This window comes from Meleagris gallopavo, unplaced genomic scaffold (assembly GCF_905368555.1).
Source record: "Meleagris gallopavo unplaced genomic scaffold, MGAL_WU_HG_1.1 scaffold_25, whole genome shotgun sequence".
Taxonomy (NCBI): Eukaryota; Metazoa; Chordata; class Aves; order Galliformes; family Phasianidae; genus Meleagris; species Meleagris gallopavo.
Window position 1 is genome coordinate 1 of NW_028147039.1, and position 57,462 is coordinate 57,462.

The 57,462-nt window shown below is 58.3% G+C and overlaps 4 protein-coding genes across 4 annotated transcripts; 1 reads left to right on the plus strand and 3 right to left on the minus strand.

The window, feature by feature from the left end:
- Positions 1-5,003: 5,003 nt before the first annotated feature.
- On the plus strand, positions 5,004-10,097 carry SART1 (spliceosome associated factor 1, recruiter of U4/U6.U5 tri-snRNP; the record flags this gene model as incomplete). Its single annotated transcript, XM_085215391.1, has 4 exons — positions 5,004-5,158; positions 6,244-6,333; positions 7,406-7,527; positions 10,019-10,097. Coding segments are annotated over 4 exons (386 nt in total), but the record flags the coding sequence as incomplete, so codon positions are not given.
- Positions 10,098-12,841: 2,744 nt separating this feature from the next.
- Positions 12,842-16,210, minus strand: LOC104917165 (uncharacterized). The gene has a single exon (XM_010728273.4). The coding sequence runs from the start codon at positions 16,041-16,043 to the stop codon at positions 14,871-14,873; it is 1,173 nt and encodes a 390-aa protein (XP_010726575.2). The 5' UTR covers positions 16,044-16,210; the 3' UTR covers positions 12,842-14,870.
- LOC146541900 (zinc finger HIT domain-containing protein 2-like) lies at positions 16,210-17,133 on the minus strand. Its single transcript, XM_085215390.1, has one exon. It carries the CDS (start codon positions 16,844-16,846, stop codon positions 16,211-16,213), a length of 636 nt encoding a protein of 211 aa, XP_085071516.1. The 5' UTR covers positions 16,847-17,133; the 3' UTR covers position 16,210.
- A 2,023-nt stretch (positions 17,134-19,156) lies between these two features.
- LOC116217780 (neuroblast differentiation-associated protein AHNAK-like) lies at positions 19,157-43,620 on the minus strand (the record flags this gene model as incomplete). Its single annotated transcript, XM_085215392.1, is given in 10 exon segments — positions 19,157-21,791; positions 21,794-24,495; positions 24,498-25,664; positions 25,667-36,957; positions 36,959-37,364; positions 37,426-38,512; positions 38,515-39,384; positions 41,342-41,375; positions 41,377-41,527; positions 43,539-43,620. Coding segments are annotated over 10 exon segments (18,837 nt in total), but the record flags the coding sequence as incomplete, so codon positions are not given.
- Between the last annotated feature and the right edge of the window lie 13,842 nt (positions 43,621-57,462).

Sequence of the window (57,462 nt, forward strand, 5' to 3'; positions counted from 1 at the left end):
CCCTCAGGGCCATAGACGACAAGTACAGCCATTGACCCCATCACCCCATAACCCCATAACACCCATAACCCCATAAGACCCCATAACCCCTCAGGGCCATAGACGACAAGTACAGCCATTGACCCTACCATCACCCCATAACTGACCCCATAACCCCATAACGACCCAAACCCTCAGGGCCATAGACGACAAGTACAGCCATTGACCCCATCACCCCATACCCCATAACCCCATAACCGACCCCATAACCCTCAGGGCCATAGACGACAAGTACAGCCATTGACCCCATCACCCCATAACCCATAACGACCCCCCCATAACACGCCCCAACCCCTCAGGGCCATAGACGACAAGTACAGCCATTGACCCCATACACCCCATAAACCCCCATAACGACCCCATAATGACCCCATTACCCCCTCAGGGCCATAGACGACAAGTACAGCCATTGACCCCATCACCCCATAACCCCCTAACTGACCCCATAACCCCATAACTGACCCAACCCTCAGGGCCATAGACGACAAGTACAGCCATTGACCCCATCACCCCATCACCCCATAACTGACCCCATAACCCCATAAGTGACCCCATAACCCCTCAGGGCCATAGACGACAAGTACAGCCATTGACCCCATCACCCCATACTACCCCATAACTGACCCCATAACCCCATAAGTGACCCCATAACCCCTCAGGGCCATAGACGACAAGTACAGCCATTGACCCCATCACCCTATCACCCCATAACTGACCCCATAACCCCATAAGTGACCCCAGACCCCGCAGGGCCATAGACGACAAGTACAGCCATTGACCCCATCACCCCATCACCCCATAACTGACCCCATACCACCCCATAACCGACCCCACTAACTGACCCCTCAGGGCCATAGACGACAAGTACAGCCATTGACCCCATCACCCCATACCCCATAACGACCCCATAACTGACCCCATAACCCCTAACCCCGCAGGGCCATAGACGACAAGTACAGCCATTGACCCCATACCCCATAGACCCATAACTGACCCATAACTGACCCCATAACCCCATAACCCCGCAGGGCCATAGACGACAAGTACAGCCATTGACCCCATCACCCCATAATAACTGACCCATAACCCCATAACCGACCCCGCCCAGGGCCATAGACGACAAGTACAGCCATTGACCCCATCACCCCATAACTGACCCCATAACCCCATAACCGACCCCCAGGGCCATAGACGACAAGTACAGCCATTGACCCATCACCCATCACCCCATAACTGACCCAAAAAAAAAAAAAAAAAAAAAAAAAAAAAAAAAAAAAAAAAAAAAAAAAAAAAAAAAAAAAAAAAAAAAAAAAAAAAAAAAAAAAAAAAAAAAAAAAAAAAAAAAAAAAAAAAAAAAAAAAAAAAAAAAAAAAAAAAAAAAAAAAAAAAATTTTTTTTTTTTTTTTTTTTTTTTTTTTTTTTTTTTTTTTTTTTTTTTTTTTTTTTTTTTTTTTTTTTTTTAGACGACAAGTACAGCCATTGCCCACCCATAACCCAATAACTGACCAAGACCCCAACCCTCAGGGCCATAGACGACAAGTACAGCCATTGACCCCATCACCCCATAACCCCATAACGACCCCATAACCAACTGACCATAACCGTGACCCCATAACCCAGGGCCATAGACGACAAGTACAGCCATTGACCCCATACCCCATAACTGACCCCATAACTGACCATAACCCTCAGGGCCATAGACGACAAGTACAGCCATTGACCCCATCACCCCATAACCCCATCACCCATAACCCATAACAACCCCATAACCCCTCAGGGCCATAGACGACAAGTACAGCCATTGACCCCATCACCCCATACCCATAATGACCCCATAACCCCATAACCGACCCCATAACCCTCAGGGCCATAGACGACAAGTACAGCCATTGACCCCATCACCCCATAACTGACCCCATCACCCCATAAGACCCCACAACCCTCAGGGCCATAGACGACAAGTACAGCCATTGACCCCATCACCCCATAACCCCATAACGACCCATAAGTGACCCCATAACTGACCCCATAACCCCAGGGCCATAGACGACAAGTACAGCCATTGACCCCATCACCCTATCACCCATAACTGACCCCATAACCGACCATAAGTGACCCCACAACCCCTCAGGGCCATAGACGACAAGTACAGCCATTGACCCCATCACCCATCACCCATAACTGACCCCATACACAACCCTATAACGCGACCCCACACCCACTCAGGGCCATAGACGACAAGTACAGCCATTGACCCCATCACCCATAACCCCATAACTGACCCCATAAACCCATAACTGACCCCATAACCCCTCAGGGCCATAGACGACAAGTACAGCCATTGACCCCATCACCTATCACCCATAACTGACCCATAACCCCATAAGTGACCCCATAGTACCCCAGGGCCATAGACGACAAGTACAGCCATTGACCCCATCACCCCATCACCCCATAACTGACCCATAACCGACCCATAACCGACCCACACTGACCCTCAGGGCCATAGACGACAAGTACAGCCATTGACCCCATCACCCCATAACTGACCCCATAACTGACCCATAACCCCAAACCCCGCAGGGCCGTAGACGACAAGTACAGCCATTGACCCCATAATGACCCATAACGCCCCATAACTGACCCCATAACCCCATAACCCGCAGGGCCATAGACGACAAGTACAGCCATTGACCCATCACCCCATAACCGACCCATAACTGACCCCATAACCGACCCCGCAGGGCCATAGACGACAAGTACAGCCATTGACCCCATAACCCATAACTGACCCCACAAGTGACCCTCAGGGCCATAGACGACAAGTACAGCCATTGACCCCATCACCCATCACCCATAACTGACCCCATAACCCCATAAGTGACCCATAACCCCGCAGGGCCATAGACGACAAGTACAGCCATTGACCCCATCACCCATAACCCATAACTGACCCCATAACCCCATAAGTGACCCCAAGTGACCCCGCAGGGCCATAGACGACAAGTACAGCCATTGACCCCATCACCCCATAACTGACCCCATACCCCATAACTGACCCCATAACCTAGGCATAGACGACAAGTACAGCCATTGACCCCATCAACCCCATAACCCCATAACTGACCCCATAAACCCATAAGACCCATAACCCCCAGGGCCATAGACGACAAGTACAGCCATTGACCCCATCACCCCATAACCCATAACTGACCCCATAACCCATAAGTGACCCCATAACCCCAGGGCCATAGACGACAAGTACAGCCATTGACCCCATCACCCCATAACTGACCCATAACCCATCACCCAAACCCCTCAGGGCCATAGACGACAAGTACAGCCATTGACCCCATCACCCCATAACCCATAACTGACCCATAACCCCATAACGACCCCATAACACCCGCAGGGCCATAGACGACAAGTACAGCCATTGACCCCATCACCCATCACCCCATAACTGACCCCATAACCCCATACACATCACCCCAAATACAACCCTCAGGGCCATAGACGACAAGTACAGCCATTGACCCCATCCCCATCACCATAACTGACCCCATCCTACGACCCATAACCCCTAATACCATAACCTCAGGGCCATAGACGACAAGTACAGCCATTGACCCATCACCCCATCACCCATAACGACCCATCACCATAACTGACCCTATAACCCCATAAGTGACCATACCCTCAGGGCCATAGACGACAAGTACAGCCATTGACCCATAACCCATCACCCCATAAGACCCCATAACTGACCCCAAACCCTCAGGGCCATAGACGACAAGTACAGCCATTGACCCCATCACCCTATGACCCCATCCATAACTGACCCATAACCCCATAAGTGACCCCATAACCCAGGGCCATAGACGACAAGTACAGCCATTGACCCCATCACCCCATCACCCCATAACCGACCCTATAACCCCATAACTGACCCCATAACCCCTCAGGGCCATAGACGACAAGTACAGCCATTGACCCCATCACCCCATAACTGACCCATAACGACCACCCATAACCCCATAACCCAGGGCCATAGACGACAAGTACAGCCATTGACCCCATACCCCATACCATAAGTGACCATAATACCCCATAACTGACCCATAACCCCCAGGGCCATAGACGACAAGTACAGCCATTGACCCATCACCCTATCACCCCATAACTGACCCCATAACCACCCCATAAGTGACCCCACACCCCTCAGGGCCATAGACGACAAGTACAGCCATTGACCCCATCACCCCATCACCCATAACTGACCCCATACCCCATAACCGACCCCACAACCCCTCAGGGCCATAGACGACAAGTACAGCCATTGACCCCATCACCCCATAACCCATAACGACCCCTAACCCCATAACTGACCCCATAACCCCTCAGGGCCATAGACGACAAGTACAGCCATTGACCCCATCACCACCCCATAACTGACCCCATAACCCATAATGACCCCATAATACCCCAGGGCCATAGACGACAAGTACAGCCATTGACCCCATCACCCCATCACCCCATAACGACCCCATAACCGACCTAACCACCCCACACTGACCCCTCAGGGCCATAGACGACAAGTACAGCCATTGACCCCATCACCCATAACTGCCCATAACTGACCCCATAACCCCATAACTGACCCAATACCCCATAACTGACCCCATAACACCCATAACCCATAACCCCCAGGGCCATAGACGACAAGTACAGCCATTGACCCCATCACCCCATAACCGACCCCATAACTGACCCATAACCGACCCCCAGGGCCATAGACGACAAGTACAGCCATTGACCCAACCATACCCACACCCCATAAACGACCCTTACCCACACCCATCACCCCATAACTGACCCCATAACCCCATAAGTGACCCCATAAACCCCCAGGGCCATAGACGACAAGTACAGCCATTGACCCCATCACCCCATCACCCCATAAGTGACCCCACAACCCCTCAGGGCCATAGACGACAAGTACAGCCGCAGGGAGGAGTTCCGCGGCTTCACGCAGGACTTCAAGGAGAAGGACGGCTACCGGCCCGACGTCAAGATCGAGTACGTGGACGAGACCGGGCGCAAGCTCAGCCCCAAGGAGGTGCGGCGGGGGGGCAGCGTGGGGGTGGGGGGCAGTTGTGGGGTGGGGGGGAGTTGTGGGGTGGGGGGAGTTGGGGGGTGGGGGGGAGTTGTGGGGTGGGGGGGAGTTGTGGGGTGGGGGGGGAGGTTGGGTCATGGAGAGTTGGGGGGCAGTTGTGGGTGGGTGGGGTGGGGGTGGGGGAGGTGGGGGGTGTGGGGTGGGGGGGGTGGGGGTGGGTGGGGGCAGTTGTGGGGTGGGGGGGGTGGGGGTGTGGGGAGTGGTGGGTGGGGGAGTTGTGGGGTGGGGGGGAGTTGGGGTGTGGGGTGGGATGGTGGGGTGGGGGGAGTTGGGGGTGGTGGGGTGTGGGTGGGGAGTGGGGGGCAGTTGTGGGGTGGGGTGTGGGGAGTTGGGTGGGGGATGGTGGGGCAGTTATGTGGGTAGGGGAGTGGTGATGGGGGGGCTGTTATGGGTGAGTGGGCAGTGATGGGGCATTGTGGGGTGGAGTGGGGGCAGTTATGGGTGGGGGGGTGATGGGTGACGGGGGTGGATGGGGGGTGGATGTGGGGTACTTATGGGGTGGGGGGGATGGATGTGGGGCGGTTATGGGGTGGGGGGGATGGGGGTGCATGGGGTGCAGTTATGGGGTGGGTGAGGGATGGATGTGGGGCAGTTATGGGGTGGGTGAGGGATGGATGTGGGGCAGTTATGGGGTGGGGGGGGGAATTATGGGGCAGCCGTGGGGCAGTTCTGGAGCTGCTATGGGGCAGCTGTGGGGCAGTTCTGGAGCTGCTATGGGGCAGCCGTGGGGCAGCTGTGGGGCAGTTCTGGAGCTGCTATGGGGCAGCCGTGGGGCAGTTCTGGAGCTGCTATGGGGCAACCGTGGGGCAGCCGTGGGGCAGTTCTGGAGCTGCTATGGGGCAGCTGTGGGGCAGTTCTGGAGCTGCTATGGGGCAACCGTGGGGCAGCCGTGGGGCAGTTCTGGAGTTACTATGGGGCAGCTGTGGGGCAGTTCTGGAGCTGCTATGGGGCAGCTGTGGGGCAGCTGTGGGGCAGTTCTGGAGCTGCTATGGGGCAGCCGTGGGGCAGCTGTGGGGCTGTTGTCGCAGGCGTTCCGGCAGCTGTCGCACCGCTTCCATGGCAAAGGTTCGGGGAAGATGAAGACGGAGCGGCGCATGAAGAAACTGGATGAGGAGGCGGTGAGATGTGGGGCAAAGGCGGGACGGGGGGAAAAGACCCACACGTGTGGGTCTGGGGGTCCCGCTGTGGGTCTGGGAGTTCTGTTATGGATCCGACTCCATATCCGTGGGTCTGGGAGTCTCGCTATGGGTCTGAGCCCTACACTTGTGGGTCTGGGGGTCCCGCTATGGGTCTGGCACCATATCTGTGGGTCTGGGGGTCCCACTATGGGTCTGGGGGTCCTGCTGTGGGTCTGAGCCCCACACTTGTGGGTCTGGGGGTCCCGTTGTGGGTCTGGGGATTCTGCTGTGGGTCTGGAGGTTCTGCTGTGGGTCTGGGGGTCCCGCTATGGGTCTGGGGATTCTACTGTGGGTCTGAGCCCCACATTTGTGGGTCTGAGGGTCCTGCTATGGGTCTGGCCACATATCTGTGGGTCTGGGGGTCCCGCTATGGGTCTGGGGGTTCTACTGTGGGTCTGGGGATCCTGCTATGGGTCTGGGGGTCCCGCTGTGGGTCTGGCCCTATAGCTGTGGGTGTGGGGGTCCCGCTGTGGGTCTGGCCCCATATCTGTGGGTGCGGGGGTCCCGCTATGGGTCTGGGGGTTCTACTGTGGGTCTGGGGATCCTGCTATGGGTCTGGGGGTCCCGCTGTGGGTCTGGCCCCACACGTGTGGATCTGGGGGTCCCGCTGTGGGTCTGGCCCATATCTGTGGGTGTGGGGGTCCCGCTGTGGGTCTGGCCCCATATCTGTGGGTGCGGGGGTCCCGCTATGGGTCTGGGGATTCTGCTGTGGGTGCGGGGGTCCCGCTTGGGTCTGGGGATTCTGCTGTGGGTGCGGGGGTCCGCTATGGGTCTGGGGGTCCCGCTGTGGGTCTGGGGATTCTGCTGTGGGTCTGGGGATCCTGCTATGGGTCTGGGGGTCCCGCTGTGGGTCTGGGGATTCTGCTGTGGGTCTGGGGATCCTGCTATGGGTCTGGGGGTCCCGCTGTGGGTCTGGGGATTCTGCTGTGGGTCTGGGGATCCTGCTATGGGTCTGGGGGTCCCGCTGTGGGTCTGGCCCCACACGTGTGGGTCTGAGCCCCCCGCCCCCCAGCTGCTGAAGAAGATGAGCTCCAGCGACACCCCGCTGGGCACCGTGGCTCTGCTGCAGGAGAAGCAGAGAGCCCAGAAAACGCCCTACATCGTCCTGAGCGGCAGCGGGAAGAGCATGAATGCGTCAGTGGGGGCTCTGGGGGACCGGGGGGGCTTTGGGGGGGGACTGGGGGGGACTGGGAGGGCACTGGGGGGACTGGGGGGAAATTGTGGGGGACTGGGAGGGCATTGGGGGAGAACTGTGGGGACTGGGAGGGCATTGGAGGGGCACTGGGGGGCACTGGGATGGACTGGGGGGGACTGGGAGGGCTTTGGGGGGGAATGGGATGGACTGGGGGGGACTGGGAGGGCTTTGGGGGGGAATGGGATGGACTGGGGGGGACTGGGGGGCTTTGGGGGGAATGGGATGGATGGGGGGGACTGGGGGGCTTTGGGGGGGATGGAGGGACTGGGGGGAATGGGATGGACTAGGGGGCACTGGGGGGGCTTTGGGGGGGACTGGGGGGTACTGGGGGCAATGGGATGGACTGGGGGGCACTGGGGGGGCTTTGGGGGGGACTGGGAGGGAGTGGAGGGGACTGGGGGGAAAGGGATGCACTGGGGGGGCACTGGGGGGGCTTTGGGGGGGACTGGGATGGACTGGGGGGCACTGGGGGGGCTTTGGGGGGGGCTGGGGGGGACTGGGGGAACATTGGGGGGGACTGGGAGGGAAATGGGGGGACATTGGGGGGGGACTGGAAGGGACTGGGGGGAAATTGGGGGGGACTGGGAGGGCATTGGGGGGGAACTGGGGGGACTGGGAAGGCATTGGAGGGGCTTTGGGGGGCACTGGGGGGGCTTTGGGGGGACTGGGGGGGCATTGGAAGGACTGGGAGGGATTGGGGGGACATTGGGGGGGACTGGGAGGGACTGGGGGGCACTGGGGGGGCTTTGGGGGGACTGGGAGGGAAATGGGGGGACATTGGGGGGGGACTGGAAGGGCATTGGGGGGGACTGGGAGGGACTGGAGGGGACTGGGGGGAAATTGGGGGGGACTGGGGGGGCATTGGGGGGGCACTGGGGGGGCATTGGAAGGACTGGGATGGACTGGGGGGGCATTTGGGGGGGGACTGGGGGGACATTGGGGGGGACTGGGAGGGACTGGGGGGACGGGGAGGGCATTGGGTGGGGACTGGGGGGGCATTGGAAGGACTGGGATGCACTGGGGGGACATTAGGGGGGGACTGGGAGGGACTGGGGGAACTGGGGGGGCATTGGGGGGGAGTGGGAGGGACTGGGGGGGCACTGGGGGGGACTGGGATGGACTGGGGGGACATTAGGGGGGGTCTGGGAGGAGGTGGGATGGACTGGGGGGGTCACTGGGTTAAACTGGGAGCACTGGAATGGACTGGGGGGGGACTGGGATGGACTGGGAGCAGTGGGATGGACTGGGGGGGTCACTGGGTTAAACTGGGAGCACTGGGATGGACTGGGGGGGACTGGGATGGACTGGGAGCAGTGGGATGGACTGGGGGGGGCACTGGGTTAAACTGGGAGCACTGGGATGGACTGGGGGGGACTGGGTTAAACTGGGAGCACTGGGATGGACTGGGGGGAGCACTGGGTTAAACTGGGAGCACTGGGATGGGGGGGGACTGGGATGGACTGGGGGGGTCACTGGGTTAAACTGGGAGCACTGGGATGGACTGGGGGGGGACTGGGATGGACGGGGGGGGGCACTGGGTTAAACTGGGAGCACTGGGATGGACTGGGGGGGCACTGGGGTGTACTGGGAGCACTGGGATGGACTGGGGGGCACTGGGTTAAACTGGGAGCACTGGATGAACTGGGGGGAGCACTGGGTTAAACTGGGAGCACTGGGACTGGGGGGGACTGGGATGGACTGGGGGGGTCACTGGGTTAAACTGGGAGCACTGGGATGGACTGGGGGGTCACTGGGTTAAACTGGGAGCACTGGGATGGACTGGGGGGAGCACTGGGATGGACTGGGGGGAGCACTGGGATGGACTGGGGGGCACTGGGTTAAACTGGGAGCACTGGGATGGACTGGGGGGCACTGGGTTAAACTGGGAGCACTGGGATGGACTGGGGGGCACTGGGTTAAACTGGGAGCACTGGGATGGACTGGGGGGGGCACTGGGTTAAACTGGGAGCACTGGGATGGACTGGGGGGCACTGGGTTAAACTGGGAGCACTGGGATGGACTGGGGGTCACTGGGTTAAACTGGGAGCAGTGGGATGGACTGGGGGGTCACTGGGTTAAACTGGGAGCACTGGGATGGACTGGGGGGCACTGGGTTAAACTGGGAGCACTGGGATGGATGGGGGGGCACTGGGATGTACTGGGGCACTGGGATGGACTGGGGGGGCACTGGGTTAAACTGGGAGCACTGGGATGGACTGGGGGGGCACTGGGTTAAACTGGGAGCACTGGGATGGACTGGGGGGTCACTGGGATGGACGGGGGGGGCACTGGGATGGACTGGGGGGGCACGGGGATGGACGGGGGGCACTGGGATGGACTGGGGGGGGACTGGGATGGACTGGGGGGGTCACTGGGTTAAACTGGGAGCACTGGGAAGGCGCTGACCCCCCCCCCCCCCCCCCCTTCCAGGAACACCATCACCAAGTGACGCCGCCCCCCCACGGCCCCCCCCCAAATCGGGGACAATAAATTCGGGTCTGGGGACACAGCGCTGTGTGGGGGCCTTGCTGGGGGGGGGAGGGGGGGCAAAATGAGCCCAAAATGAGCCAAAAAAAACCAAAATGAGCCCAAAATGAGCCAAAAAAAAACAAAATGAGCCCAAAATGAGCCAAAAAAAACCAAAATGAGCAAAAAATGCGCCGAAAAAAAACCAAAATGAGCCCAAAATGAGCCAAAAAACCCAAAATGAGCCCAAAATGAGCCAAAAAAGCCCAAAATGAGCCAAAAACCAAAATGAGCAAAAAATGTGCCGAAAAAAAACAAAATGAGCCCAAAATGAGCCAAAAAAACCCAAAATGAGCCCAAAATGAGCCAAAAAAAAAAACAAAATGAGCCCAAAATGAGCCAAAAAACCCAAAATGAGCCCAAAATGAGCCAAAAAACAACAAAATGAGCCCAAAATGCGCCAAAAAAAACCCAAAATGACCCCAAAATGAGCCCCAAATGAGCCCAATTCTGCTGAGTTCATCCAGACCCCAAAATGACCCCAAATGAGCCCAAAAATGACCCCCAATTCTGCTGAGCTCATCAAGAGCCCAAAATGACCCCAAAAAGACCCAAAAACCCCAAAATGACCCCAAGAAAGACCCAAAAAAACCCAAAATGACCCCAATTCTGCTGAGCTCATCAAGACCCCAAAATGACCCCAAAAAAGACCCAAAAAGCCCCAAAATGACCCCCAAAAAACCCCAAATGACCCCAATTCTGCTGAATTCATCCAGACCCCAAAATGACCCCCAAAAAACCCCAAAATGACCCCAATTCTGCTGAGCTCATCAAGACCCCAAACTGACCCAAAATGACCCCAAAAAGACCCAAAAACCCCAAAATGACCCCAAAAAGACCCAAAAAGCCCCAAAATGACCCCAAAAAAGACCCAAAAAGCCCCAGAATGACCCCCAAAAAACCCCAAATGACCCCAATTCTGCTGAGCTCATCAAGACCCCAAACTGACCCAAAAATGACCCCAAAAAGACCCAAAAAGCCCCACAAATGACCCCAATTTGGCTGAGTTCATCCAGATGCCCAAAATGACCCCAAAAAGACCCAAAAAAACCCAAATGACCCCAATTCTGCTGAGCTCATCCAGATCCCCAAAATGACCCCAAAAAGACCCAAAAAAACCCAAATGACCCCAAAAAAGACCCAAAAAAACCCAAATGACCCCAATTTGGCTGAGTTCATCCAGACCCCCAAAATGACCCCAAAAAAGACCCAAAAACCCCCAAATGACCCAAATTCTGCTGAGCTCATCCAGATCCCAAAATAACCCAAAAAGCCCCAAAATGACCCCAAAAAGACCCAAAAAAACCAAAATGACCCCAATTCTGCTGAGCTCATCAAGACCCCAAAAAAGACCCAAAAAGCCCCAAAATGACCCCAAAAATGACCCAAAAAACCCCAAATGACCCCAATTCTGCTGAGCTCAACCAGACCCCAAACTGACCTGGTGACCCCAAAGTGACCCCAAAAAAACCCCCAAAATGACCCCAATTCTGCTGAGTTCATCCAGACGCCCAAAAAGACCCAAACATGACCCCAAAAAGACCCAAAAAACCCCAAATGACCCCAATTCCGCTGAGCTCATCCAGACCCCAAAATGACCCCAAATGAGCCCTGAAAAAAAACAAAATGACCCCAAAAAGACCCCAAAAACCCCAAATGACCCCAATTCCGCTGAGCTCATCCAGACCCCAAAATGACCCCAAAAAGACCCAAAATGACCCCAATTCTGCTGAGCTCATCTGGACCCCAAAATGAGCCCCAAAAAAACCCCAAAATGACCCCAATTCCACTGAATTCATCCAGACCCCAAACCGACCTGAAGTGACCCCAGAGTGACCCAAAAAAGCCTAAAATGACCCCAAAATGACCCCAATTCTGCTGAGTTCATCCAGATACCCAAAATGACCCCAAAAAGACCCAAAAAAAACCCAAAATGACCCCAATTCCGCTGAGCTCATCCAGACCCCAAAATGACCCCAAATGACCCCATACGGCTGTGGGCGGGGCTGAGCTGGGAGGCGTGGCCTGAACTGATTGCGGGCGTGGCTATGGAAATGGGGTGTGGCCCGGTGCCACGTGGGCGGCCGGTGGGCGTGGCTGTGGAAGGAGGGCAGCTGGTGTGTTTTTAGGGGCGTGGTAAATGTGCGTTTGTGGGCGTGGCTTTTCTAGAGGGCGTGGCTTGATCTAGGGGGCGAGACCAGAGGATATGTGGGCGGGGTCAGGGAGTGCCTCTAGGCTTGGCTTTTGGCCGGGGGCGTGTCCTGGTGCTATGTGGGCGTGGCTTTTTAGTAGGGGGCGTGGCTAGAGTTGATGCAGGCATCAAGGATTGGTTGTGGGCGTGGCCTGGAGTTATGTGGGCGTGGCTAAGGATTGGTTGCGGGCATGGCCTGTGGTTATGTGGATGTGGCTTTTTGTTGGGGGTGTGGCTTTTGTAGGGGGCGTGGCCTGGTGCAGGCACCAGGTGTTGGTTCTTGGTCGGAGTGGTTCTTGGTCGGAGGCGTGGCCTTCCGTTATGTGGGCGTGGTCAGGGAGTCAGCTGTGGAAGTGGCTTCTTGTGGGGAGCGTGGCCTGTAGTTAAGTGGGCGTGGCTTTTTGTAGGGGGGCGTGGCCTGAGATGACGCAGACACCAGGGATTGGTTGTGGGCGTGGCCAAGGGTTATGTGGGCGTGGCCATGGAGCGGTTGTGGGCGTGGCTTCGGTCACAGCCCGCAGAAATCAAACTCCTCCTTCCAGGAATTCGGAGTCATGTTCATTAGATTTCATTTGCATGCAGACCCTCCCCTCACGCCTGAGCGGTGGGAGGTGGGGGGTCTCCTCCTGGTGGTCGCGGGATGAAGAATCGCGGTCTTCCTCGCCGTGATCTCCTGACCCTGCAGGAGGGGCAGCCCCCCACCCACGTTTTATCGCCCCCTGCTGACGCCCTCGGGCTGTTCTCCAACTCCTGACGTTCCCTTCCCCTCCTTCTCTCAGCCCCAGTGCCTGCAGTCCCCATTCTTCTAACAGCTCTGCACGTTTGCTTCTGTTAACTTATCATCTCCAGTTCCTGTGAAGCCCTTTCCTCGTCCTTTACTGTGGGGCCCTTCTCTCATCCTGCACTCTGGTCCCCCCTTCTCTGGTTCCCCTCTCCATGGTTTCTGTCCCCTCTGGTTTTCCTCTCTCTGGTTCCCATCTCCATGGTTCCCTTCTCTATGGTTCCAGTCTCTATGGGTTCCCCTCTCCATGGTTCCCTTCTCTATGGGTTCCCCTCTCCATGGTTCCCTTCTCTATGGGTTCTCCTCTCCATGGTTCCCTTCTCTATGGTTCCAGTCTCTATGGATTCCCTTCTCCATGGTTCCCTTCTCTATGGGTTCCCATCTCCAAGGTTCCCTTCTCTATGGTTCCAGACTCTATGGGTTCCCCTCTCCATGGTTCCCTTCTCCGTGGTTCCAGTTTCTATGGGTTCCCATCTCCATGGTCCCCATCTCCGTGGTTCTGCTCTCTCTGGTTCCCATCTCCAAGGTTCCCATCTCTATGGTTCCTGTCTCTTTCTGAGCTCCCCTCTCTCTGGTTCCCCTTTCCATGGTTCTGCTCTCTCTGGTTCCCATTTCCATGGTTCCCATTTCCATGGTTCCCTTCCCTATGGTTCCCATCTCCGTGGTTTCTGTCTCCATGGTTCTCCTCTGTGGTTCCCCTCTCTCTGGTTCCCCTTTCTATGGTTCCCATCTCTCTGGTTCCAATTTCCATGAGTTCCCATCTCCATGCTTTGCTCTCTCTCGGGTTCTCCTCTCTGATTCCCCTCTCTCTGGTTCCGATCTCCATGGGTTCCCCTCTCTCTGGTTCCCATCTCCATGGTTTCTGTCCCTCTGGTTCCCATCTCCATGATTCCAGTCTCCATGGTTCCCATCTTGATGGTTTCTGTCTCTCTGATTCCCCTCTCTGGTTCCATTCTCTGTCAGTTCCCATCTCCATGGTTCCCATCTCTATAGGTTCCCATCTCCATGATTCCCCTCTCTGTGGTTTCCCTCTCCACGGTTCTGGTTCCCCTCTGGTTCCCTTCTCTGTGAGTTCCCATCTCCATCGTTTCCTTTCTCTCTGGTTTCCTCTCTCTCTGGTTTCCATCTCCATGGTTCCCTTCTCTATGGTTCCAGACTCTATGGGTTCCCACCTCCATGGTTCCAATCTCTGTGGTTCCTGTCTCTCTATGAGTTCCCATCTCTCTGGTTCCCCTCTCCATGGTTCCCTTCCCTACGGTTCCCATCTCCGTAGTTCTGCTCTGTGGTTCCCATCTCTCTGGTTCCAATTTCCATGAGTTCCCATCTCCATGCTTTCCTCCCTCTCTGGTTCTTCTGATTCCCCTCCCTCTGGTTCCCATCTCTACAGGTTCCCCTCTCTCTGGTTCCCCTTTCCATGGTTCTGCTCTCTATGGTTCCCCTCTCCATGGTTTCTGTCGTCTGCTTCTCCTCCCTCTGGTTCCCCTCTCCATGGTTCCCTTCTCTATGGTTGCACTTCCTATAGGTTCCAGTCTCCATGGTTCCCCATCTCCATGCTTTTCTCCCTCTCTGGTTCTTCTGATTCCCCTCCCTCTGGTTCCAATCTCTACAGGTTCCCCTCCCTCTGGTTCCCATCTCCATGGTTCCCTTCTCTATGGTTCCACTCTCTATAGGTTCCCATCTCCATGGTTTCTGTCTCTCTGATTCTCCTCTCCATGGTTTTATTCTCTATGAGTTCCCCTCTCCATGGTTCCCCTCTCCATGCTTCCCCTCTCTGGTTCCCCTTTCTATGCTTCCCATCTCCATGGGTTCCCCTCTCTCTGCTTCTTCTCCCCCCCCCACGGCCCCCCTCCCCCCTCGGCCATTTTGGCGCTCAGCTCCTCCGTTTCAGCCGCCATCTCCCCCAGCGCAGCCGCTCCTCTCTCCCGACTCCAGGCCAGCAGGAAGCGACATTTCCTCCGCGCTCGGCCCAACCTTTCCCTCTCCTCCCCCCTTCCCATCCTCCCCGCCCTCTCCAGCATCACCTCCATGTGATACAACGCCGTCTCCACGTCCTCGGTGGGTCGATGCCGGCTGCGTCCCCTCATCAGCTCAGCCACGGCCATAAGGGTGCCGGCATCGCCCAAAGGACACCGCGGGTAACCGGCGGCTTCGGCCGAGCGCCGGGCATCCAGCAGAGCCTCCACGGTGGAGGAGAAGGGCCGACGGCAACGCAGAGCGGCTGAGACGGCCACGGCGGCCACGGCGACGTCCGGGAGGAAGGAATCGTCCCCCACGTGGAGGCTGAGGGCGAAGGCGTAACCGTAGAGAACGTTGGGAAGCTGGAAGCGCAGCAACGGGGACGGAGTCGGAGCACGGAAGGAGCTGAGGGGGGGCACAGAGGTGGGGGTGGGGGGCGTCGGGCCCGGAATGCCGGCGTCGGCGTCGTCATCGGCGCCGTCCTCATCGGTGTCGGTGTCACCGGCGTCAGCGCTGTCCTCGTCGTCACTGGTGACACTGCTGTCATCGGTGACACTGCTGTCATTGGTGACCCCGTTGTCAGCGCTGTCCTCATCTTCGTTGGTGACCCCATTGTCATTGGTGACCCTGTTAGCGCTGTCCTCATCATCGTTGGTGACCCCATTGTCATCAGTGACCCTATTGTCGTCAGTGACCCCATTGTCAGCGCTGTCCTCATCATCATTGGTGACCCCATTGTCGTTGGTGACCCCGTTGTCATCGGTGACCCTATCAGCGCTGTCCTTATCATCGCTGGTGACCCCATTGTCATTGGTGACCCCACTGCCACCACTGTCCCCACTGTCACTGGTGTCCCTGCACTCCATCTTCTTGCCTTTCTCCTCCTCCTCCTTCCTTATGGCCTCACTCCTGTTGGCCACGATGGCTTCGCTCTTGTCAGCCGTGTTGGCTGTGCCCTTGTCAGCCATGTTGGTCACAACGGCTTCGCTCTTGTCAGCCATGTTGGCTGTGCTCTTGTTGGCCACACTGCCTGTCCTCTCATTGGCCACACTGGCTTCAGTCTCACCAACCACGTTGACCACGTTGGCTGTCCTCTCATTGGCCACGTTGGCCGCGCTGTCTGCTCTCTCATTGGCTGCATTGGCTTCATTCTCACTGACCACGTTGGCTACCTTGGCTTCAGCCTCGTTGGCCACGTTGGCCGTCCTCTCATTGGCCACGTTGGCCGCACTGGCTGCCCTCTTGCTGGCCACCCTCTCATTGCCCCCCCTGGTTGTGCCCTTTTTGCCCCCCCTGGCGTCCCTCTCATTGCCCCCCTGGCCGCCCCCTTGCTCTTATGGGCCACACCATCCCCCCTCTTGCCGTCCGTGCCTCCGGTGGCCGCCGCTCCCTTGCTGCTCGTCCCCTTCCCGGCCGCCCAGCCCTCCTCCCCGATCTCCTCCACCAGCCTCCTCCTCCCCCACCACCACGGCCTCCACGGAGGCAGCAGCCGGGCGGCCTCCCCGTTTTTCAGCATCCTCCGGAATTCGGCCTTTTGCTCCTCGCTCAGCCGCCCCCACAACCCGCGCTCTTCTCCCCGCCCCGCGCCGTCCCGCAGCCTCCCGATGGCGTCCCTCAGCCGGGCCCTCTCGGACGGCTCCGGAGGGGGTTGGGAGCTCAATTCCCGCAGCACCTGCTCGCGGTAGAAGGCCTCGGCGCAGGCCCCGTGCCCGCGGTAGCAGCCGAGGGAGCAGAGGCGGCGGTTGCAGCGGGGACACGTGTACGGAGCGCCGCCGGCCGCGCAGTGATCGCAGGCGGCCGCCATCTTGGCTCGGCTGCGCGGGGGACTTCCGCTTCCGGTCTCTGCTGCGGCCTCTTCCTGTTTCCGCTTCGGTCTCTTCCGCTCCCGCTCGGCTGCTTCCGGAAACGCTCGATTTCTTCGGCCCGCTCGGCTCTTTCCGTTCTACTTCGGCTTCTCCCGCCCCCTTCTCGGCCCTTTCCGGAAGAGCTCGGCTCTTTCCGGTCTGTCTTCTTTTCTTCCGCCCCAACTCGGCTCCTTCCGGAAGCGCTCGGCCCTTTCCGGCCTTGCTCTGTTCTCCCCTCCTACTCCTCGCCCACTTCGGCTTTTTCCGGAACCACTCGGCTCTTTCCGGCCTTCCTGGGCTCTCCCTTCCTCCCCCCCGCCCACTTCGGCTCTTTCCGGAATCGCTCGGCTCTTTCCGGCCCTGCTCGGCTCTCCCCTCCTACTCCCCGCCCACCTCGGCTCTTTCCGGAATCGCTCGGCTCTTTCCGGCCCCTCTCGGCTCTCCCCCCTCCCCCACACTCGGCTTTTTCCGCCCCCGCTCGGCTCTCTCCGCCGCTCGCCGCGCTCCCCACCCCCGCAAGGCGCTCCCCTGTAATTAACAGCCGCGCGGCGCCTCTAATTAACGTCTGCGGGCGCCCCGCCTCTAATTAAGGCTCATTAACACCCCCGCCGGGCGCTGAGGGAGACGGGGACTCATTAAGCGCAGGTTTCGCTGTTCCCAGCGCTGAGATGGCCCCAAAAAACTCCAAAACTTCCCCCCAAAAAACCCAAATGGCCCCAAAATGAGGGCCCAGAAATCCGAAATGTGACGTTTGAGTTGAAAAAAAAGGACCTTTTTGTCCCCAAAATGGGACTCCGGGCTTCGAAAAGTGAGGATTGGGGGCAGAACGATGGGGGGATGGGCTCCAAAATGGGACCGAAAACGGAAAAATTGGGATTTTTTCAAAGGAAGAGGCGAAATTTGACCCAAAAATGGGATTCTGCACCCTTAAAAATGGGGGTTTTATTTCGAAATTTGGGGATGTGGCCCCAATGTGGCGATAGGACCCTTAAAAATGGGGTTCAGAGACAAAAATTTGGGTTTTTGGCCCCAAAACGGGGTTTGGAGCCTTAAAAATTGGAGTTTAGGACATAAATTGGGGAAATGGGTTCGAAAAATGGGGTTTGGAAGCTTAAAAAAGAGGGGGTTGAGAGACAAAATTTGGGGTTGTGAGCCCAAAATGGGGTTTTGGCCATTAAAAATTGGTTTTTGAGGCCTAAAATCCGGGATCCTGGTTCCAAAAATGGGCTTTGGAAGGTTAAAAATGGGGTTTGGAGGTGGAAAGTTTGGGGATTGTGTCCCAAAAATGGGCCCTGGATTCGTAAAAGTGGGGTTTGGAAAACTAAAATTTGGGGATTTGGTCCCAAAATGGGGTTCGGGCCCTTAAAACTGGACTTTTCAAAGAAAATATTTTGGGATTTGGTTCCAGAAAAGGGCTTTGGACCCTGAAAAATGAGGAGTGGAGACCTAAAATTGGGGATTTGGTCCCAAAAATGGGGTTGGGACTCATAAAAGTGGGGTTTAGAGATGTAAAATTGGGGATTGGGTCCCAAAAATGGGGTTGGGACTCATAAAAGTGGGGTTTAGAAAACTAAAATTTGGGGATTTGGTCCCAAAAATGGGGTTGGGACTCATAAATGTGGGGTTTAGAGATGTAAAATTGGGGATTGGGTCCCAAAAATGGGGTTGGGACTCATAAATGTGGGGTTTAGAGATGTAAAATTGGGGATTGGGTCCCAAAAATGGGGTTGGGATTCATAAATGTGGGGTTTAGAGATGTAAAATTGGGGATTGGGTCCCAAAATGGGGTTGGGACTCATAAAAGTGGGGTTTAGAGATGTAAAATTGGGGATTTGGTCATAAAAATGGAGCATTTGAGACCCAGAATTGGGGGTTTGGGACAAAAAACGGAGATTTGGGCCCTTTCATTTTTTGATATCAGCCCCAAAATTGATCGTTTGGGCCCAAAAATGGGGATTTTGTCCAAAAAATCGAGCATTTGAGACCCAGGATTGGGGGCATGGCCCTAAAAATGGGGATTTGGGCCCTCAAACCCTAAAAACCCGGGATTTGAGACCCAGAATTGTGGGCTTGGGTGCAAAAATGGGGATTTGAGCTCTTAAAATTGGGCATTTGAGACCCAAAATTGGGCCGAAAATTGGGATTTGGGCTCTAAAAATGGGGGTTGGGGCCCAAAAAAAGGCTGTTTAGGCCCAAAAACGGGGCTGTGGACCCCAGACCTGTGCAGCCCCGACCCCAGGGAGCATTGGGACAACAAAACACGGCAATAATTAATGGTTAATAAACTTCTTTATTTGCATTTTACACGATTATTTCTTACATTCTCCATTAATTTCCCAGTAAAGTGCTGAAAGGGCGTCGGTATTTTTTTTTTTTATTAATCTATATATAAAATATATATTTTATAATTTTTTTTTTTCATCTCTTTTGTAACTCGTCCTCCACTTTGTTCAACAGAAATCCAACACAAAAGGTGCCGAACGAGGGGGAAAAAAAAAACAAACAGGGAATTCCACAAAAATCCCAAATTTGAAGGAAATCACCCCAAACTGCGCTCCCACCCCGCTGCCCCTCCCCCTCCCCCCAGTGCTTTTGGGGCTTATTGGGGTTTTTTTTTTTAGGTTTTTTTTTTTAATTCCTGCCAGCAAAGCCCGGAAAGAGCTGGAAATGAGAATCTGCCCCAAAATAAAAAATAATAATTAAAAAACAAAAGCAGCGGGAAGGGATTTCGTTTGGAAGCAAAATGCTGAGGAAAATGATGGGGAAACGGAGGGGGAAAATGTCTGAGTGTGTGGAGTGAGAAAATATGGGAATCCGGACCAAAATGTTGGGAAAGTGGGGAAATGTGAGCTGGAATTTGGGGGAAACGGGGAGAATATGGGCCAAAATGTTGGGAAAATGGGGCAAATGTGAACCAAAATGATGGGAAATTGGGAACATAGGGAGCAAAATGTTGGGAAAGTGGGGAAATGTGAGCTGGAATTTGGGGGAAACAGGGAGAATATGGGCCAAAATGTTGGGAAAATGGGGCAAATGTGAACCAAAATGATGGGAAATTGGGAACATAGAGAGCAAAATGTTGGGAAAGTGGGGAAATATGGACCAAAAAGTTGGGAAAATGAGGAAATACGGGCTGAAATTTTGGGAAAACGGAGAGATGTCATCCAAAATTTTTAGAAGAAGGGAAAATATGGAGCAAAATGTTGGGAAAACGAGGAAATACTGAAATTTGGGGGAAAATGGGGGAAATGTGGATCAAAATATCAGGAAGAAGGGGAGACGTGGACCAAAGCGTTGGGAAAAAGGAAACAAATGAACCGAAATGGGAGGAAAAAGGAGAAATACGAACCGAAATTTTGGGAAGAGGGGAAATATGGACCAATATGTCGGGAAAATGGGGAAATACGAGCTGGAATTTTGGGAAAAAGGGGAAATGTGAACCGAAATTTGAGGAAAAAAGCCGAAATATCAACTAAAATGTTGGGAAAAAGGAGAGATACGAACCGAAATTTGAGAAAATGGGGAAACATGAACCGAAATTTGGGGAAAAGAGGAAATAGGAACCGAAATTTGGGGAAAACGGGTAAATATGGACCGAAATTTTGTAAAAGCTGGGAGATACGGCCCGAAGTCTGGTAAATAAAAAAAGGGGAAATGTGACCCAAAGGAGCCGAGGACGGGGAAATGAGCACCGCACCTCCGCTGGCGGCGGGAGGGATGGGGGGAAAAAAAACCACCAAAAACGGTAAAAAAAAAAAAAAAAAAAGGGGGGGGCGGGGGGGGGAGGGGAGGGAAGGAAAAAAGGAAAAGGGCCAAAGGGAAGGGGAAAAAAAGAAAGGAGAAGAAGGAGGCAGGGCCCTATGTGCAGCCGCCCTCCTGCTCGCGTCGCTTGGCCACCGTCAGCTCCAACGAAGGCAAACGCAGCGCCCCACGGGCGGCACCGGGGCCCGAGGGGGGCTGATGTGGGGCCGAGGGGGGCTGATGTGGGGCCGAGGGCTGCTCCTCACCCCCCGTCACCTCGTAGCAGCCTTTACTCCGGGAGCCCACGCCGCCGAACGTCCCAAACTTGGCTTTTCCCTGCGCTCCCTCCGGCTCCGGCGGCTCCGCGCTGAAGGACGACGAGCGGAGCCTCGTCTTCCTGCTCTTGAAGATGGAGAACTTCCCTCTGGAGGACGTCCCCTCGTCCAGCTCCCCCTCGGCCGAACCCAGGCTGCCTTTGGAGCTCTTCAGGTCGCCCCTGGAGCCCCCGGGGGAGCCGGGAAGCTCGGGGGAACCGGGAGCCGCCCCACCTTTCGCCTTCCCTTTGGAGAAGGCGAATTTGGGCATCTTCAGTTTGGATTTCTTCCCTTTGGCATCCTCCGCCTCGGGCTCCGCGGAGACGCCCGCCTCCATCCCTGGGAACTCCACGTCCACCGCCACCTCTCTGCCCTTCACCTCCGGCTCGGAAAAGTGGAATTTCGGCACCCGAAGTTTGGGGAAGGTCACCCTGCCCGCGCAGAGCTCCGCGCTGCCGTCTTTGGGGCCGCCCCCTCCCGACGCCGTGGGGGCTCGGATGCTCGCTTTGGCTGCCGGGATGTCGGACGTGGAGACGCCGACTCCTTCAACATCAGCCCCGTTGACGGAGAGGCCGAACTGGGGCAGTTGGAGGGACGGCAGTTTGATGGTTCCCCCCAACCCCTCCACGCCGACGCCGGCCGCGTCCACCGACAGCACCGGGGATTTGGCGGAGCCTCCGACTTCTGCCTTCACGTTGAGATCCGGGGCCGAAACGGCCACCGAAGGGCCGGGGGGGTGGAGGTGACCCCCCTGGCAGCCCAGGGACGGGACGGAGCCGCCGATGCTCAGCTCGGGGCCCTCCGTGCGCGGCGCTGTCAGATGGGGCAGCTGCCCCCGAACCCTCCGAGCTCCACGTCGCTTTTCACCTTTGGTCCTTTCAGGTTCCCGTCGAATTCGGGTCCTTTCAGCCCCACGTTCAGCTTCCCTTCAGGAACGCACATCTCCGCTCTGCCTTTTGGTCCTTTCAGGTCAAACTCGGGCGCTGTGACGGAGGGGACGGTGACATCGACGCTGGGACCCTTCAGATCCCCCTCCACCTTCACCCCTGGAACCGCCACTTTTGCTTTCTTTGCGCTCCAATCCGCCGCTCCCACCTCCAGGTCGACGCTCGGACCCTTCACCTCCAACTCTTTCGGTTCCCCTTCCATTTTCGGGAGCACCGCTGCTGGATCCCCCCGGGAGCGGTGCGACTTCAGGTCGAACTCGACATCGGGGAAGGAGATCTTCCCAAACATGGCCTTCTTCCCTTTGGGGGACTTTACGGCCACGTCGGGGCCGGCCGCGCTCACGTCCGCGTCGGGGGATTTCACACCCACGTCCACCTCCGCCCCCGCCACGCTCACGTCGAAGGCTCCCTTCTTCCCTTTCACTTTGGGGCCGCTCATGTGGAGTTTGGGCATCTTGAATTTGCTCTTCTTGCCTTTGGCCGCCACGCTCAGGTCGGGTAACTCGGCGCTCAGCTCCACCTCTGGGAATTCCACCTCCGGGACCTTCGCGTCGCCCTTCGGACTCTTCATCCCGAACCCAAATTTCGGTTTCTTGAATTTGGGAGCCTTGACATTCGCCTCCGGCCCTTCGACGCTCAGCTCGGGACACTCAACGTCCATTTCGGGGCTTTTCACCCCAAATTCGGGTCCTTTGACGGTGACGTCGGGTCCCTTCAGGCTCCCTTCGATCTTTGGGGCCGTGAGGTCGAATCCCCCCTTCGCTCTGTGCCCTTTCAGACTCAGATCGATGTCGGGCATGGAGATTTTGGGCACACTCACGTGCATTTCGGGCACCTTCACTTTAGGACCTTTCAGTTTTCCTTCCGGACCTTCAATGCTCACATCGGGGACAGCGATGTCCACTTTGGGACCCGAAAGCTCAACCTCTCCTTTGGGCAGCTCCACATCCACCTCGGGGGCATCTCCTTTCAGCCCGAATTTCGGCAGCTTCATTTTTGGGAGTTTCAGTTTTCCCTCTGGACCATCGATGTCGACCCCTGGACACTCAATATCGACTTTGGGACCCTTCAGATCCACACTGGGACCCTTCAGATCCACAATGGGGCCCTTCAGCCCCCCCTCCACCTTTGGGCCCTTCAGGTTGAGGTCGATGTCAGGGACGGAGACGTGGGGCATCTTGAGGTGCATTTCAGGGACCTTCACATCGGGCGCCTGAAGGTCCAACTTCGGGCCTTTGAGGTCAACATCTGGACATTGCAAATCCCCTTCCAGCTTGGGAAGGCTCACATCCACATCCCCCTTCACTTTGGGGCCCTTCAGGTTGAAGTCGACGTCGGGCATGGAGAATTTGGGGCCCTTCAGGTGCATTTCGGGCATCTTGAACTTGGGGCCCTTCACTTTCCCCTCTGGGCCCTCAATGCCCACATCAGGAAGGTCCATATCCACTTTGGGACCCTTGATGTCCACCTCGGGGCCCTTCAGGTCCCCTTCTATTTTGGGCATGGACACGTCAATGTCCCCCTTCACTTTGGGGCCCTTCAGGCTCAGATCGAAGTCAGGCATGGAGATCTTGGGGGCCTTGATGTGCATTTCAGGCATCTTGAACTTGGGGCCTTTCAGTTTCCCCTCAGGACCTTCCAGTTCAACGTCAGGAAGGTCCACGTCCACTTTGGGACCCTTGATGTCCACCTCGGGGCCCTTCAGGTCCCCTTCCAAGTGAGGCACGGACACGTCAATGTCCCCCTTCACTTTGGGGCCCTTCAGGTTCAGGTCGATGTCAGGCATAGAGATCTTTGGTGTCTTGATGTGCATTTCGGGCATGGAGAATTTGGGACCTTTCAGCTTCCCATCAGGAGCCTCCACCTCCACACTGGGACCAGCGATGTCCACGTCGCCCTTTGGGAGGTTCACATCCACGTCCACCCCGTCCCCTTTGAAGCCCGGCATGGAGAATTTGGGCATCTTGAACTTGGGCAGCTTGAATTTGCCCTCGGGGCCGTGAACGTCCACGTCGGGAACGTCAACGTCCACTTTGGGGCCTTTGATGTCCACCTCGGGGCCCTTCAGCTCCCCTTCCAGCTTGGGCACGGACACATCCACGTCTCCTTTCACTTTGGGGCCCTTCAGGTTGAAGTCGACGTCAGGCATGGAGAATTTGGGGCCCTTCAGGTGCATTTCGGGCATCTTGAACTTGGGGCCTTTCACTTTCCCCTCTGGACCATGCAGCTCCACATCAGGAACATCAATGTCCACCTTGGGGCCTTTGATGTCCAGCTCGGGACCCTTCAGGTCCCCTTCTACTTTGGGTACAGACACATCCACGTCTCCCTTCACTTTGGGGCCCTTCAGGCTCAGATCGAAGTCAGGCATGGAGATTTTTGGGGCCTTGATGTGCATCTCTGGCATCTTGAATTTGGGACCCTTCACTTTCCCTTCAGGTCCCTCAATGTCCACATCAGGAAGGTCCACGTCCACTTTGGGGCCTCTGATATCAATTTCAGGGCCCTTCAGGTCGCCCTCAATCTTTGGCACGGACACATCCACGTCCCCCTTCACTTTGGGGCCCTTCAGGCTCAGATCGAAGTCAGGCATGGAGATCTTGGGGCTTTGAAGTGCATTTCGGGCATCTTGAACTTGGGGCCTTTCACTTTCCCCTCAGGACCCTCAATGTCCACATCAGGAAGGTCCACGTCCACTTTGGGACCTTTGATGTCCACCTCGGGGCCCTTCAGGTCGCCCTCAATCTTGGGCACGGACACGTCCACGTCCCCCTTCACTTTGGGGCCCTTCAGGTTCAGGTCGATGTCAGGCATGGAGATCTTTGGTGTCTTGATGTGCATTTCGGGCATCTTGAACTTGGGGCCCTTCACTTTCCCCTCGGGGCCCTCAATGTCCACCTCAGGACCTCCAATGTCCACTTTGGGGACAGAAATGTCCACGTCCCCTTTGGGCAGCTCCACCTCCACCTCGGGGCCCTCCGCCCTGAAGCCCGGCATGGAGAATTTGGGCATCTTGAACTTGGGCAGCTTGAATTTGCCCTCGGGGCCGTGAACGTCCACGTCGGGAACGTCAACGTCCACTTTGGGGCCTTTGATGTCCACCTCGGGGCCCTTCAGCTCCCCTTCCAGCTTGGGCACGGACACATCCACGTCTCCTTTCACTTTGGGGCCCTTCAGGTTGAAGTCGACGTCGGGCATGGAGAATTTGGGGCCCTTCAGGTGCATTTCGGGCATCTTGAACTTGGGGCCCTTCACTTTCCCTTCAGGTCCCTCAATGTCCACATCAGGAAGGTCCACGTCCAATTTAGGACCTTTGATATCAATTTCAGGGCCTTGCAAGTCCCCTTCCAACTTGGGTACAGACACGTCCACATCTCCTTTCACTTTGGGGCCCTTCAGGTTAAAGTCAACGTCAGGCATGGAGATCTTTGGTGCCTTGATGTGCATTTCTGGCATCTTGAACTTGGGCCCCTTCACCTTCCCCTCTGGCAGCTCGACATCTACATCAGGGGCTTCTATGTCCACTTTGGGGCCCTTCAGGTCGCCCTCAATCTTTGGCATGGACACATCCACGTCTCCTTTCACTTTGGGGCCCTTCAGGCTCAGATCAAAGTCAGGCATGGAGATCTTTGGGGCCTTGAAGTGCATTTCAGGCATTTTGAACTTGGGGCCCTTCACTTTCCCTTCAGGACCTTCCAGTTCCACGTCAGGAAGCTCCACATCCACTTTGGGACCTTTGATGTCCACCTCAGGGCCCTTCAGGTCGCCCTCAATCTTGGCACGGACACATCCACGTCCCCCTTCACTTTGGGGCCCTTCAGGTTCAGGTCGATGTCAGGCATGGAGATCTTTGGAGTCTTGAAGTGCATTTCGGGCATCTTGAACTTGGGGCCTTTGAGTTTCCCCTCAGGACCTTCCAACTCAACGTCAGGAAGGTCCACGTCCACTTTGGGTCCTTTAATGTCGATGTCGGGGCCCTTCAGGTCCCCTTCTACTTTGGGTACAGACACATCCACATCGCCCTTTACTTTGGGGCCCTTCAGGCTCAGATCGAAGTCAGGCATGGAGATTTTGGGGGCCTTGAAGTGCATTTCGGGCATCTTAAATTTGGGGCCCTTCACTTTCCCTTCGGGGCCCTCCACGCTCACCCCAGGGGCCTCCACGTCCATCCCTGGACCTTTCACTTCCACAGTTCCTCCTTTCACTCCACCTTCCACACACGGCACGGACACATCCACGTCTCCTTTCACTTTGGGGCCTTTCAGGTTCAGATCGAAGTCGGGCATCGAAATTTTCGGAGCCTTAAAGTGCATCTCTGGCATCTTCACTTTGGGGCCTTTCCATTTCCCTTCGGGTCCTTCGATATCCACATCGGGAACGTCCACGTCCACTTTGGGTCCTTTCAATTCCAGGCCAACACCTTTCAGGTCACCTTCTACTTTGGGCACGGACACATCCACGTCCCCCTTCACTTTGGGGCCCTTCAGGTTCAGGTCGATGTCAGGCATGGAGATCTTTGGAGTCTTGAAGTGCATTTCGGGCATCTTGAACTTGGGGCCCTTCACTTTCCCCTCAGGACCCTCAATGTCCACATCAGGAAGGTCCACGTCAACTTTGGGGCCTTTGATGTCCACCTCCGGGCCCTTCAGGTCTCCCTCAATCTTTGGCACGGACACATCCACGTCCCCCTTCACTTTGGGGCCCTTCAGGCTCAGATCAAAGTCAGGCATGGAGATCTTGGGGGCTTTGAAGTGCATTTCGGGCATCTTGAATTTGGGGCCCTTCACTTTCCCCTCAGGACCCTCGATGTCCACGTCAGGAAGGTCCACGTCCACTTTGGGACCTTTGATGTCCACCTCGGGGCCCTTCAGGTCCCCTTCTATTTTGGGCACGGACACGTCAATGTCCCCCTTCACTTTGGGGCCCTTCAGGTTCAGGTCGATGTCAGGCATGGAGATCTTTGGTGTCTTGATGTGCATTTCGGGCATCTTGAACTTGGGGCCTTTGAGTTTCCCCTCAGGACCTTCCAACTCAACATCAGGAAGGTCCACGTCCACTTTGGGACCTTTGATGTCCACCTCGGGGCCCTTCAGCTCCCCTTCCAAGTGAGGCACGGACACGTCAATGTCCCCCTTCACTTTGGGGCCCTTCAGGCTCAGATCGAAGTCGGGCATGGAGATCTTTGGTGTCTTGAAGTGCATTTCAGGCATCTTGAACTTGGGGCCCTTCACTTTCCCCTCGGGGCCCTCAATGTCCACATCAGGAAGGTCCACGTCCAATTTAGGGCCTTTGATATCAATTTCAGGGCCCTTCAGGTCGCCCTCAATCTTTGGCACGGACACATCCACGTCCCCCTTCACTTTGGGGCCCTTCAGGTTCAGGTCGATGTCAGGCATGGAGATCTTTGGTGTCTTGATGTGCATTTCGGGCATCTTGAACTTGGGGCCCTTCACTTTCCCCTCGGGGCCCTCAATGTCCACCTCAGGACCTCCAATGTCCACTTTGGGGACAGAAATGTCCACGTCCCCTTTGGGCAGCTCCACCTCCACCTCGGGGCCCTCCGCCCTGAAGCCCGGCATGGAGAATTTGGGCATCTTGAACTTGGGCAGCTTGAATTTGCCCTCGGGGCCGTGAACGTCCACGTCGGGAACGTCAACGTCCACTTTGGGGCCTTTGATGTCCACCTCGGGGCCCTTCAGCTCCCCTTCCAACTTGGGCACGGACACATCCACGTCTCCTTTCACTTTGGGGCCCTTCAGGTTGAAGTCGACGTCGGGCATGGAGAATTTGGGGCCCTTCAGGTGCATTTCGGGCATCTTGAACTTGGGGCCCTTCACTTTCCCTTCAGGTCCCTCAATGTCCACATCAGGAAGGTCCACGTCCAATTTAGGACCTTTGATATCAATTTCAGGGCCTTGCAAGTCCCCTTCCAACTTGGGTACAGACACGTCCACATCTCCCTTCACTTTGGGGCCCTTCAGGTTGAAGTCCACATCAGGCATGGAGAATTTGGGGCCCTTTAAGTGCATTTCAGGCATCTTGAACTTGGGGCCTTTGAGTTTCCCCTCGGGACCTTCCAACTCAACATCAGAAAGGTCCACGTCCACTTTGGGACCTTTGATGTCCACCTCGGGGCCCTTCAGGTCCCCTTCTATTTTGGGCACGGACACGTCAATGTCCCCCTTCACTTTGGGGCCCTTCAGATTGAAGTCGACATCAGGCATGGAGAATTTGGGGCCCTTCAGGTGCATTTCGGGCATCTTGAACTTGGGGCCCTTCAGTTTCCCGTCAGGACCCTCAATGTCCACATCAGGAAGGTCCACGTCCACTTTGGGACCTTTGATGTCCACCTCGGGGCCCTTCAGGTCGCCCTCAATCTTTGGCATTGTCACATCCACGTCCCCCTTCACTTTGGGGCCCTTCAGGTTGAAGTCGACGTCAGGCATGGAGATTTTGGGGCCCTTGAGGTGCATCTCGGGCATCTTGAAGTGAAGCCCCTTCCCCTTCCCCTCAGGTCCTTCGATATCCACCTGAGGACACTCAACTTCCACTTCTCCTTTGGGAACGCCGACCTCCACCTCCGGCCCTTCGCCCTTCACCCCAAATTTGGGCATCTTGAATTTGGGCATTTTCACTTTCCCTTCTGGTCCCGAAATGTCCACCTCGGGCGCCTCGACGCTGACTTTGGGTCCTCTGATGTCCACCTCTGGCCCTTTCAGGTCCCCCTCCACTTTGGGGCCGCTCAGGTCGAACTCTCCCTTCACTTTGTGCCCTTTCAGGTTCAGCTCCACATCTGGCATCGAAACTTTGGGGGAGGAAATGCTCAGGAAGGGCATTTTGAACTTGGAGCCTTTTGCTTTCGCTTGGACGTCCACCTCCGGCCCCTGAACCTCCACTTTGGGACCAGACATCTCCACTTCGGGTTTCTTTAGCTTCACATCTACGTCAGGGCCTTGCACTTTTGGGCCAGAAAAGCCGAATTTGGGCAATTTGAACCTGGATTTTTTGCCCTTGGCTTCCAGATCGATCTTGGGCACCTCTGCCTCCAACTCCGGCCCTTTTACGTCCACTTTAGGACCTTTCAGCTCCGCCTCAATTTTGGGGACAGACAGATCGACGTCTCCCTTCACTTTGGGGCCCTTCAAGTTGAGGTCGATGTCGGGCATGGAGATTTTGGGGACACCGAATTCGGGTTTCTTCAATTTGGGGCCCTTCAGTTTTCCCTCCGGTCCTTCGATGTCCACATCAGGAAGAGTGACATCGACCTTCGGGGCTGACAGAGCGACGTCGGCTTCAGGGAGACCAACGTCCACCTCGGGGCCCTCAGCCTTGAAGCCAGGAACCCCAAATTTGGGCATCTTGAACTTGGGCAGCTTGACTTTACCTTCGGGACTGGGAACATCCACCTCAGGAAGGTCAATGTCCACTTTGGGACCTTTGATATCCAGCTCGGGGCCCTTCAGCTCACCCTCAATCTTGGGCACGGACACATCCACGTCCCCCTTCACTTTGGGGCCCTTCAGGTTGAAGTCCACATCAGGCATGGAGAATTTGGGGCCCTTTAAGTGCATTTCAGGCATCTTGAACTTGGGACCTTTGAGTTTCCCCTCGGGACCTTCCAGTTCAACGTCAGGAAGGTCCACGTCCACTTTGGGACCTTTGATGTCCACCTCGGGGCCCTTCAGGTCCCCTTCCAAGTGAGGCACGGACACATCCACGTCCCCCTTCACTTTGGGGCCCTTCAGGTTCAGGTCGATGTCAGGCATGGAGATCTTTGGTGTCTTGATGTGCATTTCAGGCATCTTGAACTTGGGGCCCTTCACTTTCCCCTCGGGGCCCTCAATGTCCACCTCAGGACCTCCAATGTCCACTTTGGGGACAGAAATGTCCACGTCCCCTTTGGGCAGCTCCACCTCCACCTCGGGGCCCTCCGCCCTGAAGCCCGGCATGGAGAATTTGGGCATCTTGAACTTGGGCAGCTTAAATTTGCCCTCGGGGCCGTGAACGTCCACGTCGGGAACGTCAACGTCCACTTTGGGGCCTTTGATGTCCACCTCGGGGCCCTTCAGCTCCCCTTCCAACTTGGGCACGGACACATCCACGTCTCCTTTCACTTTGGGGCCCTTCAGGTTGAAGTCGACGTCGGGCATGGAGAATTTGGGGCCCTTCAGGTGCATTTCGGGCATCTTGAACTTGGGGCCCTTCACTTTCCCTTCAGGTCCCTCAATGTCCACATCAGGAAGGTCCACGTCCACTTTGGGGCCTTTGATGTCCACCTCGGGGCCCTTCAGGTCGCCCTCAATCTTGGGCACGGACACATCCACGTCCCCCTTCACTTTGGGGCCCTTCAGGTTGAAATCAACATCAGGCATGGAGATTTTGGGGGCTTTGAAGTGCATTTCAGGCATTTTGAACTTGGGTCCTTTGAGTTTCCCGTCAGGACCCTCAATGTCCACATCAGGAAGGTCCACGTCCACTTTGGGGCCTTTAATGTCGATGTCGGGGGCCTTCAGGTCCCCTTCTATTTTGGGCACAGACACATCCACGTCCCCCTTCAGCTTTGGTCCTTTCAGGTTAAAGTCAACATCAGGCATGGAGATCTTTGGTGTCTTGATGTGCATTTCAGGCATCTTAAATTTGGGGCCCTTCATTTTCCCTTCAGGACCCTCAATGTCCACATCAGGAAGGTCCACGTCCACTTTGGGGCCTTTGATGTCCACCTCAGGGCCCTTCAGGTCACCCTCAATCTTTGGCACGGACACATCCACGTCTCCTTTCACTTTGGGGCCCTTCAGGCTCAGATCGAAGTCAGGCATGGTGATTTTGGGGGCTTTGAAGTGCATTTCGGGCATCTTGAATTTGGGACCCTTCACTTTCCCCTCAGGTCCCTCAATGTCCACATCAGGAAGGTCCACGTCCACTTTGGGACCCTTGATGTCCACCTCGGGGCCCTTCAGGTCCCCTTCTATTTTGGGTACAGACACATCCACGTCTCCCTTCACTTTGGGGCCCTTCAGGCTCAGATCGAAGTCAGGCATGGTGATTTTGGGGGCTTTGAAGTGCATTTCAGGCATCTTGAACTTGGGCCCCTTCACTTTCCCCTCTGGCAGCTCAATGTCCACATCAGGAGCTTCTATGTCTACTTTGGGGCCCTTCAGGTCGCCCTCAATCTTGGGCAGGGACACATCCACGTCTCCCTTCACTTTGGGGCCCTTCAGGTTCAGGTCGATGTCAGGCATGGAGATTTTTGGTGTCTTGATGTGCATTTCGGGCATCTTGAACTTGGGGCCCTTCAGTTTTCCTTCGGGGCCCTCCAACTCCACATCAGGAAGGTCCACATCCACTTTGGGGCCTTTGATGTCCACCTCGGGGCCCTTCAGCTCCCCTTCCAACTTGGGCACGGACACATCCACGTCTCCTTTCACTTTGGGGCCCTTCAGGTTGAAGTCGACGTCGGGCATGGAGAATTTGGGGCCCTTCAGGTGCATTTCGGGCATCTTGAACTTGGGGCCTTTCACTTTCCCCTCCGGACCATGCAGCTCCACATCAGGAACATCAATGTCCACCTTGGGGCCTTTGATGTCCAGCTCGGGACCCTTCAGGTCCCCTTCTACTTTGGGTACAGACACATCCACATCTCCCTTTACTTTGGGGCCCTTCAGGCTCAGATCGAAGTCAGGCATGGAGATCTTAGGGGCTTTGAAGTGCATTTCAGGCATCTTGAACTTGGGGCCCTTCACTTTCCCTTCAGGTCCCTCAATGTCCACATCAGGAAGGTCCACGTCCACTTTGGGGCCTTTGATGTCCATCTCAGGGCCCTTCAGGTCACCCTCAATCTTGGGCACGGACACATCCACGTCCCCCTTCACTTTGGGGCCCTTCAGGTTCAGGTCGATGTCAGGCATGGAGATCTTTGGTGTCTTGATGTGCATTTCGGGCATCTTGAACTTGGGGCCTTTGAGTTTCCCCTCTGGAACTTCCAGTTCCACATCAGGAGCATCAATGTCCACTTTGGGGCCTTTGATGTCAACACTGGGGCCTTTTATATCCCCTTCCAGTTTGGGCACGGACACATCCACGTCTCCCTTCACTTTGGGGCCCTTCAGGCTCAGGTCGAAGTCGGGCATGGAGATTTTTGGGGCCTTGAAGTGCATTTCGGGCATCTTGAACTTGGGGCCTTTCACTTTCCCCTCGGGACACTCCAGCTCCACATCAGGAACATCGATGTCCACTTTGGGACCTTTCAGTTCCAGGTCAGCCCCCTTCAGGTCACCCTCTATTTTTGGTACAGTGATGTCCATTTCTCCCTTCACTTTGTGCCCCTTCAGGTGCAGATCCACATCGGGCATGGAGAATTTGGGGGCCTTGATGTGCATTTCAGGCATCTTGAATTTGGGACCTTTGAGTTTTCCTTCGGGACCATGCAGCTCCACATCAGGAAGATCGACGTCCACTTTGGGACCTTTGATGTCCACCTCGGGGCCCTTCAGGTCGCCCTCAATCTTTGGCATTGACACATCCACGTCCCCCTTCACTTTGGGGCCCTTCAGGTCGAAGTCAGGCATGGAGATCTTTGGGGCCTTGAAGTGCATCTCCGGCATCTTGAACTTGGGGCCCTTCAGTTTTGCTTCTGGACACTCTAAATCAACATCAGGAACGTCAACGTCCACTCTGGGACCTTTGATGTCCACCTCGGGGCCCTTCAGGTCGCCCTCAATCTTGGGCACGGACACATCCACATCCCCCTTCACTTTGGGGCCCTTCAGGTTCAGGTCGATGTCAGGCATGGAGATCTTTGGTGTCTTGATGTGCATTTCGGGCATCTTGAACTTGGGGCCCTTCACTTTCCCCTCGGGGCCCTCAATGTCCACCTCAGGACCTCCAATGTCCACTTTGGGGACAGAAATGTCCACGTCCCCTTTGGGCAGCTCCACCTCCACCTCGGGGCCCTCCGCCCTGAAGCCCGGCATGGAGAATTTGGGCATCTTGAACTTGGGCAGCTTGAATTTGCCCTCGGGGCCGTGAACGTCCACGTCGGGAACGTCAACGTCCACTTTGGGGCCTTTGATGTCCACCTCGGGGCCCTTCAGCTCCCCTTCCAACTTGGGCACGGACACATCCACGTCTCCTTTCACTTTGGGGCCCTTCAGGTTGAAGTCGACGTCGGGCATGGAGAATTTGGGGCCCTTCAGGTGCATTTCGGGCATCTTGAACTTGGGGCCTTTCACTTTCCCTTCAGGTCCCTCAATGTCCACATCAGGAAGGTCCACGTCCAATTTAGGACCTTTGATGTCAACGCTGGGGCCCTTCAGGTCGCCCTCAATCTTTGGCACGGACACATCCACGTCCCCCTTCACTTTGGGGCCCTTCAGGTTGAAATCAACATCAGGCATGGAGATTTTGGGGGCTTTGAAGTGCATTTCAGGCATTTTGAATTTGGGTCCTTTGAGTTTCCCGTCAGGACCCTCAATGTCCACATCAGGAAGGTCCACGTCCACTTTGGGACCTTTGATGTCCACCTCAGGGCCCTTCAAGTCCCCTTCCAACTTTGGCACGGACACGTCAATGTCCCCCTTCACTTTGGGGCCCTTCAGGTTCAGGTCGATGTCAGGCATGGAGATCTTTGGTGTCTTGAAGTGCATTTCAGGCATCTTGAACTTGGGGCCCTTTAGCTTTGCTTCTGGGCACTCTAAATCAACATCAGGAAGATCAACATCAACTTTGGGGCCTTTGATGTCCACCTCGGGGCCCTTCAGGTCTCCCTCAATCTTTGGCACGGACACATCCACGTCTCCTTTCACTTTGGGGCCCTTCAGGTGCAGGTCAACATCAGGCATGGAGATTTTGGGGCCTTTCAGGTGCATCTCCGGCATCTTGAACTTGGGGCCCTTCAGCTTGGCTTCTGGGCACTCTAAATCAACATCAGGAAGGTCCACGTCCACTTTGGGAGCTTTGATGTCCACCTCGGGGCCCTTCAGGTCTCCCTCAATCTTGGGCACGGACACATCCACGTCCCCCTTCACTTTGGGGCCCTTCAGGTTCAGGTCGAAGTCAGGCATGGAGAATTTGGGGCCCTTTAAGTGCATTTCAGGCATCTTGAACTTGGGGCCTTTCAGTTTCCCCTCGGGACCTTCCAACTCAACATCAGGAAGGTCCACGTCAACTTTGGGGCCTTTGATGTCCACCTCGGGGCCCTTCAGGTCGCCCTCAATCTTTGGCATTGACACATCCACGTCCCCCTTCACTTTGGGGCCCTTCAGGTTCAGGTCGAAGTCAGGCATGGAGATCTTTGGGGCCTTGAAGTGCATTTCGGGCATCTTGAACTTGGGGCCCTTCAGTTTTGCTTCTGGGCACTCTAAATCAACATCAGGAACGTCAACGTCCACTTTGGGGCCTTTGATATCAATTTCAGGGCCCTTCAGGTCGCCCTCAATCTTGGGCACGGACGCATCCACGTCCCCCTTCACTTTGGGGCCCTTCAGGTTCAGGTCGATGTCAGGCATGGAGATCTTTGGTGTCTTGATGTGCATTTCGGGCATCTTGAACTTGGGGCCCTTCACTTTCCCCTCGGGGCCCTCAATGTCCACCTCAGGACCTCCAATGTCCACTTTGGGGATAGAAATGTCCACGTCCCCTTTGGGCAGCTCCACCTCCACCTCGGGGCCCTCCGCCCTGAAGCCCGGCATGGAGAATTTGGGCATCTTGAACTTGGGCAGCTTGAATTTGCCCTCGGGGCCGTGAACGTCCACGTCGGGAACGTCAACGTCCACTTTGGGGCCTTTGATGTCCACCTCGGGGCCCTTCAGCTCCCCTTCCAACTTGGGCACGGACACATCCACGTCTCCTTTCACTTTGGGGCCCTTCAGGTTGAAGTCGACGTCGGGCATGGAGAATTTGGGGCCCTTCAGGTGCATTTCGGGCATCTTGAACTTGGGGCCTTTCACTTTCCCCTCTGGACCATGCAGCTCCACATCAGGAAGGTCCACGTCCACTTTGGGGCCTTTGATGTCCATCTCAGGGCCCTTCAGGTCGCCCTCAATCTTTGGCACGGACACATCCACGTCTCCTTTCACTTTGGGGCCCTTCAGGTTCAAGTCGACATCAGGCATGGAGATTTTGGTCATCTTGATGTCGGGCATCTTGAATTTGGGGCCCTTCACTTTCCCCTCTGGCAGCGCCACGTCCACTTCTGGTCCTTCAATGTCCACTTTGGGGACAGAAATGTCCACGTCCCCTTTGGGCAGCTCCACCTCCACCTCGGGGCCCTCCGCCCTGAAGCCCGGCATGGAGAATTTGGGCATCTTGAACTTGGGCCGCTTCAATTTGCCCTCGGGGCCGTGAACGTCCACGTCGGGAACGTCAACGTCCACTTTGGGGCCTTTGATGTCCACCTCGGGGCCCTTCAGGTCGCCCTCAATCTTGGGCACGGACACATCCACGTCTCCTTTCACTTTGGGGCCCTTGAGGTTCAGGTCGATGTCAGGCATGGAGATTTTGGGGCCCTTGAAGTGCATTTCGGGCATCTTGAATTTGGGACCCTTCACTTTCCCCTCGGGACCCTCAATGTCCACATCAGGAAGGTCCACGTCCACTTTGGGGCCTTTGATGTCCACCTCGGGGCCCTTCAGCTCCCCTTCCATCTTGGGCACGGACACGTCCACGTCCCCCTTCACTTTGGGGCCCTTCAGGTTCAGATCGACATCAGGCATGGAGATCTTCGACGTTTTGATGTTCAGCTTCGGCATCTTAAATTTGGGGCCCTTCCATTTCCCTTCTGCTCCCCCTACGTCCACCTCCGCTCCTTCCACCTCCACCTCTGGTCCAGAAACCTCCAGCTCTCCTCTGGGGCCACTCACTTCGATATCCGCGCCCTCAAACTTCGGTCCCGAAAGGCTGAAATGGGGCAGTTTCATTTTGGGTCCTTTCAGTTTGGCCTCGGGACACTCCAGGTCGACGTTGGGGACCTCCACACCGGGACCCTTCACGTGAACCCCGGGTCCTTTCAGCTCCCCCTCCATTTTTGGGGCGGAAACGTCCACTTCTCCCTTAATTTTAGGTCCCTTTACATTCAGATCCACCTCCGGTTTGGACAGTTTGGGTGCCTTGATGTTCAGTTTTGGCATCTTAAATTTGGGGCCTTTTATTTTTCCTTCTGGACACTCCAAGTCCACCTCGGGAACGTCGACCCCCAGCCCGGGACCCTCCACGTCCACTTTGGGACCCCTAAGTTCCCCGGAGACCTTTGGGGCAGAGACGTCTCCTTTCAGTTTGGGGCCCTTCAGGCTGATGTCGACGTCGGGAATGGAGAGTTTGGGGCTCTGCACGTTCAGTTCAGGCATTCGGAATTTGATGCCCTTTGATTTCACCTCCGGGGCTTCAATGTCGATGTCGGGCAGATCGAGATCGAATTTGGGGGCAGAAATGTCGACTTCACCCTTTGGGAGCGAAACATCAACATCAGGGAGCTCCGCTTTTATGCCAGGAACCCCAAATTTGGGCATTTTCAGCTTGGGCATCTTCAGCTTCCCATCAGGGCCATGGACGTCCACATCTGGAGCTTCAACATCCACTTTGGGGCCTTCAATGTCAACTTTGGGGCCTTTCAAGTCAACTTTGGGCACTTCAATGTCCACTTTGGGGGCATGAAGGTCAACTCTGGGGGCAGAAATGTCAACTTCACCCTTTGGGAGCGACACGTCAACATCGGGGAGCTCTGCTTTTAGGCCAGGAACCCCAAATTGGGCCATTTTCAGCTTGGGCATCTTCAGCTTCCCGTCTGGGCCACGGGGGTCCACATGGGGAGCTTCAATGTCAACTTTGGGGCCTTCAATGTCAACTTTGGGCACGTCAACGTCAACTTTGGGAGCTTTTATATCAAATCCTGGTGCTCTGAGCTCCCCTTCCAGTTTGGGGGCAGAAATGTCCACATCTCCCTTCACTTTGGGGCCCTTCAGGCTGAGGTCGATGTCGGGCATGGAGATGTGGGGCGCCTTGACGTGCATTTCGGGCATCGTCACCGCGGGGCCCTGCAGGTGTCCTTGTGGGCCTTTCAAGTCAACTTTGGGCATGAATGTCAATTTTGGGGGCAGAAATGTCAACTTCACCCTTTGGGAGCGACACGTCGACATCGGGGAGCTCTGCTTTTAGGCCAGGAACCCCAAATTTGGGCATTTTCAGCTTGGGCATCTTCAGCTTCCCATCAGGGCCACGGACGTCCACATCTGGAGCTTCAACGTCCACTTTGGGGCCTTCAATGTCAACTTTGGGGCCTTTCAAGTCAACTTTGGGCACTTCAATGTCAACTTTGGGGACAGAAATGTCAACTTCACCCTTTGGGAGCGACACATCAACATCAGGGAGCTCTGCTTTTAGGCCAGGAACCCCAAATTTGGGCATTTTCAGCTTGGGCATCTTCAGCTTCCCGTCTGGGCCATGGACGTCCACATCTGGAGCTTCAACGTCAACTTTCGGTCCTTAATGTCAACTTGGGCACTTCAACGTCAACTTTGGGAGCTTTTATATCAAATCCTGGTGCTCTGAGCTCCCCTTCCAGTTTGGGGGCAGAAATGTCCACATCTCCCTTCACTTTGGGGCCCTTCAGGCTGAGGTCGATGTCGGGCATGGAGATGTGGGGCGCCTTGACGTGCATTTCGGGCATCGTCACCGCGGGGCCCTGCAGGTGTCCTTGTGGGCCTTTCAAGTCAACTTTTGGGGCATGAATGTCAATTTTGGGGGCAGAAATGTCAACTTCACCCTTTGGGAGCGACACATCAACATCGGGGAGCTCTGCTTTTAGGCCAGGAACCCCAAATTTGGGCATTTTCAACTTGGGCATCTTCAGCTTCCCATCAGGGCCACGGACGTCCACATCTGGAGCTTCAATGTCAACTTTGGGGCCTTCAAGGTCAACTTTCGGTCCTTTGATGTCAACTTCGGGCACTTCAATGTCAACTTTGGGGGCATGAAGGTCAACTCTGGGGGCAGAGATGTCAACTTCACCCTTTGGGAGCGATACGTCGACATCGGGGAGCTCCGCTTTTAGGCCAGGAACCCCAAATTTGGGCATTTTCAGCTTGGGCATCTTCAGCTTCCCGTCTGGGCCATGGACGTCCACATCTGGAGCTTCAACGTCAACTTTCGGTCCCTTAATGTCAACTTCGGGCACTTCAACGTCAACTTTGGGAGCTTTTATATCAAACCCTGGTGCTCTGAGCTCCCCTTCCAGTTTGGGGGCAGAAATGTCCACATCTCCCTTCACTTTGGGGCCCTTCAGGCTGAGGTCGATGTCGGGCATGGAGATGTGGGGCGCCTTGACGTGCATTTCGGGCATCGTCACCGCGGGGCCCTGCAGGTGTCCTTGTGGGCCTGCAACGTCCACTTTGGGGGCATGAAGGTCAACTTTGGGGGCAGAAATGTCAACTTCACCCTTTGGGAGCGAAACATCAACGTCTCCTTTCAGGCCAGGAACCCCAAATTTGGGCATTTTCAGCTTGGGCATCTTCAGCTTCCCGTCTGGGCCACGGACGTCCACATCTGGAGCTTCAACGTCAACTCTGGGTGCTCTGACATCAACTTTGGGGCCTTCAATGTCACCTTTGGGCGCTTCGATGTCCACTTTGGGCCCTTTGACGTCAAATCTGGGCCCTTGATGTCACCTTTGGCCCCCTGGACCCCCACTCCCACTCCGTGCCCTCCGACATCCCACTGCGGCCCCTTCACATCCACACCCGCGTCCATCGCCGGCCCCTCCGCTCCTTTCAGCCCTTTCACCTCCAGCCCCGCTGCCCCCACGGCGCACCCACGGGGGTCCCCCCGGAGCCCTTTGGGGTCTCCTTCTCCTTTGGGTGCCGCTGAGAGGCGATGGGAGCCCTTCAGGTTCAGATCGACGTCCGACAGCGAGATGTGCGGCGTCTCCGTCTTCTTGAACTGCGGCCCCTTCCACTCTCCTTCCACGCCGACCCCCTTTTGGGGGGAGCCCACGGGGGTCGTCTGCACGTCTCCTCCATCGGACCCCGCCACCGAAACCCCAAATTTGGGCATTTTCATGGCGGGGATCTTCACCACCCCCACCCCGGCCCCGCTTCCTTCACCCTCACGCAGGGCAGAACCGCACTCCATCCCGCCCCATTCGGGACCCTTCACGCCCCCCATCTGCCCCACAAGTCCGGCTTCGCTCACTCCTTTCACACCCCCGATTTTCCCACTTTCTGCCCCAAAACGGACGCCCTCCTCCCACATCCCACCGACGCCGCTCTCCATTCCGGGGCTCTGCACCCCGACGGCCGTTTCGGTTCCGGGGAGGCGGATTTTGAAATCGGTTCCGGGGACGTCGACGACGGCGCTGTCAGGTCCGGTGACGTCCACGGTGTAGGCGGTGACACGGCGAGTCACCGTGATGGTGCGGCTCTGCGTTTCCCCCTCGGCTGCATCCTCTGCCTTCAGCCTCGGTTTGATCTTCGTGGCGTAGATGCGCCGATACTCCTCATCGTCACCGCTCTGAGAACGGCACGGCCAGTGAGCCTTCGGCCCCACACTGCGCCCCACGGACCCCCAAGATCCCCCCCCAGTTCTCCATTCACTTCCCAGGACCCCCCTCTTCACCCCACGGACCCCCAGGATCTCCCCCCCACCACAGATGCGCCGATGCTCCTCATCGTCACCACTCTGAGAACAGCACGGCCAGTGAGCCTTCGCCCCACACTGCGCCCCACGGACCCCCAAGACCCCCCCCCAGCTCTCCATTCACTTCCCAGGACCCCCCTGTTAACCCACCAACCCCCAAGACCCCCCCCATTCCCCCATTCACCCCACGGACCCCCAGGATCTCCCCCCCCCACAGATCCGCCGATGCTCCTCATCGTAATCACTCTGATAACAGCACGGCCAGTGAGCCTTCGCCCCACACTGCGCCCCATGGACCCCCAAGACCCTCCCCCCCAATCCCTCATTCACCCCATGGATTCCCAGGACCCCCAGGAACTCCCCAAAATCCCCCATTCACCCCACGGAGCCCCAGGATCTCCCCCCCACCACAGATGCGCTGATGCTCCTCATCATCACCACTCTGAGAACGGCACGGCCAGTGAGCCTTCGGCCCCACACTGCGCCCCACGGACCCCCAAGACCCCCCCTCAGTTCTCCACTCACTTCCAGGACCCCCCTCTTCACCCACGGACCCCCAGGATCTCCCCCCCCAACAATATGCGCCGATACTCCTCATCATCACCAGCTCTGAGAACAGCACAGCCAGTGAGCCTTTGGCCCCACACTGCACCCCATGGACCCCCAAGACCCTCCCCCCAATCCCTCATTCACCCCATGGATTCCCAGGACCCCCAGGACTCCCCAAAATCCCCCATTCACCCCATGGACCCCCAGGATCTCCCCCCCCACCAGATCCATCTGTGGATGCTTCTCATCATCACCGCTCTGATAACGGCACGGCCAATGCGCCTTCAGCCCCACACTGCGCCCCACAGACCCCCAAGACCCCCCCCAGTTCTCCATTCACTTCCCAGGACCCCCCTCTTCACCCAACGGACCCCCAGGATCTCCCCTCCCCACAGATGCGCTGATGCTCCTCATCATCACCGCTCTGATAACAGCACGGCCAGTGAGCCTTCGGCCCCACACTGCGCCCCACGGACCCCAAGACCCCCCCCAGTTCTCCACTCACTTCCCAGGACCCCCTGTTCACCCCACGGACCCCAGGATCTCCCCCCACCACAGATCCGCCGATGCTCCTCATCGTCATCACTCTGATAACAGCACAGCCAATGAGCCTTTGGCCCCACACTGCGCCCCACAGACCCCCAAGCCCCCCCCCATTCTCCATTCATTCCCAGGACCCCTCGTTACCCAAACCCCCAAGACCACCCACATTCCCCCATTCACCCCACGGACCCCCAGAATCCCCCCCCACAGATGCACTCATTCTCCTCATCATCACCGCTCTGATAATAGCACGGCCAGTGAGCCTTCGGCCCCACACTGCGCCCCACGGATCCCCAGGACCCCCCCCCCAATCTCCCAAGCACCCCCCAACTCACCAAGACCCCCTTTCCTACTCCACTCTGACCCCCCCCCCCAAAGAACCCCCCAGCTCACCAGGACCCCCTACTCCACCCCTTCTCCCCTTCCCTCCCCCCAAGGACCCCCCCCAGCTCACCAGGACCCCCTTCTTCACCCCCTTTTGACCCCGCACCTGCCAGGATTCCCTTCCATCCTCCTCCCAAGGCCCCCCCAGCTCACCATGACCCCCTTCTCCCCCTCCCTCCCCCAAGGACCCCCCCCAGCTCACCATGACCCCCTTTCTCCCCCTCCCTCCTCAGGACCCCCCGCTCACCATGACCCCCTTCTCCCCCTCCCTCCCCAAGGCCCCCCCCCGGCTCACCATGACCCCTTCTCCACCCCCTTCTCCCCCTCCCTCCCCCCAAGACCCCCCCCAGCTCACCAGGACCACCTCAGGGCTGCTGCCCCCCGTCGTTCCGTGCCCACAGCGTTTCCCCGTGGGGGGATTTGTCCCCCCTGCGCTGCAGCCGCAGCCCCACCGTGTGGTGCCCCATGGAATCCAGGAGCTGCGCGACCTCCCCAGACTGCAGGTGGTCGAAGTAGACCGTGGCACTGACAATTTGATCCCCTGGGAGGAGAGGGGAGAGGGAGGGGCGTGAGGGTGTGTGGGAGAGGGGCGTGGGGTAGGGGGGTGAGTGTGGGTCTGGGGGTGGGGAGAAGGGAGGAGGCGGGGTGGGGAAGGAGGGTCCGGGGAGAGGGAGGGAAAAGGGGAAGGGGGAGTGGGGGAGGAGAGGGTGGGAGGTCTGAGGGGGAGGAAGGCAAGAAATTGAGAAGCAAGGGAGTGAGTGTGTGGGGGAGGGGCGTGGGGTGGGGTGGGAGGTGGGTCTGAGGGTGGGGAGGAAGAGGAGGAGGGGGGGAAGGAGGATCTGGGGAGAGGGAGGGAAAATGGGAAGGGGGAGTGTGGAGGGTGGGAGGTCTGAGGGGGGGAGGGAGGGGGGGGGAGGGGGGGTGGGGAGGTCTAGGGGGGGGATGAGGATGGGAGATGGAAGAGGGAGATGGTGGGGAGGAAGATCGGGAGAGGGAGGGAAAAGGGGGGAGGGAAGGTTTGGGGAGATGGTCAGGTAGTGGAGGTGGGGGGAGTGGGAGGGAGTCCAAGGGGAGGAGGAAGGCAAGAAATGAGAAGGAAGGGGGTGAGTGTGTGGGGGAGGGGCGTGGGGTGGGGGTGGGAGTGGGTCTGGGGTGGGGAGAAGGAGGAGGTGGGGAGGGAAGGAGGATCTGGGGAGAGGGAGGGAAAGGGGAAGGGGGAGTGGGGGGAAGGGTGGGAGGTCTGAGGGGGGAGGAAGGCAAGAAATGAGAAGGAAGGGGGTGAGTGTGTGGGGAGGGGTTGGGGGTGGGGGTGGGAGGTGGGTCTGAGGGTGGGGAGAAGGAGGAGGTGGGGGGGAAGGAGGGTCTGGGGAGAGGGAGGGAAAAGGGGAAGGGGGAGGGGAGGTTGAGTGGGAAAGAGGGAGATGGTGGGGGGAGATGGGAGGGGAGGGAAAGGGGAAGGGGAAGTGCGGGGGAGAGGGTGGGAGGTCGTGGGAGAGGGGATGGTGGGGGGAGATGGGAGAGGTAGGGAGAAGGGGAGGGGAGTGGGGGAGAGTGAGGTCTGAGTGGGAAAGAGGAGATGGTGGGGAGGATCTGGGGAGAGGGAGGGAAAAGGGGAAGGGGGAGTGGGGGGAGAGGGTGGGAGGTCTGAGGGGGGAGGAAGGGAATAGAGAGGGATTGGGGGGAGGTAGGGGGGAGGGAGGGATGGGGAGGGGTGAGGTGGTTGAGGGGGGAGAAGGAGGGGGAGGTGAGGAGGGTCCGGGGAGAGGGAGGGAAAGGGGAAGGGGGAGTGGGGGGAGAGGGTGGGAGGTGAGAGGGCCGAGGGAAGGAGGGGAGATGGTGGAGGGGGGAGGGGATCTGGGGAGACAGGATAAAACCCCAACAGCCCCCCTCCCCCAAGGCCCCAAAATCTGGTGATTTCAGCCCAAATTCTCACCCTGGGATTTCCCCAAAACCCCAAACCCCAAAACCCCCCAAAACCCCAATACGCCCAAACCCCCAAATCCTGGGATTTCTCCCCAAACCCCAAAAGCCGGGATTCCCCCCCCTCCAAAAAAAAACCAACCCACCCCCTCTCCCAAGGCCCCAAAATCTGGTAATTTCAGCCCAAATTCTCACCCTGGGATTTCCCCACAACCCCAAACCCCCAAATCCTGGGATTTCCCACCCCAAAAACCCCAAACCCCAATCCTGGGATTTCCCCCCAAACCCCAAAACCCCAAAATCCCAAAACCCCAAATCCTGGGATTTCCCCCAAACCCCAAAAACCCCAAAATCCCCAAACCCCCAAATCCTGGGATTTCCCCCAAACCCCAAAAACCCCCAAAATCCCAAAACCCCAAACCCCCAAATCCTGGGATTTCCCTCAAAACCCCCAAACCCAAAACCCCAAAACCCAAATCCTGGGATTTCCCCCAAACCCCAAAAACCCCCAAAACCCCAAAACCCCCAAATCCTGGGATTTCCCCCAAACCCCAACACCCAAGGATTCCCCCCCTTAAACCCCACCCCGCCCCGAGACCCCAAAACCTGGCGATTTCAGCCCAAATTCTCACCCTCCTGCACGACTCCGGCTCGCGCCGCGGGCGACCCTGCTGGACGCTTTGACGAAGAGCCCGCGCTCCGTCTGCGCGATGGTCAGCCGTGGGGGGCGCCACCAGCAAACGGGGCGAAAAGAACCTCGCGGGTGTCGTCTGTGAGATCCATCTGGGGAGAGGGACGGGGTGAGGGGGGAGGGAGAGGGATGGGGGAGAGGGAGAGGAGGGGGAGGGGGAGGGAGGAGGGAGGAGAGAGGGGGAGAGGGGGAGGGGGAAGGGGGAGGGAGGGGAGGGGGAGGGGAGGGGAGGGGAGGGGAGAGGAGAGGGAGGAGAGAGAGAGAACCTCGCGGTGTCGTCTGTGAGATCCATCTGGGGAGAGGGACGGGGTGAGGGAGGGGAGGGAGAGGGGATGGGGGGAGAGGGGAGAGGAAGGGGAAGGGGGAGGGAGGGGAGAAGAGAGGGGAGAGGGAGGGAGAGGGGGAGGGGGAGGGGGAGGGAGGGGAGAAGAGAGGGAGGGGAGAGGGAGAGGGAGGGGGGGAGGGGAGGGGAGGGGAGGGGAGAGGGAGGGCAGGAGAGAGAGAGAACCTCGCGGGTGTCGTCTGTGAGATCCATCTGGGGAGAGGGACGGGGTGAGGGAGGGGAGAGGGGAAGGAGAGGGGAGGGGAGGGGAGGGGAATCAGGGAGAAGGTAGTGGGGAGGGATGCGGAGGGGAAGGGAGGGATGGGAGGAGGGAGGAGATAGAGAAACGGGGAGGGGGAGGGGAAAGAGGAGAGGGAAGGGAGAGGTAGGGGTGGGGGGGGAGGGTGAGGGGAGAGGAAGGGAGGAGGAAGGGAGGGGATAGGAGGAGAGGGAGGGGAGGAAAGAGAGAAAACCTCGCAGGTGTCATCAGTGAGATCCATCTGGGGAGAGGGACGGGGTGAGGGAGGGGAGAGGGAAGGGAAGGGGGAGGGGAGGGGAGGGGAGGGGAGAGAGAGAGGGAGGGGAAAGGGAGGGAGGGGGGAGAGCAAAAAGAACCTCACAGGTGTTGTCTGTGAGATCCATTTGGGGAGGAGGACGGGGTGAGGGAGGGGAGGGAGAGAGGAGAGGGGAGAGGGAGGGGAGAGAAGGAGGGGAGGGAGGGGGAGAGAGAGGGGAGGAGAGGGAGAGAACCTCGCGGGTGTCGTCAGTGAGATCCATCTGGGGAGAGGAATGGGGGGAGGGAGGGGAGGGGGGAGAGGGGAGAGGAGGAGGGGACGGAAGGGGAGGGCAGGGGGAGGGGAGGGGGAGGGGAGGGGAGGAGAGGGAGAGAACCTCGCGGGTGTGGTCAGTGAGATCCATCTGGGGAGAGGGGGGGGAGAGGGAGGGGAGGGAGAGGGGAGAGGGGAGAGGAGAGGGAGGGGAATCAGGGAGAAGGTAGTGGGGAGGGATGTGGAGGGGGAGGGCGGGGAGGAGGGGGAGGAATGGGAGGAGGGAGGGGATAGAGAAAGGGGGAGGGGGAAAGAGAAGGGAGAGAGAAGGGAGAGGGGGTGAGAGGGGGAGGGGAGAGGGGAGTGGAAGGGAGGGGGAGGGGAGGGGATAGGAGGAGAGGGAGGGGAGGAAAGAGAGAAAACCTCGCGGGTGTCATCAGTGAGATCCATCTGGGGAGAGGGGAGGGAAGGGGGAGGGGAGGAGAGAGAGGGGAGAGGGGGGGTGGAGGCAGAGAGGGGAGGGGAGAGATGTGAGGGAGAGGGAGGAGGAGGGAGGGAGGTCAGGGAGAAGGAAGATGAGGAAGGGAGAACAAGGAGGGGGAGGGAGGAAAGTTGGAGAGAGAGGAGGACAGAGGAAGGACAGTGAGGAGGAGGGGAGGAGGAGGAGGGAGGACAGGGAGGGGAGATGTGAGGGAGAGGGAGGAGGAGGGAGGGAGGTTAGGGAGAGGGGAGGGAGTCAGGGAGGAGGGGGGAGGAGAGAGGGAGAGATGTGAGGGAGAGGGAGAAGGAGGAAGGGAGGTCAGGGAGAAAAAGGAAGAGGGAGGGAGGGAGGAGGGAGGGAGGTCAAGGAGAGGGGAGGGAGTCAGGGAGGAGGGGGGAGGAGAGAGGGAGGGCAGACAGGGAGAGGTGTGAGGGAGAGGGAGAAGGAGGACAGAGATCAGGAAGAAGGAAGGGAGGAGGAAGGGAGGGATGTCAGGGAGAGGGGAGGGAATCAGGGAGGAGGAGGGGAGGAGGGGGGGAGGAGGACAGGGAGGGGAGGGATGTGAGGGAGAGGGAGAAGGAGGGAGGGAAGGCAGGGAGAGGGGAGGGGGGAGGGAGGACGAGGAGAGGGAGGAGGAGGAAGGAAGGAGAGGGGAAGAAGGTCGGGGAGAGGGAGGGAGCGACATCGGGGGGGGGGAGGGAGGGGGAGGGGGAGAGGGGAGGAAGTGGGGAGGAGGGGGGGGGGATGGGAGGGAGGGGGGAGGGGGGGAGGGGGAGGGGAGGGGAGGGGGAGGGGAGGGGAGGGGAGGGGGGTCTCCCACCTTCGGTGCCTCCGGGGCCCAGCGCCGCTCCGACCTCACTGTGCTGCGCGCATCTGGGGCACAGAACGGAGCCGTCACCGCAGCCCCACTGCGCCCCACTGCGCCCCATAGCGACCCACTGCGACCCACAGAGACCCAGAGAGACCCATAGCGACCCACTGCGACCCACAGAGACCCATAGAGACCCACAGCGCCCCACTGCAACCCATAGCGATCCATAGAGACCCAGAGAGACCCATAGCGACCCACTGCGACCCATAGAGACCCATAGAGACCCATAGCGACCCACTGCGACCCACAGAGACCCATAGAGACCCACAGCGCCCCACTGCAACCCATAGCGATCCATAGAGACTCAGAGAGACCCATAGCAACCCACTGCGCCCCACAAAGACCCACAGCACCCACTGTGCCCACAGTGCCCCACAGCACCATAGAGACCCATAGAGACCCACTGCGCCCCACAGAGACCCATAGAGACAGATAGAAACCCACTGCACCCCACTGCGCCCCATAGCGACCCACTGCGACCCATAGAGACCCACAGCGCCCCATAGAGACCCACAGAGACCCACTGCACCCCATAGAGACCCACAGAGACCCATAGAGACAGAGACCCACTGCACCCCACAGCGCCCCACTGCGACCCATAGCGCCTGACAGAGACCCACAGAGACCCATAGCGACCCACTGCGCCCCATAGAGATCCACAGAGCCCCACTGCCTCTCACAGAGACCCATAGCGAACCATAGCAACCCACTGCGCCCCACAGCACCCCATAGAACCTCATAGAGACCCATAGATACCCATAGCACCTGATAGAGCCCCATAGTGCCCCACTGTGCCCCACAGCAACCCATAGAGCCCCATAGCGCCCCATAGAGACCCACAGAGACCACTGAGCCCCATAGCGCCCGATAAGGACCCACAGCACCCCTCTGTGCCCCATAGCGCCCCACAGCACCCCATAGTGCCCCATAGCAACCCAGAGAGTCCCATAGCACCCCATAGCGCCCCACTGTGCCCCATAGCACCTCACAGCACCCCATAGCGCCCCATAGCAACCCATAGAGACCCACAGAGACCCATAGAGACCACAGTGCCCCACAGCACCCATAGTGCCCCACAGCACCCCATAGTGCCCCACAGTGCCCCATAGCAACCCACAGTGCCCCATAGTGCCCCACAGTGCCCCACAGCACCCCTTAGCGACCCATAGCGCCCCATAGTGCTCCATAGAGCTACAGAGTGCCCCATAGTGACCCACAGCCCCACAGTACGTCTGCCCCACATCGCCACCACCCCACATCTCACCATAGGAACCCCACACAACCCTATAGGGACCCCATAAGACCCACAGAACCCCACAACCCTACAGCTGACCCGTCACACCCGGCCCCACAGCCGCCCCACAGCCACCCACAGCCACCCTACAGCCACCCTAAGCCACCCACAGCCCCCTACAACCACCCCACAGCCACCCACAGCCGCCCTACAGCCGCCCACAGCCACCCCACAGCCACCCTACAGCCACCCCAAAGCCACCCTACAGCCACCCTACAACCACCCCACAGCCACCCCACAGCCGCCCTACAGCCGCCCCACAGCCACCCCACAGCCACCCCACAGCCACCCCACAGCCACCCCACAGCCGCCCTACAACCGCCCCACAGCCACCCCACAGCCGCCCTACAGCCACCCACAGCCGCCCTACAGCCACCCCACAGCCACCCCACAGCCGCCCTACAGCCGCCCTACAACCGCCCCACAGCCACCCCACAGCCACCCCACAGCCGCCCCACAGCCGCCCTACAGCCACCCCACAGCCGCCCCACAGCCGCCCTACAGTCGCCCCACAGCCACCCCACAGCCGCCCCACAGCCGCCCTACAGCCGCCCAAAGCCACCCCACAGCCACCCACAGCCACCCCACAGCCGTCCTACAACCACCCAAAACCACCCTAGAGCCGCCCCACAGCCACCCCACACCCAGAACCCATCGCACCCGGCCCCACAGCCCCCCAATACAATCCACCCCAAATCCACCCCAAATCCGCCTCCACCCCAAACCCAACCCATCCAACCCCACACAGCACAGAGAGGAACCCAAAACCCCAAATCCCCCCCCCCTGCCCTATGGATAAAAGGGGAAGTGGGGCGGCTGTGGGGTTTTGGGGCTGTGGGGTTTCGAGGCTGTGGGGTTTCGTTTCCCTTTTTCCTCCCACCGCCAACCGCAGCCCCATAGGGCGGCCCCATAGCGTGGCCCCATAGGGCGGCATAATGGGGACAGATGTCCTCGTAGGGGACCCCAAAAAGGACAACAATGGGGACTCCGTTAAGGGCGACAGTGGGACCCCAAAAACAACCCAGAGGAGACCCCAAAAATGAGGACCCCAAAAAGGAGGGACCCCAAAAAGGAGGACCCCAAAAATGAGGACCAACAGGACCCCAGTGAAAACCCACAAACCTTCCGGCCCCATAGCACCCTGGCCCCATATCCCTGCCCATATCCCCGCCCCATATCCCTGCCCTACATCCCCACCCCATATCCCCGCCCCATATCCCCACCCCATACCCCACCCCATATCCCTGCCCTACATCCCCACCCCATATCCCTGCCCCATATCCCCACCCCATATCCCTGCCCCATATCCCCACCCCATATCCCTGCCCTATATCCCCTGGCCCATACTCCCAGCCCCATACCCCCACCCCATATCCCCGCCCCATACTCTCCCTGGTCCCATATCCCCCCAGCCCCATATCCCCGCCCCATAACTCCCTCGTCCCCATATCCCCTCAGCCCTATATCCCTGCCCCATATCCCGCCCCATAACCCCCCTCCAGCCCCATATCCCCACCCCATACCCCCCGGCCCCATATCCTCCCAGCCTTATATCCCTGCCCTATATCCTGCCCCATAACCCTGCCTCCCGGCCCCATATCTCTGCCCCAAACCCCCCCAGTCCCATATCCCCACCCCATACCTTCCCAGCCCCATATCCCGGCCCCATATCCCCCTGGCCCCAAATCCCTGCCCCATATCCGCACCCCAAACCCCCCAGCCCCATATCCCCGCCCCATAACCCTGCCTCCCGGCCCCATATCCCCGCCCCAAACCCCCCGGCCCCATATCCCACAAAGCTATTTATGGCAGCCACCCGCTGCCCTATATTTAGCACTGCCCCCTCTGCCCTGCGCTGCCCTATGGGGTCCCTATGGGGTCCTATGGGGTCCCTATGGGGTTCCTATGGGGTCCCTATGGGGTCCTATGGGGTACTATGGGGTCTCTATGGGGTCCTATGGGGTTCCTATGGGGTCCTTACGGGGTTCCTATGGGGTCCCTATCGGGTCCCTATGGGGTCTCTATGGGGTCCTATGGGGTCCCTATGGGGTTCCTATGGGGTCTCTATGGGGTCTCTATGGGGTCCCTATGGGGTTCTTATGGGGTTCCTATGGGGTCCCTACGGGATCCCTATGGGGTTCCTATGGGGTCTCTATGGGGTCCCTATGGGGTCCCTATGGGGTCCTATGGGGTCCTATGGGGTCCTATGGGGTACCTATGGGGTCCTATGGGGTACTATGGGGTCCTATGGGGTCCCTATGGGGTCCCTATGGGGTCCCTATGGGGTTCCTATGGGGTCCCTATGGGGTCCCTATGGGGTCCTATGGGGTCCCTATGGGGTCCCTATGGGGTCTCTATGGGGTCCCTATGGGGTCCTATGGGGTACTATGGGGTCCCTATGGGGTCCCTATGGGGTCCCTATGGGGTTCCTATGGGGTCCCTATGGGGTCCCTATGGGGTTCCTATGGGGTCCTATGGGGTCCCTATGGGGTCTCTATGGGGTCTCTATGGGGTCCCTATGGGGTTCCTATGGGGTCCTATGGGGTTCCTATGGGGTTCCTATGGGGTCCTATGGGGTCTCTATGGGGTCCCTATGGGGTCCCTATGGGGTCTCTATGGGGTCCTATGGGGTCCCTATGGGGTCCTTATGGGGTCTCTATGGGGTCCCTATGGGGTCCTATGGGGTACTATGGGGTCCTTATGGGGTCCTATGGGGTCTCTATGGGGTCCTATGGGGTCCCTATGGGGTCCTTACGGGGTTCCTATGGGGTCTCTATGGGGTCCTATGCGGTTCCTATGGGGTCCTTACGGGGTTCCTATGGGGTCCCTATCGGGTCCCTATGGGGTCTCTATGGGGTCCTATGGGGTCCTATGGGGTCCTATGGGGTCCCTATGGGGTCTCTATGGGGTCCCTATGGGGTTCCTATGGGGTTCCTATGGGGTCCTATGGGGTCCCTATGGGGTCTCTATGGGGTCCCTATGGGGTTCCTATGGGGTCTCTATGGGGTCCTATGGGGTCCTATGGGGTCCCTATGGGGTCCTATGGGGTCCTATGGGGTTCCTATGGGGTCCCTATGGGGTCTCTATGGGGTCCCTATGGGGTTCCTATGGGGTCTCTATGGGGTCCTATGGGGTCCTATGGGGTCCCTATGGGGTCCCTATGGGGTCTCTATGGGGTCCCTATGGGGTTCCTATGGGGTTCCTATGGGGTCCCTACGGGGTCCCTATCGGGTCCCTATGGGGTCTCTATGGGGTCCTATGGGGTCCCTATGGGGTTCCGATGGGGTTCCGATGGGGTCTCTATGGGGTCCCTATGGGGTTTCTATGAGGTCCTTATGGGGTCTCTATGGGGTTCCGATGGGGTTCCGATGGGGTCCCAGTGTCACTCTATAGGTGCCCCTATATGGGGTCCCTATGGGGGTCCTGGTGTCACCCTATGGGTGTCCCTATATGGGGTCCCTATGGGGGTCCTGGTGTCACCGTATGGGTGTCCCTATATGGGGTCCCTATGGGGGTCCTGGTGTCACCCTATGGGTGTCCCTATATGGGGTCCCTATGGGGGTCCTGGTGTCACCCTATGGGTGTCCCTATATGGGAGCCCTATGGGGTCTCAGTGCCACCCTATTGGTGTCCTGTATGGACTCCTCCCTATGGGATCCTGGTCACCCTATGGGGTCCCTATGGGGTCCCTATGTCACCCTATGGGTGTCTCTATGGGGTTGCTATGGGGTCCCAGTGTCACCCTATGGGGTCCCGGTGTCACCCTATGGGGTTCCAGTGTCACCCTATGGGGTCCCTGTGGGGTCCCTATGTCACCCTATGGGTGTCTCTATGGGGTTGCTATGGGGTCCCAGTGTCACCCTATGGGGTTCCAGTGTCACCCTGTGGGTGTCCCTATATGGGGTCCTTATGGGGTCTTGCTGTCACCCTATGGGGTTCATATATGGGGTCCCTATATGGGGTCCCTATGGGGTCCCGGTGTCACCCTATGGGGTTCGTATATGGGGTCCCTATATGGGGTCCCTATGGAGTCCCAGGGTCACCCTATGGGGTCCCTATGGGGTCCCTATGCGGTCTCAGTGTCACCCTATAGGTGTCCCTATATGGGGTCCCTATGGGATCTCAGTGTCACCCTATGGGTGTCCCTATATGGAGTCTCTATGGGGTCTCAGTGTCACCCTATGGGTGTCCATATATGGGGTCCCTATGGACTCCCGGGGTCACCCTATGGGGTCCCTATGGGGTCCCAGTGTCACCCTATGGGTGTCCCTATATGGGAACCCTAAGGGATCCCTGTGTCACCCTATGGGATCCCAATGGAGTCCTGGTGTCACCCTATGAGGTCCCTATATGGGTCCCAATGGGGTCTCAGTGTCACCCTATGGGTGTCCCTATATGGGATCCTTATGGGGTCCCAGTATCACCTTATGGGTGTCCCTATATGGACTCCCTATGGGATCCTGGTCACCCTATGGGGTTGCTATGGGGTCCCGGTGCCACCCTATGGGTGTCCCTATATGGGGTCCTTATGGAGTCCTGGTGTCACCCTATGGGGTCCCTATGGGGTCCCAGTGTCACCCTACGGGTGTCTCTATATGGGGTCCCTATGGGGTCCCAGTGTCACCCTATGCAGGGACGCAGGACGTGGTGGAGCCGCTGCTGTGCCCCCAGTGGTTCCTGCGCTGCGCGGAGTTGGCGCGGGGGGCCAGCGCTGCCTACAGAGCTAACGAGCAGCACTAATTAGGGCCGGGACAAATGTAGACGGGCTTAATGAGCACAGTCCACTACCCCACCCCGTAGAACCCGATAGGATCCCACAGGACCCACAGAACCCCACAGGACCCTATAGGGACCCCGTAAGACCCACAGAACCCCACAGGACCCTATAGGGACCCCGTAAGACCCACAGAACCCCACAGGACCCTATAGGGACCCGTAAGACCCACAGGAACCACAGCCCACAGGACCCTATAGGGACCCCGTAAGACCCACAGAACCCCACAGGACCCTATAGGGACCCCGTAAGACCCACAGAACCCCACAGGACCCTATAGGGACCCCATAAGACCCACAGAACCCCATAGAACACCACAGACCCCACAGACCCCACAAACCCCACAGGACCCCACAGACCCCACAGGCACCACAGCCCTATGGGGCCCATAGAACCCCAAAGACCCTGCAGATCCCACAGACCCCACAGAACCCCATAGGACCCCCCAGACCCTCCTGACCCCAAAGCCCTATGGGACCCACAGAACCCCACAGAGCCCACAGAGCCCACAGGACCCCACAGACCCCACAGCCCTATGGGACCCCAAAGACCCCACAGACCCCACAGGACCCCAAAGACCCCACAGCCTATGGGACCCCAAAGACCCCACAGAACCCCAAAGTCCCCACAGAACCCCAAAGTCCCCACAGACCCCAAAGTCCCCACAGAGCCACCAGAACCCCATAGGACCCCAAAGACCCCCCTGACCCCAAAGCCCTATGGGACCAAAACAGCCCCAAAGACCCCAAAGACCCCACAGCCCTATGGGACTCACAGAACCCCACGGACCCCACAGAACCTCCCCATGACCCCAAAGACTCCACAGGATCCCACAGACCCTACAGACGCTACAGCCCTATGGGGCCCAAAGACCCCACAGATCCCACAGGACCCCACAGACCCCACAGGATCCCATAGATCCCATAGGACCCCACAGACCCCACAGGACCCCAAAGACCCCACAGATCCCACAGGACCCCACAGACCCACAGGACCCCACAGACCCCACAGGATCCCATAGATCCCATGGGACCCCACAGACTCACAGGACCCCACAGACCCCACAGACCCCATAGGACCCCACAGACCCCATAGGACCCCACAGACACCACAGGACCCCACAGCCCTATGGGACCCACAGGCCCCACAGGACCCACAGACCCACAGGACCCCACTGACCCCATAGGACCCACAGACTCCAAAGGACCCCACAGACCCCACAGGACCCCAGACCCCACAGACCCCACAGGACCCCACAGGACCCCACAGACCCACAGACCCCATAGGACCCCACAGGACCCCACAGGACCCCACAGACCCCACAGGATCCCATAGATCCCATAGGACCCCACAGACCCCACAGGACCCCAAAGACCCCACAGATCCCACAGGACCCCACAGACCCCACAGGACCCCACAGACCCCACAGGATCCCATAGATCCCATGGGACCCCACAGACTCACAGGACCCCACAGACCCCACAGACCCCATAGGACCCCACAGACCCCATAGGACCCCATAGGACCCCACAGACACCACAGGACCCCACAGCCCTATGGGACCCACAGGCCCCACAGGACCCACAGACCCCACAGCCCACAGGACCCCACTGACCCCATAGGACCCCACAGACTCCAAAGGACCCCACAGACCCCACAGGACCCCAGACCCCACAGACCCCATAGGACCCCACAGGACCCCACAGGACCCCACAGACCCCACAGGACCCCACAGACCCCATAGGACCCCACAGACACCACAGGACCCCAAAGACCTCATAGATCCCACAGGACCCCACAGACCCCACAGGATCCCATAGATCCCATAGGACCCCAAAGACCCCACAGGACCCCAAAGATCCTACAGATCCCACAGGACCCCACAGACCCCACAGGATCCCATAGATCCCATAGGACCCCACAGACCCCATAGGACCCCACAGACACCACAGGACCCCACAGCCCTATGGGACCCACAGACCCCACAGGACCCCACAGACCCCACAGCCCACAGGACCCCACTGACCCCATAGGACCCCACAGACCCCATAGGACCCCATAGGACCCACAGACCGCACAGACCCCACAGACCCCATAGGACCCCACAGACCTCACAGGACCCCACAGCCCTATGGGACCCACAGACCTCACAGGATCCCACAGACCCCATAGGACCCCACAGACCCCACAGGATCCCATAGCCCTATGGGACCCACAGACCTCACAGGACCCCACAGACCCCATAGGACCCCAAAGACCCCACAACCCTATGGGACCCACAGACCCCACAGGACCCCACAGACCCCACAGCGCTATGGGACCCACAGACCCCACAGACCCCACAGACCCCACAGGACCCCACAGCCCTATGGGACCCACAGACCCCACAGGACCCCACAGACCCCATAGGACCCCACAGACCCCACAGGATCCCACAGATCCCTATGGGACCCACAGACCCCACAGGACCCCACAGACCCCACAACCCTATGGGACCCACAGACCCCACAGACCCCACAGGATCCCACAGACCCCACAGACCCCACAGACCCCAAATCCCATAGACAGATCCCATAAACCCCACGGATCCCTACAGAACCCTACGGGACCTCAAAGAGCCCACAGACCCCACAGCCCCACGGGGCCCACGGACACGAGTGGGGCTGGGGACCAAAAGAACCCCACAGAACCCCATAGGACTTCACAGGACCCCACAGAACCCCACAAGACCCAATAGGAACCCACAGACCCCACAGATCCCATAGAACTTCACAGACCCCACAGCCCCGCGGGGCCCACGGACACGAGTGGGGTTGGAGACCAAAAGAACCCCACAGAACCCCACAGGATCTCACAGGACCCCACAGAATCCCATAGGACCCCATAGGACCCCACAGACCCCATAGAATCCCACAGACCCCACAGCTCCACAGGGCCCACGGACACGAGTGGGGTTGGGGACCAAAAGAACCCTACAGAATCCCACAGAACCCCATAGGACCCTACAGACCCCATAGGACCCCACAGAGCCCCATAGGACCCCATAGGACCCCACAGAACCCCATAGGACCCCATAGGACCCCACAGACCCCATAGAATCCCACAGACCCCACAGCTCCGCGGGGCCCACGGACACGAGTGGGGTTGTGGACCCACAGGACCCTACAGAATCCTACAGAACCTCACAGACCCCATAGGACCCCACAAACCCCACAGACCCCACAGCCCTATGGGGCCCAGGGGACACGGGTGGGGTCAGAGGACCCACAGACCCCACAGACCCCATAGGACCCCATAGGAGCCCACAGACCCCACAGCCCTATGGGGCCCACGGACACGAGTGGGGTGGGGGACCAAAAGAACCCCACAGACCAGATAGGACCCCACATAGCTCTATGGGGCCGAGGAACACAGCTGGGGGTCACAGGACCCACAGAACCCTACAGAACCCCACAGACCCCATAGGAGCCCATAGAATCCCACAGACCCTACAGAACCCTCCCAGACCCCACAGCTCAATGGGGCCCACGGACACGGGTGGGGTCAGAGGACTTACAGACCCCACAGAACCCTATAGGACCCCATAGGACCTCACAGACCCCAAAGAACCTCACAGATCCCATAGGACCACATAGGGCCCCATAGAACCCACAGAACCCCCCCAGGACCCCATAGGATCCCATAGGAACCCACAGACCCCACAGAACCCCCCCAGGACCCCATAGGATCCCCCATAGGAACCCACAGACCCCACAGGACCCCACTGACCCCACAGAACCCCCCCAGGACCCCATAGTATCCCATAGGAACCCACAGACCCCACAGAACCCCCCCAGGACCCCATAGGATCCCATAGGAACCCACAGACCCCACAGCTCTATGGGATCCAAGGACACGAGTGGGGTCAGAGGACCCACAGACCCTACAGGACCCCACAGAGCCCATAAGAACCCACAGACCCCACAGCCCTATGGGGCCACGGACACGAGTGGGGTTGGGGACCAAAAGAACCCCACAGAACCCCAGAGGACCTCACAGGACCCCAAAGAACCCCATAGGACCCCACAGACCCCACAGACTCCATAGGACCCCACAAACCCCACAGACCCCACAGCCTTATGGGGCCCATGGACACGGGTGAGGTGGGGACCAAAAGAACCCCACAGAACCCCATGGGACCCCACAGAACCCCACAGAACCCCACAGGACGCCATAGGACCCCACAGACCCCATAGTACACTACAGACCCCACAGCCCCCAAAAGAACCCCACAGAACCCCATAGGGCCCCACAGAACCCCATAGGGCCCTATAGAACCCCACAGAACCCCACAGGACCCTATAGAACCCCACAGAACCCCATAGGACCCCACAGAACGCTACAGAACCCCACAGGACCCCATAGAACCCGTTAGGACCCCATAGGACCCCATAGGATCCCACAGACCCCACAGCCCTATGGGCCCCACGGACACGGGTGGGGCCAGAGGGACCCACAGACCCCACAGGACCCCACAGCCCCCACACAGCCCTAAATCCCACCCCTTCCCCTCACCCCAAAACCGCCCTAAAAAATCTCCCCCCCTTTATAAAAAAAAAAACCAAAACCCCAAAAACCCCCAAAACCCCCAAAACCCCCCAAAACCCCAAACCCCAAAAAACCCCAAACCCTCGGCCGACCCCAAACCCCCCCCGATTTCCCCCAAATCCCCAAAGCCCCCCAAAAAGCCCCAAATTCCGCCTCCCCCCCCGCCCATTTTCCCCCTCCCCCCCCCACACCGCACCCACGCGAGACGACCGCGCCCTTCCCCCCCCCTCCCCCCCCGGCAAAGAGAAGGGCGTGGAGTGGGCGGGGCCACGCGTGACCACGCCCCCACGCGGGGACTCCCCGGCGCCAACGGGACATTGGGGGGGGGGGGGGGCTGCCACGCCCTGCGCGCGCTCCCGGAACCCCCCCCACTTCACCCCCCTCCCACGGGAAAACGCGAACGCGCGTGGGTCGTTTGCGGGGGGGGGGGCGGTAGGAAAACGCGGAGTGGGGGAGCGACCAAAAAAAAGCGGTGAGAAATTGGGGGGAAACGACCCCAAAAGTGAAGCGTGGGACCCCCCCCCCCCCCCCGCCATACGCGGCACCCACTCCGCCAACCCACGGACACGCGGTAACGCGTGGGATCGCGCGTGGGGGAACGGAAAGGCACGCGTGGGGGGGGGGGCAACGCGATGGATTTGGGGGGAATGGGATGGAGAGAAATTGGGGGAAAGCGCCCCAAAAATGAGGCGTGGGCCCCCCCCAAAGCCTGCAGTCCCCCCCCACCCCACGGACACGCGGTACCGGGTGCCACCCGCGTGGGATCGCG

Excerpts from the sequence above, each read along its gene's own strand:
- LOC104917165 (XM_010728273.4), bottom strand. The coding sequence starts at position 16,043 with ATGGCTGACAAGAGCGAAGCCGTTGTGACCAACATGGCTGACAAGGGC.
- LOC146541900 (XM_085215390.1), bottom strand. The coding sequence starts at position 16,846 with ATGGCGGCCGCCTGCGATCACTGCGCGGCCGGCGGCGCTCCGTACACG.